Genomic DNA, 70,405 nt, shown 5'->3' on the forward strand with positions numbered 1-70,405 from the left:
CTCTCTAAAAGTAAATAAATAAAATCTTTTTAAAAATGTGGCAGTAAATGTCACCCTCCAAATTGCTTCCATGGATGTTGCCCACACTGAAGCATAATCTAGCCTCTAATTTCCCCTGGCAACTGAACAATAAAGAGGTTTCTACCCAGCTCAAGGTAATTCTTTTTATATTCTTAAATTATAGATGGGGGGACAGCATGTATTATTATTGTGTGTTTACTAATAAATGATATTAGTGAGTAATAAATGAGTTACAGATCCAAAACACAACCTTAACATACTTTTCATATCAAGAGCTTATCAAGACATTGCTTTAAATGCACAGCTATGACAAAATCAACTGCTGGACTTACAATACTCCCTGAATGATGAGAATACATGGTATTTCCTATAGGAAGATGTCACTATGAACATAAAGCATATTCTTTTAAGGTTTTGTTACTCTCTTTCTACCTCGTACTGACAAATTTGTACTAACTCCTTGAGTCCCCTGGTGAACATTGGCTTACAACTGCTAGATGGATTTAGAATTCTCAGCAGAGGCTACTGAAGAGCAAAGCTAAACTAGGTGGCTCACATGGGAAAGATTCTGATTTTTAGCATCATGTGCAGTATAAATGGCCTCACATGCTCCAGGTTAGCAAAGAAGCATTTGCTGTTGACTTGGAGTTTATCTAATTTTAGATCTCAAGTAAATAGAAAAAAATTTCTTAACCATAAAAGAGTGTGTATAAAAGAATACTGACATGCACAACTTGTATATGTATTAGGTCTTTAACTTGTTTGTAAGATCTATTACTTACTAATGTTATTTAGTAAGCATATGCAAATGTGGTGAGCACAGCATTCTTTAAAATACATTGCAGGGGCCCTGAGTGGTGTGGCTCAATTGGTTGGGCATCATCCCACAAAGCTAAAGGTTGCCAGTTCGATTCCTGGTCAGGGCATGTGCCTGGGTTGTAAGTTTGGCCTGTGAACAGGGTGCATACAAGAGGCAACTGACAGATGTTTCTCTCACATTAATGTTTCTATCCCTCTCTTCTTCCCCACCCTCACTCTAAAAATAAAATCTTTTTTAAAACAGAAAGAAATACATTGTAGGGTTGCAGGTAATGGGAGTCGAGATTTTGACTATGGATTTTAACTTAATTTTGGATTATGGAGCTTTCTTACCTTAAAACCCCTTCAGCAATTATGACCTAAACCAGAGTTTAGCCCTTGATTATTTCCTTTTAAGAGACTGGAAATTCTGCACAGCATGTAGCAGTAGTGCTAAACCTAAAGAAAACACTCATCCTGACCAGTGTGGCTCAGTTGGTTGGCCGTTATTTCACAAAAGTGAACAGTCACCAGTTCAATTCCTGGTGAGGGCACATGCCTGGGTTGCGGGTTCAGTCCCAGGTTAGGGTACATATGAGAGACCGCTGATCCCTCCCTTTCCCTCTCTCTAAAAATAAATTTTAAAATCCTTAAAAAATAAAGAAAACAGTCAACAGTTAGGTATTGATTGTTGATTGATTTCACCCTCAAGACTCAAGTGTGCCTAAATGGCCACTTGTCCGATTTAGTATTTTCTTTAGTTTCTTAGATTCCCAAGAGATTTTTAGTAGATTTAAGATGTGACAACATGGCCCTTGAACTTCCATTCTCAGAAAATGTCTGACATTACTGCAAATCTGGATTTGAACATTACAGGTGGATGGATAGGAACATCACTAGCTTAAGGGCCAAGTCCACTTTTTTATCTTGGTATAGTTTTTGTCAGTTACTGGTACAATAATAATTTTTGAGTAAAAAATAAATGAGTTAAAATATATGTGATATTTAGAACCAAATATCATATCAAATATGATATAGAAATAAAGGAGATTAAGAGTCAGTTTATCCAATTCTCAGACTTTAGGTTGGTCTTCTGAATTAGTAAGAAAATATTTTCCTGAGTACCCGTGGTATCTTGCAGCATGGGTAGGATTGCATTTTAAAGTTAAATGAGTAAATATCAATACATTTTTTTATTTGTTTTGTTTTTACCAATCAACCTGGGTTAAGGCTACAGTTGAAAACTTCTAAATCACACAATTTATTCAAACACTGAGTGTTGTGTTGCTCTCAATTTCAATAAATCAACATTCGTTACACATAAGCAGTTAAAACTTTTTTCCTTTTTCTTGTACTTTTAAAGATTTCCATTTTCTTTGTTTTTATTTTTAAAGATTTTTAAAATTTATTTTTAGAGAGATGGATAAGGAGGGAAAAAGAGAGGGAGCGAAACATCAATGTGTGGTTGCCTCTTGCACATACCCACCTGGAGACCTGGACTGCAATCCAGGCGTGTGCCCTCACTGGGAAGCGAACCTGCGACCCGTTAGTTCACAGGCCAGCATTCAATCCACTGAGCCACATCAGCCAGGGCTAAAATGATTTTTTTAAATTTATTTTTAGAGAGAGAGGAAGGGAAGGCAAAGTGGGAGAGAAACCTCCTTGTGCAAGAGCTACATGGATGAGTTGCCTCTCAAACGCCCCAAGGTCCCCACCTGGCTTGCAACCTGGGCTTGTGCCCTGACTGGGAATCGAAATGATGACATTTCAGTTTGCATGCCAGCACCCAATCCACACCAGCCAGGGCTCTTTCTCTTTTTAAACGACCAACATAGACCAGAATCAAAACCTGTCTAGTCCCAAAATAGCATGGAGCTGTATTTGTCAGAAGCATCCATTTAAATTCCTACATTACACGGAAAATTACTCCTCCTGAACTGTTATATGTTTGCGAAAGTTTGCAATGATTTTATCAGGCATTCCTAACACCTGTTAAAATTATTAGCACTTTTTAAAGAGAGCTAAAGACCAGAGGCAACATGGGAAGAATAGAATTGGCTACTCCAGAGCCATTTACAAGTGCCACTACACGTTTTTTCTTACTCTACTCAATGTAGGGTAAACTGGGTTTTCTGAACATGCTGAGTGGCCTGTAATTTTCCCTAACAAGAGTTTCACACTTTTAAGATCTGAAGGGTTGATAAACGCTCAAAGGCCAGGCGACCGTTAATCGTCAAATTCAATAGCCTTTTCCCACCGCTATTTAATCGAGGAACTAACCCGATCCCCTACCAGTACACAGTGTAGAGGTGGCCGGCTCTCCGACACCCAGAGCCCACAGCGAACGAGGAGCTCTGCCCACTTGCCCCAGGCACCCCCCGGACCACCCGCCTGCCTCGCTCCTCTGGCTTCCGGCTCCCGGTCCGGCCCGACTCCCCCGGCCGCCTCTGCTTCAGGGACGCGGAAACCCCGTAGGAGCGGGGTGGGAGGAGAACCTGGTTTGGCCACGGCTTGCTGCAATATTCTTCCGCCACCATGCAAAGAGTCCCAAACTCCCCCCAGCGTCCTGGGATTTCCAGCGACCCTGTAGTATGTGAAATAACCAGCTTGGATTTTTCCCACCGACTTGCTTAGGATATTTTCTGAGGTAAGGACCTCAGGATCACAATTTTGTGTCTAACCGAAAGAGCGACGAGAAAATTCCTCCGCAGAAAACGGGTTCCGGCCGCGAGCCTATAAAAAACGGGTGGCGCGGTCCTGCTGTCTTTTCAGTCGGGCGCTGAGTGGTTTTTCGGAACATGTCTGGTGGCTCTGCGGATTATAACAGGTATGGCGCTTTTTTTCCCCCTTAGTGCTCGTTTGTGGTGAAGGTCATGTGGAGCCATTGGAAGTTGCAGGAGTTGGCGTGGAGGCAGGGAACTCCGAGTTCATAGGCGTTTCCTCGGGGTACGGTACTCCAGTGTCCTTCGAGAAGCTTCCATGATGGGTAGGGCCCCGGACGGCGGGGAGACTAGATAAGGTGCGAAATTGGAGTGGTGTGTTTTCTCCTGAAGACGCTTTTTAATCTTTGCCGTGTCCCATTCCCAGCCATATGGAGCTGACGTTTCGTTAAAGCAGTGGCGCAGTCCGTATTCGGTACAGCGTAAGCAGGCCCGAAGCTGTATTTGCGGCCTGCGGCGCGAGCTGGAGTGTTAGTGTTTAGGTAGGCTGGGGGAGGGTGACAGGGCGCCCACTCGCCGCGCCTGTGAGGTGCCCTGGGACCTGCCCGGCCACGGGGCCTCAGCGAACCGTTGGCTTACCTCTCGCCAGGCCCCTGCCCACGTCAATCACTCAGCTTGCGCATTGTAAGGGGCGGAGCTCAGCGTGTGGAGCTCTCGCGAGAGGGCCAGCCAACAAGATGGGAGCGCCGGGATCCGGGGGAAGGGTCGGCGGCCGTGGCGCTTCTCCGTGCTCATCGAGTTTTTAACTGTTTGGTAGGCGCACAGTAGGTACATTGTGAGCCCTGCTGCTGCACCATCTTGCTTTCCTCTTTTAATAGGAAGCGACCACGTGTAGGGGAGGGTAGCCCGACGTGACGGGTGGTAAAGGGCCATCCTAACGGTCTGAAGCTTGGGGAAGGAATGGTCTGTAACTGCAGTCTTCTTGTTTGCAGAGAACATGGCGGCCCAGAGGGAATGGAGCCCGATGGTGTCATCGAGGTAAGAAATAGGTGTGGATTTTGAAACTCTAGAGAGGTGAGTTTGTACATCCTGTTTATTCTTTTTTTTTTTTAAACTTACAGAGCAACTGGAATGAGATTGTTGATAACTTTGACGATATGAATTTAAAGGAGTCTCTTCTTCGGGGCATCTATGCTTATGGTTTTGAGAAGCCTTCAGCTATTCAGCAGAGAGCTATTATTCCTTGTATTAAAGGTAAAAGAACTTGTTGACCCTTTTAAAGAAGTGAATTACTGTGTTTACATAGACCTGGACCATAAAAGGGAAAATGACTTTTGGGGGACTAGTACCTACTTGTATTCCTTAAAGTGAAATGATGGCAATCATCTTTCGGGACTGACCTGAATTGAAGAGAATACTCATTGCTGATCACTTATTATTTGGGCATAATTCATGTTCCAAATGGAATGCATAGTTTAAACTAGAAGTGACGGTTTGGTGTGGGATCAGTAAATATGTATCCTACTTTTTTTAGGGTATGATGTGATTGCTCAAGCTCAGTCAGGTACTGGCAAGACAGCCACATTTGCTATTTCCATCCTGCAACAGTTGGAGATTGAGTTCAAGGAGACCCAAGCACTAGTATTGGCCCCCACCAGAGAACTGGCACAACAGGTATTGATAGTGTAGTTCAAAAAAAAAAAAATGCTTGCGTGTTGCATAGGGTGCAGGTTTCACAACAGAAGAATTTAAAACAGTATAAATTAGTCCTGTTAGAGCCCTCCTTTTAACTGTCCATGCATGCAGGGAGTTTTTGTTTAAAGTTAAATAGGACCTGGGTGTGCAAGTTAGGTTTGCAGAGTTATATAAGAAAGGGAGAAACCAAAGCTTTCTGTTCAGGGTGGACTAGATTAGATCCAGCCTCATTTTTAAGTTTGAATGCAGTCGTGCAACATAAAAACTTCAGTGACTTGTCATTAGTTTGTGATGTATCTGTTGCATGATATTTTCAAAGCTCACTGCTAATACAGGCTTTGGTGTACACATTGCTGATAAAATTATAGGCTTTATTGAGGTCAAGATTATATATCATTGCCCTGTGGGAAAAATTAAAGTATCAACAATTTGTGTTAGCTGTAATTGCAGCACTTGATCCACTATATCTTCCTACACAATGAAGAATAAAGGATGTATTTTTAGTTCTTAAAATCTAGTTGGTACCTGGGACATTAGAATCCCAAGTTTGACAGGGCACAAGAAGACATTTAAAGGGAATTTTATCTTGAAATAGTTACAGTCTGCATTTTAAGCTTGGAAGTATTTAAGTGCTGTGCATGCATAAAAGCTGTTTGCAGACCAGATATTTGCCATTGTGCTTTGGAAGTTTAGTCACAACCTGTAATTCGGTTGAATAATGATTGAGACTATTGTCTTTTAGATCCAAAAGGTAATTCTGGCACTTGGAGACTACATGGGAGCAACTTGTCATGCCTGCATTGGTGGAACCAATGTTCGCAATGAAATGCAAAAGCTGCAGGCTGAAGCACCACATATTGTTGTTGGTACACCAGGGAGAGTGTTTGATATGTTAAACAGAAGGTATCTTTGTAAGTATTGATGTCAGTTGAGTACAATTGACTGTTATAAACTAAAAACATGGAATAGTATCTCTGAGAATCCAGGATGATAGTATGACTTATTTCTTAACAGCTCCAAAATGGATCAAAATGTTTGTTTTGGATGAAGCAGATGAAATGTTGAGCCGGGGATTTAAGGATCAAATCTATGAGATTTTCCAAAAATTAAATACAAGTATTCAGGTGAGGTTTGTTTTATCCCCTTATAGCAGGAGATTAGGTTTAATGCAGGTACTGTTACAATACAACTGAAGTGTTTTATTGTCGTTCCCCCTGCTTAAAACAACTGATGCATAACTATCTCTGTCTAGCACAATTCCATAGCAAGACAGAGACGCTTGGTGTCAAACATTTGGTTTTTTATTATTTATTTTTTTAGTGTTGTGAAAGTAGTGCTAATTATTTGTATGACAATGTCTTTTTTAAAGGTGGTGTTGCTTTCTGCCACGATGCCAACTGATGTGTTGGAAGTGACCAAAAAATTCATGAGAGATCCAATTCGAATTTTGGTGAAAAAGGAAGAATTGACCCTTGAAGGAATTAAACAGTTTTATATTAATGTTGAAAGAGAGGTAATTTATCTAATTACTAAACATTAAAAATGTAGCCAGGTTTTTAACCTTCTTGTATAAGCACTGTGCTAAAATTGCAGAAACTAGGATTACATCTTGGTTTTTGTAATAATGCTAGCAGAGTACACACAAGAAGAAAAATAACTGCACTAGATTGTAAAGACTGGGGTGGACCTCTTTCTTAATGTCCAGTGTCCTTTGTCTTAAGATTTGGTGCAACATGTCTTTATACTAGCCTAACTAATTTCTGATGGATAAGTTGAAACTAAATTGTTTTAATGATTTAGTTTTCTTTTTGAAATACTGTAGGAATGGAAGTTGGATACACTTTGTGACTTGTATGAGACACTGACAATTACACAGGCTGTCATTTTTCTCAACACAAGACGCAAGGTGGACTGGCTCACTGAGAAAATGCATGCCAGGGACTTCACAGTTTCTGCTCTGGTGAGAGGTGTTCTAATTTAATAGTGGTAATTTACAATGTTATTTCATTATAGCAGGATTCAAACTACAATATAGCTGTTAAGTGCTGTGTTGTCGTTCCCCCTGCTCAAAATAAAGTTGTTTCTTAACTATACCTGTCTGCTATACTCCTGTAGCAGCCAGGGACGCTTGGTCTCATACATATCATTAAACTTAAATCATGATTTGACTGATGATTCTTGAATTAAGGTCTGTTAATTTGCAGCATGGTGACATGGACCAGAAGGAAAGAGATGTCATCATGAGAGAATTCCGATCAGGGTCAAGCCGTGTTCTGATCACTACTGACTTGTTGGTGAGTAAGTCTTACTATTCTTCATAATCTCCCAAAAGTATTTTTTAGGGGAAGGTTTTTTTAATAACCTTTACCAACTTGGGCTATTTGGGAGAATAAATGAAGACCACACTCCACAGTGGGCTATATCATTGAACATATAGTTCACTACTATTTTGTGGCCTACATTGCATAGATGTCTAGTTTGTTAATTAGAATTTGATCATACCATTGTATTTCAGGCTCGTGGGATTGATGTGCAACAAGTGTCATTGGTTATAAACTATGATCTACCTACCAATCGTGAAAACTACATTCACAGGTAAGTAGGTGGCACCTTGATTATTAGTATATTGGTAAAATGAATTCATGTATTGCTTTTCTACTGACTGATTTGTTTGAAAGGTAATGTCAAATCAGGAAGTTGGTAGTTAATAGGCAGTAATTTGGTAAGATGTAATTAAAATTGTACTTGGGAAGATTGGTCATGCACAGTGGGAAAACAGTTTGTAAACACTGCCCAAATCGTGGGCTTTCATATATGTATGAGTTAGTGTTTTTGATCTCTTGGTGTTAGTTTATTAGTTTATTTTTGAGCTTTATTTTTAGTGATGCTCTTGTGTGTCCATGTGCTTTCTTGGTGATTACTGTGTAGTTGGGATTTTCTTGGTGTCATCTGGTAGCATTTTGAGCAGTCCCTGGTTTAGTTTTAGTGGCTTTATCCCTAAATAAATTGAATTGTACTTTGTTATATGATGTAAAAAAAGACTTTTTAAAAAATACAGGAGTCGATAGCAGCAGTTGATGACGAGATGGCACTCAGAAACGGCGTTGACGTAATTTAGGACGTGGAATCATAAGCGAAACAGCACACTGTTTGCATAAAGAGCGAGTCGGTATTTATATTTTTCTTTTGTCATGATTATTTATTTTAAGTTGTTCCAGCCAAGGCATTTTTGTATATTAGCTTATTAGGTGGTTTGTATTGTCTGGTTTCTATCAGGAAGGTAGAAAGTAGTTTTGGAGGTAAACACGTTTGAGTAATTTGAGTTATAACGTGTGAAACTGAGCAAAAAAGCAGTGATGAGTTTGGGTTACCATACCAAATACTTGTTTTCCCACTGGAAAAAGTTGTTTAGACAATAGTTAACCTTGCAGCATTTGTATTTACAGTTTACAGTTCCAGAAGTGCGTCGATATGGATTACATAACTGTTCTTTTTGTTTTATCCCTGGTGTGTTTACATCTGTCCCAGGCTGACTTCTGCTCTTGGCTGGCCCACTTTGGTATGGGCTTTTTAATTACACTACCCCAAACACAATACTGTCACCTGCTTTAAACATAATAATGCTCAAGACACCTGATAAAATCTCATTTTGCAGCCAGACAAGCCTTGAATCCTTTTGGCACTAACTGCAAAGGAAAATTTTTTTTCTCTAGATATTGATTTAGCAGATAGTGCTCCAATTAGAAGCACGAACTGTAACCTTGATTAAGTAAACAGCAGCTGATGGTTAACAAGTGGATCATCATGTTCAGTAGTTCAAGAATTCTCTTAGAAGTAACATTCTAATTGTTGATTTCTTTTCTTACACAGAATTGGCAGAGGGGGTCGATTTGGGAGGAAAGGTGTGGCTATAAACTTTGTTACTGAAGAAGACAAGAGGATTCTTCGTGACATTGAGACTTTCTACAATACTACAGTGGAGGAAATGCCAATGAATGTGGCTGACCTTATTTAATTCCTGAGATGAGATAGTTTTGAATGCAGTGCTCGCTGTTGCTGAATAGGCGATCACAACGTGCATTGTGCTTCTTTCTTTGGGAATATTTGAATCTTGTCTCAATGCTCATAACGGATCAGAAATACAGATTTTGATAGCAAAGCGACTTAAGTCGTGAGCTCTTGTGAGGAAAGTCATTGGCTTTATCCTCTTTAGAGTTAGACTGTTGGGGTTGGGTATAAAAGATGGGGTCTGTAAAATCTTTCTTTCTTAGAAATTTATTTCCTAGTTCTGTAGAAATGGTTGTATTAGATGTTCTCTATCATTTAATAATATACTTGTGGACTAAAAGATATAAGTGCTGTATAAAATCAGCCAATTATGTTAAACTAGCTTACCTGCCTTTATTGTATTTTGTCATTAGCCTGAATAGAAGGCCTTTAAAATTGATTTTTTTTTTTTTTAGAAAGCATTTGAATGCATTTTGTTGGTATTTATTCAATAAAGTATTTAATTAGTGCTAAGTGTGAACTGGACCCTGTTGCTAAGCCCCAGCAAGCAATCATATCCTAGATAGGGTTAAGCCCCCAGTAAAATTGCCATATTGCACATGTCTTAATGAAGTTTGAATGTTAAATAAATTGTATATTCACTTTAAAGGTGTTTTGGTCATTTTTGTTTTAATGGTTTTATTTAGAAAGGGAGAGAAACATCAGTTGTGTGGGTTGCCTCTCATGTGTCCCCAACTGGGGACCTGGCCTGCAACCCATGTGCCCTGACTGGGAATCAGATTAGTGGCCCTTGGGGTTGTAGGCTGGCACTCAATCCACTAAGCCACATCAGTCAGGGCCTTTTTTTTTTTATTTAAAACAAAACATTAACATGGTTTTAACAATTCTGAGTTAACTGCTGCATCACAGTAGCACAAAGGCTAATCAATTGCAGATGTTCATCAGCACCATCTGCTAAGCATTTATCTACTTCCTACAAGAAAAAGAAAAGGTTAGTAAATTTCCTTTTCTCAGGTATAAATATTTTGTTGAAATGTGCAAAAATGCCTACTTACAGCAAGTTTTTCTGTAATAATGGACTTTTGTTTATCAGAAAGGTCGTCGTTTTCTACAACTACATCATGAAATTGATTTACAAGCTGAGTTGCTGCATGACCTTCACTTATTAAGTCCTGTAACAAAAAAAAAAGGGTGTTTGTGATGTCATTATTTTTCTCTCCCCAAAGTTAGTAAAATAACTTTACCTTACCTTTACTACAGCTTCTAGTTTGTCAAAAGAGCCACTCTGACAAGCAGCAAATACTCCATCAATCGTCTCAGCTGGTATCATCTAAAAAGGTGTTTTAAAGGTGAAGACACTTTGGGCATTACTCTGCAAAGCTTATGCCCAGCCCACGCCTTTCTGTTCATGCTTGGTTAGTTCATTGGGTCCTATTATAGGGTGTAAAGCTGTTATCCTGATAGATACTGAATCTAGAGCATCAAGAAGGCAAGGATCTGGAAAAGGGGCCAGCTGTAAGCCTTGGGCTCAATTCTGAGTTTCAGAGAGGTGATCCAGAGTCCAGTCACTATGCAATAAGGGTGATGTATTTGTTACTTTTAAGTTTGGGGCCTCTGGCTTTAACCGTACACCTCAGAGCGGTGGTTAAAATCAAACAAGTAATTTGAAAAGGAATCTCAAGTGGGTGTGCCCCTCAAGAAAGGTGGCACTAATAATCAGTTTAAAATGTTTCTAATACCCAGATAAAGGGAACTAATGCTGTTTCATTATGGTATGAAAATGCTAAGGCCTAACAGGAGTATGTAAAGAAGAGATGTGACACTCCATTTTTCTCTTAATAGGGTTAAATCATTCACTGCCACATGCCCAAAGCACTCTGTACCCCCAGGTACTCACTTAGCTAGCACAGTACTTGGCACATGCTATAGACTAAATGTGACCCCCTCAATATGTTAGAAAATCCCTAAAGTGATGGTATTTGGAGGGGGCCTTTGGAGGTAACTCGGTCATGAGGGTGGAGCACTCATGGAATTAGTGTCCTTATAAAAGGAAGGGGCCAGAGAGCTCTCTTCTGCCACAGGAAGATTCAGGCTGTGAATCAGGGGTCCACTAACTATAAAGTAGGTCCTTCTAATAACAGTCTGGGTGCCTTGATCTTGGACTTCCCAGCCTCCAGAACTACTGAATGAATCTGTAAGCTGCACAGCCTGATGTTTTGTTCCAGCAGCCTGAAGGGACTAAACATGCATTCTGTATGTATATACTTAGATGAAAATTTTCTAAAAGCCACAAAGAGCCTCCTAAAAGAATTTAAGAATAACTAGTGCTCTTACCCCAGCAATGTCTGTGATCACCTTCTCTGTGACCTCCTTCCCACCTGTTAATCGAGTAGCACTTTGAAGAAATGTAATGGCCTTTCTCAAGTCTCCTTCTGATACTTTAACAAGACAAGACACTCCCTGAAGGGAAAAAGAAGTTTTGTGTTTGTTTTTTTTTTTTTAACCTTGGATGACCAACTAAGGCTTTTTGATTTTAATCAAATGAAAAGCACTATATTTTACCCTAGAGTAACTGGGGAAAAAATAGAATTCATGGAGATAGCCTCAGTTCAATGGAAGGATAGAGATCTCTTGCCTTTGAAAGAAATTTGCAGACAGATGTTCCATACTTCTCATCCTATTTTCTCAGTTACATAAAGCAAAGAAAGTTCAAATTATGGTTCAATTCTGTTCTAAGTAAAAAGCCTATACTTTCACTACTAGAATTTCATACCAAGGAGACTAAAATCTTGTCATGCAAAGATCTGTTGTTGCAGAATTTGAATTATATGTATGACATCTGCCCCAGTTTTGGGTCTCTAAAATGCTGCTAGATAATACACTTGTAATGGCAATAAAAAAGACAACCTGTAATTTCTAGATATTCCAACTTGTTCATTTAGTTTAACTTTGCCTGAAGAATTGGCATCAGAAATTGAAGTAACACACATGACTCCTTTTCAGGGCCTCTTCATATACATTCATCGAAGGAATTAGTAATTACCTCACTGCTAATTTTGACATGTTCTTTATCAGCAATGTCTAGTAATCGCTGCTGTTGAATTTTGTCTGACAGAGGTTTGAAGCGGAATTTAGAACATCTAGAGGTCAGAGGTTCAATTATTCTGTAAAATAATGGAAAAAGCAAATCAATGTCTAAAGAAGGATGCCACCTCAAAAACTCATTTTTGTCAAGATTTGATGGAGAACATAAACAGTAATGTAGCTGTGAAACATTTTTTTCTTTCCCTAACTGGGGGTTACCAAATTAACACTGCCTAGCATCTATCTTCAGGGCAATACACATACCGACTGACATAGTTACAGATGAGGCAGAATCGGGTGGTTTTAGACTCTTTCTCCATGGTACGTCTTAAAGCTGCCTGAGCAGCTGAGGTCATAGAATCTGCTTCATCCAGAATCACAATCTTAAAAGGAGGACATGGCTTCCCACTGATTCAGAGAAACATATAGAAGTTAAAATTCACATCATCACAATCTAATTTTAGAACGTCCTGATCATCCCAAAAAGAAATCCCATGCCCAATGCCATTCTTCTCCCAACTCTCCCATGTTTTGACCCTTATGAATAATGCCGTTATGAGCATTTGTATACATGTTTCGAACAGACATGTTTTCATTTCTTGTGGGTTTATGTTTAGGGGTAAAATTGCTGGGTCGTGGTACTCTGTGTTTAACTTTTTAGCCAAACTGGCTGCATCATTTTATGTTCCAACCAGCACTGTATAATGAATATATTTTCATATGTAAATTAGCCTTTTGGGTATCTTCTTTGGAGTAATGTCTAGTCACATACTTTGCCCATTTTAAAATTGGGTCGTCTTTTTATTATTGAATTGTAAAAGCTCTTTATATATTCTTGAGCTAAGTGCCTTATCAGATGTTTTATATGCACTCTAAATTCAAGTTGCGTATCAAAAATTAGTCATTCACTTTCTACAAATTCTTAATGCGTCCTCTGATATATCAGAATTTACCAAAAATTTAATATTGGAACTTTGCCACCTAAGGAATATAAGTAGTTGACTAGATGTCCCTGTTTAACTCAGGGCAGTCCTATTAATTATTAATAATACCTCCTCTTTCACTCTAAAAGCATCTAAGCTGAGACAAGAAATTATACCTTCACCCTAATTATGAAATATACCTTGAAGCTTAATATACCTGGCTATTTTTTTTAGTAACAATAGCAAAAGTCAGGATTTTTGTTATACATGCAAATTTGATTAATAAATACTCCTTAGGAAAAATATCAGCAAAACCCTAGACAGCTAAAGAAAATTAATTATAATAGGTCATTTCTGGCTTTAAATTAATTTAGATAAAAATATGATCTACCATGAAAAAGGACTTGCAAATTTGGCAGAAATATGCTTTTTAAACCAATACAAGGGGGACCCCAAAAAACTGGAATTAATCTTCCAGAAGGTGGGCTCCTTGTAGTACAGGCTTTCCCTGCTAGATATTTCTGTATCAGTGTCCTAGCTAGCATTGTTGTGAGAGGCTGTGTTCGGGTTCAATGAATTATTTTGAAGACTCAACACATTGGCCCACTTCATGATGGGTGACTTCTGAGCACATCTGCCCACAATGTGTGCTAAGTGTTCAGCAGTTTTTAAACAAAAATGACATGACCCCTGTACCCCATCCTCCCTATTCGCCCAATCTCGCCCCAAGTGACCTTTTTTTTTTGTTTCCCCAGATGAAGAAAGTCCTCAAAGGGAAATGTTTTGCTGATGTGGAAGAGGTGAAACAAAAAAACGGCAGAAACACTAAAAGGCATCAAAATCGATGAGTTCAAAAACTGAGCAGTGGAAAAAAATGTCTCAACAGGTGTGTTGTATCAGTGGAGAGTTCTTTGAAGGTGATGAAGTTTAAACGTTTAAGAATAAATACACTTTTTTAATAAATAAGTTTCATGGAGGGGGTATCCCCTTATACGACGACATGGGATGGAAAAGGGAAGGTGAGTGTAACTTACTCTGAACGACTTCCTGAAACAGTTAATTGAGCAAAATTCTTCACTTTCTCTCTAATTACTTGTATTCCACGTTCATCAGATGCATTTAACTCAAGAACTCTTAATCGAAAAAGTTCATGCCTATGTCAAAATGAAGGAAATACAAAACATCATAGAGCATATAACTGAGGTTTAACCACATTTTAACATTTGCATGTCCTGCAGTGGTTTAAAATCCACTTACTAAACAATATAAGGTATACAATCACTTTTATATTTTCTCTTTTGCAGAGACAGTTAACATTTTGCTTTTTTCCATGCTTTTGAAAAATAAGTACATGATATCACATGTTTAAAATATTAAATCAATTTTCCATTTGGTATTGCATCAAAACCATCTTGCCATGTCATCAGAACCTCCAGAAATACAATTTTAATAGCTATGTGACATTCCATCCTATGTATCATCACTTATTTAACATCTGTCTATTTTTTAGACAAATAGTATTAAGTATGTTACAATTTTAAATAACACTGCAATGTAGCATATTTTAAATTATTTCCATATGTAGCTTGCTATAAGGAAAATTGCTAGGTTAAAAACCTGAATAGTTTCTTAAAGTGAATTTTTAAGAAAATTATTAAAAGTAGCTCACTATAGGAAAATCTAAGAAATCAAAAAATAATTAAAACTGTTACACCCAAAGCACTATTTTGAAAACTCCCAGTCATTTTTCTAAATATTTATACATATTTTTAATAAACAAGATTTAGATTATTTTTCCTAAATAGCATGACATCCCAACTATTTTTTCTATGGGTATAGATGTTTAGGAAGCTCTTTGCATATATTTGCTATTTTATTTGGTGTTTCAAGAAGCTTTTATTTATTTTTAGACAGAAGAGAAGGAAGGGAGAGAGGAAGAGAAACACCAATTTTTTCCTCTTATGTACCCCCAAACTGGGGACCTTGCCTAACAACATGTGCCCTGACTGGGAATCAAACCAGTGATCCTTTGGTTCACAGGCTGGCACTCAATCCACTGAGCCATGCCAGCCAGGGCTCTTTGCATATATTTTCTATTTTAAAACCATGTATAGTATTAAATGTGAAATTTATACTTAAAATACATTCTTTTAGTTCTAAAAGGATACTTTAAAAATTACATAATTTTTATGTATTTAGACTTACTCTAGAATAACTAATAATAAACTACTTAATAATTTCATTATAACTACCTTGCTAAGACTGGTTCAGTGCGGGTCTAACTGAGGAGTTGTGGAATAATTAGAAAAACTTTTAGAATTTCCTTAGGAAACAAAAATCATCAAATAAATACAATACTAGGTTCACAGCAGCTTTGCCTTTTGTCTTCCCATTTGGTGGTGGCAGAGGCATCTAATTTTCATATATAGAATTTCAGATATACCCTTTGGTCATATAGCCCGATATAAAAAATTCTGGATAAATTCAAGATACTTTTGGTATATTGGAGCATGTTGCATGGGTATCAGACCTGGACTGATATCTTTCTAGGTAAAGGGCTCCTAGATGATTGTTGGCTAAGCCAAGACATAATCTAGGAAGAGGACTCTAGGAAGGTGGCCCAAAAGTGCTGTATCTGGAATCATACTGCATCAGCTACCACACACAATGCTTAAACTCAGGATATCTGAGGCCAAGGAGCAGGCCCAGCCACTCCAGAGACAGGGCCTAGAAAAGCCAGAGCAAGAAGGAACTCAAGAAGAGGTAGTTTAGGTCAGTAGCATAAGACACAACAGATCTGATCACATAACACAGATATGAACACAATCATTAAGAGTGATGAAACTCAATATGACTGGAGATAGGTTCGGTTCTCTAGGCCCAAGCTCATAATGAAAAAAAAAAGTGATAAATATCAGGAGGCTCCTTGTATGCAGTATATTCAAGCATTTGAGTAAGGTTCAGAATGAAGGTTACAAAAGATGTAGGCAAGCTAATTTATTGGAGAGGAGGAAGTGGAAATGAGTGCACTGGATTAATAAAAATTCAGAAACAAAAACAAACCCAACGATTTCACAGAGAAACAAACTGCAAATTTTTGGAGAATTTTTGCAGTGTCAAGCAGTGTCAAGTCTAAAATAAGAGTGAGATTTCAACTTACCCAAAGAGTTCCCTAGCTGCTGCCAAAATAGTGGATGTTTTTCCAGTTCCAGGTGGTCCGTAGAACAAGAGATTAGGAAGCTGTAGAAGTTAAATTTTATTGTTTTTAAATTGTACACTGGAACACATATTGAAAATGATGACTGAAAATGTCTGGAACAGTGCAATAAATACCACCATAGAGAAGGCACATATATCTTAATACACAGATATTTTCATATAACCGGTAACATAGTATTAACAGTTCTAAATCCAGCGTTTTCACATAGTACTGACTTTTGTCCCAACATGTCTTTCAAATATCTTAAGCTGAATCATATTTATGATTGCTGTATACCTAATATACATAGGTGGAATTTTCAATGCAGAAATTTTTTATTTCTGAATTCCCAAGCTTCTGTCAGTTTCCTACCATACCTCTTTGCTCAGGATTGGGCAAGATTTTACATTTTGTAAAGATGTCAGTTGTTTCAAGAAGAAATAGAACAAAGGATAATTGGATTTGGCCAATATTGAGGAAAAAGGAGTGAAAATACACAGTAGGGCTTTAGATGAGCTGAAGTTGCAAGAATAGAAACATTATAAGAACTAATAAGCATCTATTAAATGCCAGGTAGTACTTCATTATGATCATGTACCCTGTAGGATGCATATATTAGGGAGAATTTATTAGAGAAAGGAAAGATAAATGAAAAAACTGGTTATCTTCTTTTATACCCTCAGTCTAGCTAGCTTGGCTCCTTATCAAGCAGACAACTGAACTGTGTTATAGATTAATAAATGTACTAAATTCTAATGAGCTCCCTTACAAAACTGTACATTTTTCAGTATGTACTTTCATGTATACATGGAAAACTAGGCAGCAGTTTATTTGCTTCCACTCTTGCCTAATCCCCACCCTCGACCCCTGCTCATCCATTCATTCTTCACCCAAGTCAATGTCGCTCTGCTTGCTACTTAAAACTATTCACTGGCTTCATACTCCAAGTGGAAAAACAAAAACAGACAAACGAATCAACCTGCTTACCATAACCTACAAGGACATCCATGATTTGCTCACCACTTCTCTTACCTTCTAGGCTCCAATTTACAACGACCTCCAATAGCTAAGCACTTTATGGCCTGCACATATGCTATCCCCCACAAGTGAGAGTCTGACTCCTCTTTCTGCTGGCCAACTCCTTGTGCATTACAAATCAGAAGCCTTCCCTGACCCTCCAATCTAAAGTAGGTCTCCTCATTAGCAGTTATTTATTATTTACTTAACTTTTGGGTTTCATTGTAAAATACGTGTCTACATTATTAGATTATAAACTTAAGAAAGTCAAGACTGTATTTGTTCTTTCACATCTATATTCTCAGCATCTCGTGCAGTACTCAATATATGCCAAATAAATCATAAATGTATAAACATAAACAATATATATTTATAAATATATTAATTAGAAGATTGTTACTGCTACATTAGTAACAAATAGCTTAAGATACAAACTATGAGACTCACTAAAAACAAAATCCAAAAAAACGCCCTTAGGCTCCTTTGTTTTTAAGGTTATAACTATTATTTGGATGCATGCATACCTCAAATTTAAAATGCTTCATCCAGGTAAGTAGCATATATAATTCAAATTCTTTAAATCTGATACAATTTATATCAAATTATATATAAAATTAATATAAATCTTTAAAACATGGTAAAATTATTAAACTTTACATTAAATAAGTCTGATACATATGCTGCATTCAAGAACTGTATGTGGATCACTAGTTATTAGGAAATACAAAACCACAACGAAATGTCACCTTACACCCATTAGAATAGCTATTATCAAAAAGACAAGAAATAACAAGGGTTGGAGAGGATGTAGAGAAAAGGGACCCTTGTACACTGCTGGTGGGAATGTAAGTTGGTGCAGCCACTATGAAAAACAATGTAGAGGTTCCTTAAAAAAATCAAGAATAGAACTACTATATAATCCAGCAATTCCTCTTCTGGGTATTTAACTGAAAAGTATGAAAACACTAGTTTGTAAAGATGTGTGTACCCCTATGCTCACTGCAGCATTATTTACAACAGCCAAGACATGAAAACAAACTAAGTGTCCATCAACGTATGATTGAATAAAGATGTGGTATATATGTACAATGGAATACTTCAGCTATATATATATAAAAAAAGATGAAATACTGCTATTTGCGACAACCTGGATGGATCTTGGAAGTATTACACTAAGTGAAATAAGCCAGATGGAAAAGGAAAAAAATATATACTTTCACTCATGTGGAATATAAATAAAAAATAACAAACTCACAGGGACAGGCAACAGAATGTTGATTACCAGACGGGATGGGTTTTGGCAGGGAAAACAAATTGGGTAAAGGGTGTCAAACATATGGTAATGGAAGGAAAATGGACCAGGTAGTGGGTTCACAATAGAGTATATAAACATTGAATTATAATGTACACCTGAAATTTCTATGATGTTATTAATCAATGTTACCTTAAAAATTTAATTAAAATTTAATTAACATACACATAATGGAATTTTATTCAGCCATAAAGTACTAGGAAGTCCCGCCATTTGTAACAACCTGGATGAACCTTGAGGGCATTGTGCCATGTGAAATAAGTCAGCCAGAGAAAGACAAATACTGTACAATCTCACTTATGTGCATAATAAAAAAAAAAACTAATTAAAAAAGAGCCAGGGGCCGGGAGAGGGGAAACTGGAAGAAGGTGGTCAGAAAGTACAAATTTCCAGTTATAAAATAAATAAGCACTAAGGATGTAATGAACAACATGATAATTAGCACCACTGTATGATATATATAAAAGTTGTTAAGAGTGTTCTTGTAAGGGTGAACTCTTTTTCTTTTATTGTATCTGCATGAAATGGCGAATATTAACCAAACTTAAATCATTTCACAATATATACATGAAATCATTATGCTGTATACGTTAAACTTATAGAGATATATGTTAATAATATTTCAATAAACCTGGGGGGAAGAATTCTAAGCAAAGTATCAATTCTTAAAATTGATTTTTGAAAAAAGAATTATAAATTCTTCCTTAAAACTTTTTAAAATAGGCCCTGGCTGGCGTAGCTCAGTGGATTGAGTGCAGGCTGGGAACCAAAGTGTCCCAGGTTCGATTCCCAGCGAGGGTACATTCCTGGGTTGCAGGCCATAACCCCCAGCAACCGCACATTGATGTTTCTCTCTCTCTCTCTCCCTCTCTCTCCCTCTCTCTCTCTCTCTCTCTCTCTCTCTCTCTCTCTCTCTCCCCACCTCCCTCCCTTCCCTCTCTAAAAATAAATAAAATCTTAAAAAAAAAACTTTTTAAAGTGAAGGAATTATTTCCCTTTACTCTTTAGAATGAAAAAAAAATGACTTCATCTTTAAGTTTTACCAAATTTAATTTAAAAGGAAACACAAAATATTAAACAAGTGTTTAAAATTATTAATTTAGCCTTGTAAATTAGATGGTATAAAGTTAAGAGTTGAATCATAATCCCACTAGATTTGCTTAGAGTTGAGAATACTAGCAATTAAGATACACCTTGTCCTGAAATCTGGGTAAATATCACCAAGCAATTACAATTGTATACTATTAAATAATTAAAAGATAAATACCTTGATCAAATCAAATACTGGTAAAGAAAAAGATCTTAAATAGTTTTAGAAATATAACTTCTTTCAAAATATGTACTGTTGTGCTGTAACTCCAAGAAGAGAACAATGGCAGCAAAACCCAAAAGAACCTCTAATTCAAAGCAGCCAGGTTAAGAGGAAGGAAATCTTTGGAATAAAGCAAAAACCAAATACCACTTTTGGTTTTTTTGTTTGTTTAGATTTTTTTTCAGAGGGGGAGGGAGGAAGAAGAGGGAGAGAAACATTGATGTGTGTGAAGAACATCAATTGGTTACTTGTTGCATGCCCCTAGCTGGGGACCTGGCTCATAATCCAAGCATGTGCCCTGAATGGGAATCAAACTGCTGAACCTTTTGGTTCGCAGACTGGTCCTCGCCCGACCGAGCCACACTAGCCAGGGCCAAATACCACTTTCATTTTCAACTTTTTCTCTTTCTTCACTGAATATTTAAAGCATTTTATCATATAAAATTTAAACTGCCAATTCTTTATATGAGCTTATTTTGTCTCTGAATACTCTAAAATGCAAATCACTCAAGGAAATAATATCCCACTCATCAAAGCAGGAGACCCAATGTTATAACCAGAATGAAATGCTCAATTATTTTGTATTGTAGTTCAAACCAAATCCTAAAATTAGGTGAGAAATTGTATTTTTAAGTTTTTCAATTAGTTGACTTCAGTAATATTTTATATTAGTTACAGCATAGTGGTTAGACATTTATATAATTTACAAAGTGATCCTTCCCTTAGAAGCCAAGTACCCATCTGGCACCATACAATATTGACTATATTCCCTATGCTGTACTTTACAGCTGTGACAATTTTGTAACTACCAGAGAAATTACACTTTCAAAGAATCTCTGACTTTATAGCACTTATTATCTAGAATTCTCTTATTTATTTGGTATACATGTTTATACTATCATTCCCCACCAAAATAAAAGCTCATAAGCAAAGGGACCCAGTCTGCCTTGCTCAATGTTCTATGCCTGAGCACTATAAATAATGCCATAGGATAGAATAGGAGATTCTCAACAAATATTTGTTGAACTAATCATCCACTGTACAAATAGTCATCAAGGGCCTCCCGTATACATAGCATAGTACTTAAAGGAGGCAGAAGGTTATAAAGGAAGGAAAGGGGTGAATAAATTAAATCTTAAATCTCCCAATGACATTAAATATTATCCGCTACTCACATCAGCTCCTTCTAAAGACTTTTTCAGTACTGCAACCACTTCTTCCTGGAAAGCAACTTCATCCACACATTTTGGGCGACTAGAAAAAACAAACAAACAAACAAACAGTTTATTTAGTGTATTATAGTAGCCACAGAAAAGTCTCCAAGTATTCTTTTTACCAAATACTGATGATAATTTTCATATGTTGATAATAAAATAAGAAACTTTCATAATTGGGAAATAGGTGGAAACCCCATTTGTATTTACCTTAAGCAAATATATAATAAAGAAGTAATTTTTCACTTTCCCAGACACATAGTTTGCATCTGTTATGCTTACAAAAATTAAGCGAAAAAGGATTTTATTACACTACAAATGCTAATTGGTTAAAAATTTAAAGTGAACACTTGCCTAGAAAGTAGTATTATACTGTGACAAGATCATGCACCTACACTGAAAAGGGAGAAAGAACTACTTAGTAACCTGAGGACAGACAACTGTTTTGGTTAATACATCTACATAGTTATTACATTGTCAACTGGTTAATACCAATTACTTTCATTACTTAACTGCACAAAAATGCATATCTATTTACTTTGTTGAGGGCTAACAAAATAAATTTAATCCATATGAAATATAACATACAGTTTTCATCTTAAATCATTAACTAGTGATTTTAAGAGAAGCTAAAAGTTATACTCCCAACCCTAAAATTAAGCTTTGTGCTTAGTTAACTAATCAAAGATACTCTTCTGAGTCATTTTTTTCTAATTGACTGGGTCAGTGCCAGACAAGAATTTCATGTTATGTTTTCTAGGAAAATCAGTATATGTTATAAACCAGCTTCATATTCAAATACCTGCAGAGCCCAGGCAGATAACAAAAGTGAAGAAGGCAGAGTGTAAGGCAAGAGAAAATAGGGAATATGGAGAATTGATAAACTTGTGACCTTTCCAAAATGAGCAGTATTCAAGTCCAACTGTTAGCAGTTGAGAATTTGTATCTAATTTGTTGCCTAATCTCCTGAGAAGCTGAAAACATAGTTTTTGCCTCTTTGTATGTTTTTAATTTTAAAAAATCTAGATTTTTATGTGAAACTTGCCCTTATTAAAAGAATTGTTGGTGCCAAAACATGAGGGTCTTGTTGGCCTGTAAGTAATCTACAATCCCTTGGTGATTACTGAGGCTGCACTTGGGGTTACAACTTGTCATAACACCACTTAGCTGACTGAAATTTAAGTGCCACTTTAAGTGTTGGGTTGGGTAACTTTTAGACTTTATTTTTAGAGAGAGGGGAGAGAGAAAGAGAGGGAAAGATAGATCAATTGGTTGCTTCTTGTAAGCCCCCAACTGGGACCCTGGCCTACAACCCAGGCATATGCCCTGACTGGGAATCAAACAAGTGACCTTTTGGTTTGCAGGCCATGCTCAATCCACTGAGCCATACCAGACAGGGCTCAAGTGTTGGTTTTACCAAAAATGTATAAAAAACAAAAACTCAACAATTTCCACCTATCAGTAATGAAAAGGGAACAGATTATGTGGACTTAAATAGAACTCCTGACCAAGAGCCAGCTTATACAAATTTTGTTTTCTTTAATGCTGAATCCCAAGTGCTAAAACCATAGACCTGAGTTAAATACATTTTTAAAGATTTTATTTATTTATTTTTTAGGGAGAGGGAATAGGAGGGAGAAAGAGACGGTGAGAAACATTGATGTGTGAGAGAATCATCAACTAATTGGTTGCCTCTTGCACACGTCCCATCCAGGCATGGGGTTGGCAACCCAGGCATGTGCCCTGACCAGGAATTGAACTGGCAACCTTTCGCTTTGTGGGACAATGCCCAACCAACTGAGCCATGCTGCTCAGACTAGACCTGAGTTATAGATTCTAAGGTATCTTTTAGTTCCAAGGTTCTATAACATACATAATTGCGTGATTTTCGAGGACAAAGTCTAAACAGAGCAAATCACCCCTCAAGTTTAAAAAAAAAGTGATCAAAGCTGATTAGAGATGTAATTTATTAACAATTTCAACAAAAACACAAGAGTTCTTACTATTTTTCCACCCATGGAACAGGTTTGGCTTTCTTGTTCTCACCACTGCTCCCAGCAGTGGCAGCTGTCCCTCGATCCTTGGGCAATGGTGGTTTAGTACTGATAGATGTGCCTTTTAGAAATGCCTGCATGGTTACTTCACCCTGCTCAGGTGCAAGACAGAAAAAAAGCTCTTTTGAAACCGTTATGAAGAAGTACAGTCAGAAAGCACACTTACCCTTGTGCAAAGATATTCAATAATTACTTAATATAGGGCATCACCCCATCACCCATGACCGACCTAGCACCCTCTCAACGCATTGTACTGAAAGCTGCAGAGACCATAAAAAAGGGCTTAAGGGACTTAGAATCTATTCTCAATGAGGGAGTTACAGAATAAAGATACATCTTACATCAGAATATTTTTTTTAAGTTCCAAACTTTTTGATAAATATGTCATTGATGGCCAAACTCTGCATTGGCCTCTATACAGTCTCTTCCATTTTGGTCATGGGCTTAGCTCTAGCTCAGCCTCTGGAATGGACTCAGCCATTTGGAGTGCTGGGACCTCAAATGAGAACCTCCACTTTTGGGGAGTGAGAGAGGGGCTAGAGCTCCACTCAAGGGCCCGTTTTACTGGCAGAGCCCATTATTGCCTTCAGAAACTATTTTCTGGGGAGAGCCGGTATAGTTGGGGAAATCTGTTAAAATGTAAACAGTTGTTTTTGCTCATTTGAAGAAATCAACACTGCAGAAATGGTAGAGTTAAAAAAATTCACACAAACTCTCACCCAGAAGGTAACCACTATTAACATTCAAGTAAAGAGAAGGCTGTTTTCAGGGATAGAAAGGCGTCATTAGCTTGTCCGAAAATTCTCAGCTTTAGTAGCCATTCTGTTTTTGTCACTGCTAGGTCCCCACGGCCTACTGCACCATGAGAGCTGCTCCACAATATCTGACGACTGAATCGCCATTTATGAAACACAGGTTCCCCTTCTGTAAAAAGAGCTAAGGCCTATTCCATAAAGCAACTGAGTTAAATAAAAGATTGTGCAAACACAGTTCTGTACTTGGCTTATGGGTATATACTCAGCAAACAAAATACACTGTTAATATCTGTAAATAGCGACGGTTTTTTAACGTGCTGGATTACTCCATTCCTGCCACAGGCTGCTAAATAGAATAGAGCCCAGAACCGGGCTCTGAAAGATGCTGTACTGTGTCACTGTTTTCCCGAAGGGGTAGGGAGCTAGGCCAGAGCGCTGGTCCAGCCCTGTGCGCATTACAACGTAGGTGGAAGACAACACAGGGGCATCACCGGCGCAGCAGCTGAGGAAGGGGAAGGCGACCGTTGCAACTTCTACGGCTGGTCACCTGTGATCCCCGGCTCCCCGCGCGTGTTCCCGGGCTCTGCCTAGGCCTTTCAGTTCGTCTCCGGAGCGAGGACGCCGCCGGCTCGTTCCTGGGGCTTCTGGGACGGTGAAAGGGCGAGGCAGTATCGAAGTTTTAGCTCCGTTCCCCAATCTGAAAATATCAGGTTCAGAGAGCCCCGAGCGGCCTGACACGGTGACACAGATGCTGCAGTCTGCAGGGTAGCCTAAGTTCCCGCCACGAAGCGGCCGGCGAGGGGCACGGCGGGAACCCGCGGATGTAAGCGTCACTTCCGGCCCGCCGCGCGCCCCGGCCCGGGTTAAAGCAGCCTTCTAGGCCCGCAGGGTTTTGCTTAAAGACGCGAGAAGACACACAGGGTTTTAGGGTTGCATAGACTGGGACGAGGATGACTGAGGAGGGGTAAAGACAGCTTCACCCTGCCCTCCTGCATTCTTCCCACTGGAGACTGCAGTGCAAAGGTGTCTGACCGCGACCGACCCGCGGAGACGCGCGGGTTCGGCCTGCTCAGCGAACGTGGGCGGGGAGGGATCTGCGGCCGGTCACCCGCGGAAGCCGTTGGGTAGGGGTGTGCGAGCTTCCGGAACCCCGCGGTCCACCGAGGGACTCCAAAGGTTCATTCCCTTTTGGGGTTGGAATCTGTATAAACTGTCCCTCACTGTGAACTTAATACCAATGAGGCATCTCGCTGGCCTTTCCGAGGCAACGCAATTCGGCTTTCAACCTGCTTCGCGCCAAGGACGGTGATTGGGGAGGGTGGAGTCGCTCTTTCGCCAGCAGAGGGCACCCACCCGAAGGATCCATATTCTCTCTTTGCCTTCGTAGTCACGGAGTAAAGCGAGCGCGCTTTTAAAGGTAGAAACGTCTGAGGAAATGCCTTTCCTACCCTGTTTGGGTGCATATGGGTACGCAACAGGGTCTATTAGTGTCTACTCGTGGGTGAGAGGATGGACCTTGCCATGCAGCTAACAGTCATCAAATCCCAGAGCCCTGGCCAGAAACCTGGTGGTGAGGATGCTCAATAAAAAAAGGATTGATAATGTTTAATTCCACCAGAGTCCAAGTACTGTGGACTCTAGATTTCTGTTGCACTTGCATCACAGTACAACTTCTGCCCAATCATGCCTGCCTGACCCCTCTCAGGCGTTGGTTCCAAAAGTACCACGCAATAAAAACCCTGCATGAAAATCTCAGAATCTGTTTCCTAAGGAATTCAACCAATGACGGTTGGTACAAGAAGTGGTCCTAGAAAAAGACTAAGATGAAGTTTTGAAGTTGAGTCATTACCAGCCTTCTGGTAATGAAAACCCTGTCTCTGGTGGTAGTGGAACACTGAAAGCCCCTGGAACCCTAGGGCAACTGTTCAGACTTTCACCAGTGGCAAACGAGACTGGGATGCCTGTGGAAGGGAGTGTACGAACACATGCAATATCTCAGGGCTTTTAGGAAATAGTAATTATAAGAACTTTGAAATTGGATGGCCATTTGGCGGAGGGCTCATTAGTTCAGAATGAAAGAAAAACAGTTTTAAAGACAATGAAATTCTGAAGGTGATTAATTTCCAGTATCAGACCAAGTGTGGAAGCCAGAGGGTCTCTTTGGCAACATATAAAATGATTTACACATCTCATAGCCACAGGACAAAAAATAAAATAAAAATAAAAAATAAATCTTTGGGATAGACCCCAAAAATTAGTTATAGGAGTAGCAGAGTTCCAGAGAAGGTCAAATTCTCAACCCTACCAAGTCTGCTACACCAAGGTCAAGGCCCTAACTGAGAAAAAAAAAGTAAAAGGGGTGCTGAGACTTGAAATGGGATCATCTGGGTCAATAAATTTGAAAATCTTAAATTTCTATGTTTCCCTGAACCCTGATGATCTACAGACGTAACCTTTTCTGTTAACAGCTGATGATCATCTGTCTCTTGAGGATGTATGTATAAGCTGGGTGATATAGAGGTTTTTGTCTTCCAAGACAATACATATCTCCCATTATCCCCCACTTTCCACTTCTGACCACCAAAGCAATAACCAAAATTAAGTCACAATGTGGCCCAGCTGGAGAAATGCTGGGCCAGCTAAAGGTGGAAAATAATTATATGTGCAAGACTGGGCAACGAACTAGCAAAGCAGGAGAGCATGTGAAGGATTGTTCTGGATGAAGGGGGACAGAATATAAAATTGGAAAAGGAGAATAGACCTATGACACCAGGTTTAATATCTTGTCAAAGACCCCAGGTGATAGTATTTGGTTGGCCCTTGGAAGCTTGGAAAAAGCAATGGCCCACATTAAGCAAAGTTGAAACACCAGAACTATGGTGGCAAACACTGGAGGACAAAATCAAAAGACTCAGAGAAGTGGGATATACTATGTAAGGCTCAAAAACCATTAGCCCACTCTGTCCTTAAGATACAGTATTCTTGTCCAAAATGAGAGACAGTGAGCTGATGAAGTGTCTCCAGCACTGTTAAGAACTCAGTGTGGAGTTATCCTCTGTAGGCCAAGGCTGCTGGTGGGAGATGCTGGGACAACAGTGCAGACTTTTCTGATAGTAATGGGGACATCAGAATTCCAAAATAACAGAGGCCAGATGGCAATGCTAAACTCTCAGAAGCAAGGTAGGTACAATTGTCATCATGTCTGGCAAGGTCACAGGTAATCAGGGAAGTCTGACAGAGAACTAGGAACGTGTACAACACAGCATTTTGAGGGATGTGATAGACACTGAACAAGTGTATTGCTCCATCTATGCAACCAAAATAAATCAAAGATGGATGATCAGGAGGCTTACTGCAGCCGCAATAATAAAAAGTCATGAGTACTTTCTATATTTCCAGACCTCAGCCACTTCTCCTACACACATCTCATAGGGTGATGAAGAAGCTTAGGTCCTCAGGAAAAAAGACCCTGCAAACGCAATGGCAAAAGTATAAGGTAATGATTTCCTCAGTCTTTACCAAAAGCCATTTATTCATCTAGGGAAAGAGAAATACAAAATCTTTTAAGGTCTATTAAATACAAGGTCTGAGTTGGGATATCCAGGGACCCAAAGCACACCTCCTGTTGGAGTGGGTGGTTAGGTGTCAGGTAATAAATGGAGTTCTGGTCCAGGTCTGGCTCATGGTAGATCCACTGGTTCCACAGCTGACCTGCTGGTTATTTCCCTGGCTTCCAAAAGAATAGTTGGAATAGGCTGTACTTAGGTATCGAACCTATGTTGGTTCTTTGGCATGCAGGGCAAGGGCTATCATAATGGAGAAAGCCAAATAGAAGGCTGCAAAACCACCCTACCATTCACAGCCAAGACAGTAAATAAAAAATAATACCATTTGAAGGGGTATGGCAAATATTAGTGTCATCCTTATATACCTCAAGTAGGCAGGAATGGTGGTCCCCATCATATATGCCTATTTCATTCATCAGTATGGCCTGGACAAAAACTAGATGTACCCTGGAGGATAACTGGGTTATCATAAACTCAACTAAGTGGTAGCTGCCCCATTGCAGCTGTGGACCAGATATGATATCTTTGCTAGATCAGATTAAAATGGCCTTGGATACATAGTATCTGGCAATCAATCTGCTAAATGTATTCTTTTCCATCTTCCTTAGGAAGGAGGGCCAAAGTAGTTTACATTCTCATAGGACAGGACCAGCATACATCCATTGGTATCCCTGAATGAGTGTTAAATCTGCTGTCTGCTCTAATAGAGTCTTAAAAACCTGAGTCATCTAGACATTCTGCAGAAGACCACATGGTCTACTTATTAATGATCAGATGAGAAAGAAGTGGCAAATACATTGGAAGAACTAGGTAAAGACACATGCATTCCAGAGGGCAGGAAAAAATGGCTAAATGAAGATTCATGGGATTACCACATGAATGAAGTTTTTAGGGATCCAGTGGTTTGGGGAAAGCTGGGATATAGCCTCCCATTCCCACTAAATTAAGACAAATTACTGTTTCACATCTCACCCTGGCAGGCTTTTTGGATTGTGGGGGAAGCATATTCCATATTTAGCCATACTGTTCTCACTTGTTTATCTAGTGATAAGAAAAACTGCCAGCAGAAAAGGTTCTGTAGCTGACCCAGGCTGAGGTGCCAGCATCCCTGATGCTTGGGCAATAAAACCAGTGAGCTCTACAAATAGGTGGACTCTATGGTACTAGAGTTGTCCGTGGTGAGAAAAGATGTCATGTAGAGAAAACAGAATCACAACGCAAACCCCTATGGTGATGACACAAGTCTATGCCACCTGCAACGGAGAATTGTTCAGAAAAGCTATCCTCATGTGCTACCGGGCTCTCTGCTAGAGCTTGAGCACCTGGCCATGAGACATTAACTGACCAAGTGTCCAGATTTTCCCAGCAGGACCTGGGGCCTGTCAAATTCACCAAGCCTTCTTCAGGTTTTTACAAAGCTGTAATCAAGGCCTCAGTGGGAGCTGTGATATTATATCTGCGGATCAACTGGGCACAGAGTCACTGTGGTTAGAGCCAGAATCCAGTTCCTTACAGATTCCTTTCCTGAGATCTAGATTGTTGGTGGGGCAGATTAGGCAGAAATTAGCCCTGTGGTTTCACACCCACCAGGGAGCAGTTGATTAGGTGGCCATGGCACAGTGGCTAAGCAAGTGCTTGAGGTTCTCGAGATCCAGGCCCAAGCCCAGCTCTGTCTGTTTGGACAAATTACCTACCCTCAGTATGCCTTAAATTCTTAATCTGGTATTTTACAAAATGGTGGTAACTAACACCTGTTAAATTAAGTCTCTCTGTGAAGATTCAGTGAGTTGGAGCTCCTAGCACAGTGCCTGGCTCACGTACTTTCACTCATGTCAGCGCAATGGTACTGTCCAATGTTGCTCCAGAGGAAGAGGAGAAAGCCTCACCTGGTTCAGGCCCTCAGGCAGTGAACCAGAGGCTTCTTTAAGGGGCTCTGGCTCCCTTAAGTCAAAATGACCTTATTGATATACTAGAAACTGCCCTAAAATTTGCTTATATAATGCTTACCTCCTTTTTCCTTTAGATGAGAAAATAATCTGGAGGGAACCAAAACAAAAATATAGTTCAATCATTTAAAATCTGTGTAGGAAAAGCTGCCTGAGCTAGCAGGATCTAGAATGGCTCCATTCCACCATCTAGTGGACAATAAGGGAAAAGAGAAATTTACAGAAAAATAATCGATTTCAGGGTTTTGTTGTCAAACAAGTGTTTTCTAACTAGTGTAATTTAAACTCCCGACTAAATTCACTTATTAATAGATTCATTTAACTCTTGTAAAGCCAAACAACCACCCAATCTAGGCACTGAGCACTAAAACTAAGGTCCCCAGAACGTTTATATTTACAAACTACGAATTTCGAAGATGGTCTGTGGAAGGAAGAAAGAATGATCTTGAGTTCTTATCACCGTGAGTTTTTTCTGGCCCAACTTACCCATTTATTTTATCAATCTCTATGTATCAGTTTTGCATTCATTTTGGTACATAGACTAGGAGTAGCCTTGAGACTCTGAGGGTTGTGTCCTTCCTAAAATACTGAGCGAAATGAGTGCGGAAATAGAATCATCCCATTCATTTTCCAAAAATGTATACCAACTTAAAATGTTGGTATAGCCAAGATGAGTATTTGATAAGGCCTGTGTGAGAATTAGTTTTTTGTTGTTGTTGTCGTCATTGTTTGTTTGTTTTCTGGTGTATGTATGCACATCTCCTGTTTTTATTTCTAAGGTTATTTTGTTACATGTCTATAAGGTTATTTTGATCTGTCTAAGGGCTGGCTGACTCTTTTGAGTCAGTTTTCTCCCCTGGAAAGTGAAACTCTTTGACTAAGGGATGATCTTTAAGGTGTTGCCTAATTCTAAGAATTCCTCTGCTATGAGCAGTGGGGTTTATAGAGTACCCCAGGGTCCAATGGAAAAGACAGGGCTGCGGGCACACAGAGTGGGATGTAGCTATTACAGAGCAAGTGCTCTTGAAGAGACATCACTGCAGGCCTTGGTGTGACCTCCCACCAAACACCTCTCTCCATTTGTCCTTACCTTCTTTCTCTGTTCTACTTTTCCTGTATTCTCCCAATTCCCCTTCTGATTCTCTGTTTTCTCTTTCTCCCTCTGCCTGGCCTTGAAGGGTGCTTGTCCAATTGTGAGTTCCACTAGTAGGCCAGAAACTCAAACCAGTAGATCTGGGGCAGCATTTAAAAATGAAATAACATGTGGGCTGGAATGGGAGTAGGGGGGAGAAAACTGTACTTGAACAATGATTAAAATAAAATTTAAAAAAAGAATAGCCTAATACTAAATTTTCATTCAACATTATTAACAAGAAAACTATATAGGTTTGAATTCATGTGGACTGACTATATGGCAAAGTTATTGATGATTTACCACTATGTGTCAATATTATCTAGAGTGTATAATCAACAGATTTTAGTAGATATTAGGGTTATTTTTCCCCTAATATTTCCCAACATTAAAAATAAAACAAATATTGTAAAATACACCTCACTAGCAATGAAAAATATCTATGCTATAGCTTCTTATAGAACATGAACTATGATAATAAAATTTATTTCTCCTAAAAAAATGAAATAACACAATGCAAACTACTAAAGGGAATCACTCATAGTGAGAGTAACATTGTGCAGAACTTGTTTTAATGTGTGTCTGTATGTGTGTGTACACCGGGCCAAGATGTATTTTAAGACATTAGGAAAACACTGCTCCTCCACCCTCCCCTGCAGCACCAAGAGCTGAGGAGACCAGGTACACTGACAGTCACCAGCAGGAAGGTGGCCGCTGAGTCTTGGCAGTGCTGGGAGAATCCTTCCTCTTTCCAGGCTCAGGCAAATCTTTACCTAGAGGTGGTGAATGGCTCAGATGACCCTGAGAAAATGCAATCAGCCAAGAGTATGAGAGACTCTCTGATTTGCCATTTCTGGAGTTCTTCAGCTCATTCCTGGCTTTCTCATTGGTCCAGCCATTCCTTCCCACTTCCCACTCTACTGTTTGCTTCCTGTTTCTTAAACATCATAGGGAGTTAAGAGGGTTGAGACCAGCCAGCTGTGCCATGCCGGTGACATCAGCTGCAGAGGAGGCATCAGAGAGTTGCTGCACGTCTCAGGGAAGTTCTGCAGAGCAGCTTTGTTGGGATCCTGGCATAACCAATCGTGACCGCCTCCATTCAGCAACTGTTGAAAGGTTGTGAGGATGTCTTTCCCAAAGTGGGGAACCTGCTTTACATACAACCACAGCTTGCGAATCAACAGACTGGAATTTTTAAAAAACACACAGAGCCCTTTGCTTCTTGTACAGCACTGGCCTTGTCTACCAAGTCAAAGAGAGTATAATCTATGGTGGCATATTTTCACACTTTTTATAATATACACTTATACAGTCTGTCTTGATATAGGTTTCTTAGCAGTCTTCTCTGCTTTGGTCTCTCCAATGATCAATTACAATATATGCATTTCTCAGTGAGGATATATAAGAACTGGAGCTGGATAGAAGAACCTTCAGGATTCTGACTCTTAGCATAGCCAGGATGCACATCACTGGGATCCTCTGAAACACATTTTCCATTGATTAGCCAGCCGCTTCTAAGGAAACACAGCTCAGCACTTTCTCGTTTCCTGAATTATTGAAAATGGCCACATGTGATGGTGCTGGCAGAGTGCAAAGTATGCAAACCTCCTGGCCTCACAGGAAGACCCTTTCCACAAATATCACATCACAGGTAGGCGACCAGAGGAGCCAGTTCAATACCAGCCACCATGGCTGATGTTCTCAGGTGCTGCTCCCAGGTGCTCCAGGATGGTTCCCACTGACCTTCTACCTGGCTCAGTGGGCCTTGTATCTTCTCCAGGGCCTCACACACAGTTGCCACTCAGGAAATAGTTGCCAAATAAACTGTGGTTGCAGTACATTTATAAAGCCCTTTGAACATAAAATAAAATAAATAAATATGTAAATAAATAATAACTCTTGTGGGGGTAAAACTTTTGTCATCTTTCCATTTGTTTGATGAGAAAGAAGACAGAAAAATGAGATCAGAATCTAAAACTTTGGGAAGAATTATTAACATTCTCGATGGTTTGAAGGTATTGTCCCTTGTCCCCTAGAAATAACACACTCTGGGAGAAGTGGTTGGATTAATGCCAGCCTTGATTCTCTAAAACTTGGTGGTGTTCTGAATGCATTCAAAACACTAGCTATGAATTATGCAATATTTAGAGAAAATAGAAATCATCTAAATCAGCATGTTCCAGATGTGTCTTTCAGAACCAGCAAGAAATGAGCAATTTTATCCCCTGAGTTGCAGTTTGGGAGAAAAGAAAACATCCTGGCTCAAAGAAGTTTTATAGGAAGAAAACCTGCATACTTTTATTAACTACTTTATTTCTCAAACTCTTTAACTGCAGAACACTTTTGTTTGCAGAGTGTCATATGCCATGTGTATTAGTTAGAGGCTGCAACAAAGAGACCCAACAATAGAATGACCCTAAGTTCATTTCTCATATAATAGTTCAGGCAAATTGGAAGATCGCTCTATCCAAGTTAGTCAAGATTCCCAGTTCAATAAGGTTTTCCACCACCCCTAGCACATCATCTCTGTCTATATGGTCAAAGCTGAGTCACAAGCCTATTGGTAATCATAGGTATTGTATACTTGAGAGTTGCTCAAAGTAGATTGTGTTCTCACCATACACACACATACACAACACAGAGTTAATTAAGTCAGGAGATGGAGATAGTATTTATCTTTTTTTAAAAAAAGTTTTTATTTATTTATTGTTCAAGAGGAGAAGGGAAGGAGAAAAAGAGGGAGAAAAACATTGATCAATTGCCTCTCGCACACTTCCAACTGGGGACCTGGCCTGCAACCGGGGCATGTGCCCTGACAAGGAAGCAAACCGATGACCTTTCATTTGTTAGGCCAGTGCTCAACCCACTGAGCCACACCAGCCAGGACAGAGGTGTTATTTACCTTAAATTCGCTAATCAGTTCATAACATGTATGTATATCAAATCATTGCATTTTACACTTTAAATAGACACAATTATATTTGGCAATCATTCCTCAATAAACTTGGAAAAGTATGTAGTTCTACCAAAGAAATCCCCCCAAAACCCCCCAGAAAACCTTTCCCCCTCAAAAGGGCATCACTGACATATCTGCATTCCAGTTCATAGGTAGAGAAGAAATTGAAGGATCACATGTGCAATATTTTAAGATTAGATCTGAAAATAGCACACATCACCTTCTGCCAAGCTCTGTTGGTGAAAACTTTGTAATAGTGTAACTCCTAGCTTCAAGAAGACATAGAAATTATAGACCCTACTAATGGAGACCATTTGAAATCCACCAGTCCATTATATGTATCACAGTCACCCAATCAGCTTGCAGTAAAGCAGGGACTAGAATCCAGGTCTTCCAGCTGCTGTTCCAGAGTTCCCGTTGCCACACTAGCACTTCTGTACTCAGTCATCCTGTATGCTTAGTTCCATGTCAGAGTATGAGGATGGGAGAAAGTTTTATAAAACACAGTCTCTTAACTACATATTTACTCTAGTATGAGGCTTTATACGTGAATAAACTTTCAGATATGACTTTAATAGTCTAACTTTGCATCATGCTGCTTTCATTGGTCAAGAAGATGGACACTCCTGATGAGGAGTAAACACATACCATGGGCAGAGTAGAGAATCCTGAAATAAACCCCAGTGCATTTGAAAAGTGTATGAAAAAGACATTTAACATTGAAACCAAAAGATAAATATATGTGAAAATGGGTCTTAGGTTCACTAAATATATAGGAAAAAAGTAAAACTGGGTTTCATTTCATTTTTTAAAATGTGAGAAATTGCTTATGCAAGAATGCAAAGCTGAGGACCAGATTTTCCATTTCCTCTCTCTCTCCTCTCCTTTCCCCGTCTCTTCCCTCTCTTTCTTTCTTTGAGAAACCCAGGGCAATTTCTAATTAGTTTTGTAAATTCTTATACTGCGGTAAGCTGAAATGTACTTAAAGGGAAGTCATAACACCTTTTAACTACAGTTTAATGTATTTAGAAGTCCCGAGTACCTGGTAAAGGTAGTAACCCCCAAATACCCTGCCGTACTGCTCTTACACAGCATACTCAGCACAAACCTCTTCTCAGAGAAGGGCTTAGTTCTTGATCAGGGTGGTCAATGACATTGAAGCCACACTCTTGTATCACCTGCTAGAGCATGATGTACTTGGAAACCTTCCTGATCCTTGGAACCACACATTTCTCTGTGAATCCATTCCTGTCCAGTTTCTCCTTGCCTTCTGTGGTCAGAATGCTGCTAATGAATGGGAGGGTGTACTGTAGTAGTTGTGGCAGCCTTCTTCATACCTGTGAGGCAGCCAGCCCCTTATGTCAGAGAAGTCTTCTAGGTTCTTGTCCCACCACTGCTCCCTCAGTCTAGACATGCCAGGCTGCAATAATGAGATACTTACTCTCCTCTCCCAGACTGCTTTACTTTGCTGGATGCTGTGCATGGTGTAATTATACACGACTTTGTTTGTGTTGGTTATTCCAACACGGAAATCAGACCTCCCATCATACTACTGAAGAAACGTCCCTTGGATTGGCCTGAGGAGGCATAACATTTTTCTTGATGCCCATTGGTAAATGGATTGCAGATGCCAATAGGTGCTTCCTCCAGCTTCCTTGAGCCTATGCTCAAGGAGCCTATGCTGCCCAGAAGGGTCAGCATTGCAACACACTGAAGCTGCAGATGTATTTCCTAGAGTGGTTGAATTTAATTCCAGATTTTCTTTCAGTTGAAGCAGAAAAACCTGTAAGACCTTACCCAGCCAGGAAATCTGTCACTTAGGTACTAGCAGGTAGTGGACCTACCAAGGACTGCCAAATGTACTTGAAAGTCAATCCGAAAGCTTCTCTTCCAAAAATTCCACCACACTAGAATTAGAAAATTCCACCCTAAAAGAATACTCACCAAAGGCTGTTGAAGGACTTCCTCTTTTCAGCCTATAAAACTCACTCTCCTTTTAACCCCCTCCCAGCCTCTATTGGAATAAAAGTGATGGCTTTGAATAAATAGCCTTTTATTAACTATTAGGTGGTTTTTGTCCTTTTGATAAAATAATTACAGGTTAGTCAAATAGTGAATTGAAAGATGAGGGAATAATGAACATTCCAGAAGAAAACATAGTTTAAAGGATAACTTTGGAATGGAAGGAATTCTATAGGTAAAACACAAAATCCAGAAGACAAAAGGAAAATAGGAAAAAAATTAGGCTAAACAGGAAGCAAAACATTTTTGTATTAAACATTTTTAGAGGTAACAGATAAATTTTCCAAACATATAACAAAGGATTGATTTCCTTGATATATAAATAAAGCTTTTAAAATTAATGAAAATAACTCATGAAAAATGGGCAATGGAAATAAACCCCATTCACAGGAAAATAAATACAAATAATTAATAAATATATGAAAAGAAGCTAATTTCCACACACAATCAGAGAGTTACAAATTAAAATGAGATATTTACAAATCTATTAGAATGTCAAATAGTTAAATGTTTGACAGTATGCAATATTGACAAGGGCATAAGGGAAGGGAAGTGGTATTCTCATACTGATGCGGACACCGGCCTGCAGTGTCCATGGTGTTATGGATGAGATACAAGACAAATTCACGTGGACTACCGAGTTCTGTGAAGGAAAAGGGATGGCACGGCTACTCTCTCAAGGGGAGAGCGCCCTGACCCTTGCTTTGACAGGTTTTTATTGGCTTTCAGTTTGCACAGGAATACAGGTAAAGCTCATTAATCATTGTCAGGCAGTAAGGATCAAACAATAGATAACATACAAAGAACTGTGAGGGCCTATTCTGAGTCAGGGTCTGTTAGCTAAAGGGCTATAAAACTTTGGGAAACAAACTCATTTCCTCCTCGGACCTTTATCATTTAATTGAGAGCATTTTTAGCCAAGCAGGTTTCACAGGATTTTATGTATTCTTTCTTAGGCCTGATCACCTGGGGAACCCACCCTTTCCAGCACAGGGCTGCACTGCCCTCTGTCATTGCTTCAGGCTTAAGGCAGCCAAGAGATTAGGAGACTTCTCACAGAGAGAATGAGGACTTGGGCTACAAAGCTGAGGGGTGAGGGTCCATCACCCCCTTTGCTATAGCCTCCCAGGTCCTTCCCTGGGGCCTCCACGTGATTGTCTCTGTCTAGGTCATTCCCCCCTTGGGAAATCTTACCCGTCATTGGCTAACTGATCAAGCATTGGGGGACAGTTATGGATGAAGTAAAAGGAGCAGAAGCAGTGCCCCTGCCAGGGAGATAAGCTTTGTCTCCTTAGTGGCTTATGGTCCTAAGGTCACTCACTCAGCCTTAGCCATGGAGGTTACAGCTTCTGAAACCAATCAGGGCAGTTCCCAACATCATACCATGTTGGGAGCAGGATAAATCACTACTGAATCTTTGAAAATTAATTCACCACAATTATCAAAATTTAAGATGTGCACACGCCTTGATCTTGCAATTCTATTTCTAGGCATTTATTTTATGAGCAGAGATATATATGAACAGGGGTATTCAGGTTTTTCTGTGTGGGTATTTTTGGGGGCACAGTTTTCATTTTGGGGGAATTAACGCTCAGGAGTGTGACTGCTGTTTGCTTTTTAAAGAAACTGCTGAACTGCTTCCCAGAGTGGCTGTACCATTTTTCATTCCCATTGGCAAATTTAAAAAGTTCTCATTGTGTCATTTACCAAATTTTGTATTCTCAATGCTATTCTGATCCTAAAAACGTTGTGCTATTTTCCCTATCTTAAAAAAATTCAAAGTCTATAGTTTATGTTAGGGTTGGTCCTGAGTGTTGCACATTCTATGGGTTTTGACAAATGTATAATTACGTGTGTTCACCACTATATTGTTCCCTACTATTGTCATTTTAGCCATTCTAATAGGTGTGCAGTGATGTCTCATTTGTGGTTTTAATTTGCATTTCCCTAATGGCTAATGATGTTTAGCATCTTTTCATGTGCTTATTTCATGAAACATCTTTTATGCCTGTTGCCCATTTTACAACTGGATTTTTCTTTTTTACTGTTTAGTTTTGAGAGTTACAATTAGTCTAAAGCATGAGTGACAAAACAGATACTTACATTAGTAGCAGAGGTTTCTTTGAATGAAGTGCAAATGTAGCCAGGTCTTTGGAGGAGAGAAAGGAATATTTTCCTTTCTTGACATTCCTAGAGATTTGGGGGTGGAGGGGAAGGCTGCAGGGTATGCCTACTCTGCCGTCTTGCTCCAATCTTCTGTATTAGTTTTCAAAAACAGTGACTATGCTTATTATTCAGTTAGGAGTAAGTTTTAAAAATCACAATAAGGAAAACATATAGCAATATTTAATGGAAATACTTACCATATTTAATACCATACTTAATGGAAACTTAGCATGTGACCTGCTCCTTTGATTCTCCATCCACCTGCTCACGGGGATTAAAAGCGTGGTCACGATACCCTGGAAGAAATGATCACAGTTTTTTATTATTTCATTTTAGTAACAGTCTGTACTGGGAAAAAGACTAGCCTCAGGGCATTTCTGGCTGAATGTTTATCAGTTACAGTCTTGAAACCAGGGTGCAGCAGAATTGCTCCTTCCTGTGTGATGGCCTTTGTGGTAGATGGCAGACTTCCCTGAGGCCTCAGAATGGCAGGCTTCCACCGTGTCACTGGCTGACAGCCAGACCCAGTCAGTCTTGGTGTGATTTTAGGGCTAAAGTCATTCTACCTTGTGCAAGAGTTAAAGCCTGCAATAATGAGCTGCTGTTCCTAACGTTGGCCAAAGATACTTTTTATACCAACCTCAAAGCTACCCTAAAATACATGCATGAATCTTAGCCTCCCAGAGTCCAGCTGAAGAGGCGAAGAACATGAGGTATTACAAAACATTCAGATTTTGTAGTTGGAAAGATCTGGGTTCAAATCTTGGATCTGTGCCTTGGACGAGTCACTTAACATCATTGTACTCCAGATACTTTATTTGTAAAATGGGAAACAATCATAGCTATCTCCAAAAGAAGATTATAACCATTCACTTTTTCATTGATTTAACATTTATAATTGCTTACTTTGTACCAGATCTTATTCTGGGTGCTAGGAGACACAATATTGAACAGGCAATATGCCAGCTCTTTGAAGTTTACATTCTAGTAAGGGGAGAAAGATAGTAACACAGACCAAAAAATAAATAAGAAAACATCACAATAAAAATGAAACAGTGTCGAAACAGAGAGTTACTGCATTTTCTATGTGTTCTCTCCTTGGTTCAGCCTATTTGGTAAACTGTATAGAACTTCATTTTTTTCACAGGCCCCTTGTCTAAGCCAGTGAGCCCTTGGAAAGGGTCACATGACTAACTTTATTGGCCCAATGGTGATGGAAGGACACTTGACTTTGGGTGGTGAGCATATAATACATTATACAGATAACGTATTATAGAAATGTACACATGAAACCTATATTATTTTATTAACCAATATTACCCTAGTAAATTCAATAAAAAATTTCAATGGCCTAATGTGACCCCTCTGGAAATATTTGCGTATAGCACATCATGAAATAACATCACTTCATTCAACGTTTTGTTATAATGTTGATGAGATGCTGTAGGAACTTAACTCTTGTTTATATCACTTAGACAATGGTAAAATTGGTTTTGTTTTATGTCACTTCACTTAAAGTTGCAGAAACTTAACGTTTTAAGTGAGGACTTACTGTATTAGCAGAAGGCCGAGGCTTTAGGTCCTTCCTTTACTTTGCTGGTGGACTCAGGCTCTGTGTGGCCAGGGGAGGTGGTATTCGGGGGCAAGCAGACACTTACCTGCCCAGCCTATGCCTGAGAATATTCTATTTCTGAATGTCTTTTAAAAGCTATTGCTGGTATCATGATTTAATGAAGCAGAATTTGTGGCTTGCAAGAACCAGCTTTGGTCCTGCCCTTCAGTAATGTACATGGGTTTGCCAAGAAAGAGTCCAAGGTGATGAATGTTGCTATTTCAAGCCTAAGCCTTCTAGGAACACCAGTGTGGGTGTCAGCCTGTGGTCCTCTGGGCCTTTTCAGCCCAGAGCCGGGTTCCCTGATAGGTGATTAGGCACAAGCTTAAGGTACTGGTAAAAAAAACTCACATACTTATGAAAACAGCTATCAAAGCCTTATTTAGAATTTTGGAACCAGAAAAATCTTGGAAGATGGTGTTCTAATATTACATTTTACATCAGTTTTCTGTTTTATTGGATGTGAGTTATAGAGGAGTGGGGGCTCCATAATCTTATGGGATTCAGGGTCTCTAAAGTTCATAATCCGTCCCTGTCTCATACCACCCAGAGACTTCCCCTCACTTCAGTTCTCAGACTTAACACACGAAGTCTCTCACAAATCTGGGGTCCAGACCAGAGGGTGGGAGATGTGATCCATTTCTTACTCTGTGAAATGGCCCTCTGACTGTGCCCCTCTTCTGTGGTGTCAATGGCTGAACCATGCAGTTTCACACCTAATCATGCACAATGACCAGGAGTGCTATGGTGACAATGGGTGCCTCTGGCTTTTAGGGCAAATTTGTGGGGACAGGGAGTTCCTCTGGATCACTGGGTAATTTATTTTACATGAGGAAGTTTTTCCTGCAATGCAGAAGTATACTGTTTGTCTGCTTCTCGTCTCGATTCTTACCCCATCTTTTATTGCTCTTATAGGAAGCAAAGACAAGGGCCAAGGCCTGGGAACATGAGTGTTTGACTGAAGTTCCACTTGGCCTTCCCAACCCAAGCTGGGTTGCCCCAGTTCCCTGGAGAAGAGACCTGGGAGAGCTTCCAGGAACATGGTGCCTGCCCATTGGTCTCTGGCTCTCACCGAGTTGGCCAATGGGAAGGGACAACTCTGAGGTGGGGACTGCCTGCCTCCATGAGTACCAGGCTGCAGAGGCTGGACCATCTCCTCCTTACTTCCATCCTGACTGCAGTCTGTGGGTCTGATCCCACGCCTGAAGGTAAGAGCAATTCGATTACAGTTTGAGGCCGGAGGTGGGGGCAGCTGCCATGCAGTGGGTCCTCTGGCTGGGGTGTGCCACACTCTCCTATTATAGCAGGATGGTGATGGATGTAGCAAAACTAGCCAGGGCAGCTTCCTCAATTCTCTCACAGCTCCAAGAGAAAAGGGGCTGTTCCTCTGGTCAAAATACTTGGGACCATCTTGAATTTTGCTCAGTTCACTAGGTGGCAAGATGCCTACTTAAAGAAAAAGTTAGGGTCAGTGAGGTGGGGGGTTGGTTGAATGATAGGGTGCAATTAAGTAAGAGGAGAAGGGGGTCCACCTTTTTCACAGAAAGACTCACAGGAAGAGGCAGCATGGGAAAAGCCTGAGCTCCCACCTCAGACTCAGTTTGAAATCCAGCTCTACCACATGATTCCACTCAGCAAATTCTATTCTATGGGCCAGACACTGGCTGGGGCTCATGAGATACAAAGATGAATGAAACATGGTGGTTGCCTATAGATTCTGAGCAATCTGTAGATATGAGAATATCTATGGAGAGGTAGGGATATCTCACAGGGTAATCGAGAGGTTCAAATGAGACAAAGTGAGCAAAGGGCCTGGCATACACTGGGAGCTTGTGAAAAATTTTATTTTTAGAAGACATCTTTCTGACAGAAACAACTGGATCTGCCTGGCTTTTGCCAAGCTCATTTCTGCTTGCCCCAGTGAGCACAGTGTTTGAAGCATCGTGGATGTTTTCAGCTGTAGACGTAGAGGTCACAGTGGGAGGCGTTTTAGAGTTCAGGCCAGTCCTCATGTGTAGGAGGATGTGGGTCCCTGGTCTGGGAGGGTTCTGGCTTTCAGATCCAGCCTTGCAAGGGGTGCAGCCACCTCGCCCCTGGTAACTCCTTTAATAGGAGTAAGGCTGGCTCCTCCTGACAAGGTTGGGGAGCAGGGGAGCCCTTCATACTGGCCGCATATGCCCGAAGGAGCACAAGGGTATCCACTTTGCTGCTGAAGCAGAAGAGCGGAAAGGGAGCTCTGCAGCTTAATTGGCAGGCCTTGTGGCTGCCGTCCCTTAATTCTAGAGGAGTCATAAAGAAAGACAGGGGACTTGCATCTTGTCCTTTCTGAGGTCGCTGCGGGGAAGACCTTCCCATCTACTACTGTCAAGCCAGAAGACTAGCAGCCCAGACACTTGGATGAGGCCAGGAAGTAGAGACTCTGCAGACAAGAAGCTTCCAATCAGGAATTCCTTCATGTGCAGAGAGACAGATCCTAAAAATGTGGTGGAGGATACTCTGCTTCACCTCTCCGTTGAGAATATGAGTGTGTGTGTGTGTGTGTGTGTGTGTGTGTGTGTGCGTGTGTTATGTGTGTGTGTGTGTGTGTGTGAGAGAGAGAGAGAGAGAGAGAGAGAGAGAGAGAGAGAGAGAGAGAGAGAGATCTTTGGGCACTGGGATGCTGACAGCTCTCCCAGGATTGAGTTAAAGCTTTCAGGCAATCCTCCTGGGAGCTGAGTTGATTCCTGTTTCTGCCATTGAAATTGCCAGTGTTCTACCATTTTTGACCTTTAAGAGTGGCAAGTTGTTATAATTCCAACTGAGAGTTATATGATTTCAACCCAGCATCCTGGTCTCTTCAAGTCTCAGATTCTTCTGTACAGTGGAGACAAATGCGGGGCTATGGGGAGGATGAAATGAAATAAGAATTGAAAATGCCTCACGCAATTTATACTCCAAAGTACTCTTTCCAATTTCAATGTGTTCTCATGGTCCTCATCTTACACGACCTCATTTAGCCGATTAAGAAGCTGAGTCCAGGAAGCCTTTTTAGAGGCAGTGTACTGTGATGGAAAGCTCATTGGTTCAAAAGCCTGACGGGAATCTCACAGGGATCATCTTCTTAATCTTTCAGTTTCCTCATTTCTACAGGTGGGGTTATTTTCATGACTTCATGGAATTCTTGTAAAGATTAAAATAAACAATAAATAATACAACAATGTGTAAAATCTCCTCATGTGGGAGCAAATTTCTGGGCGGATCTAAGAAATGCACCCCTTTTCCTTCCTTTTCTCCTCCCATTTGTAAAAACGGGGCAGAGGCGAAATGGTTTCTAGGGTCCCTTCTGTCTCCCAGGGACTTTGTGAACTGTGCTTTAATGCCCTTTCCTGCTGGAAGAGTTGGCACTGGGTGACTTCTTTTCCCCATACTGCTCTGTCCCCTGCCAGTCCCAAAGGAGACCTCATCCTTGTATTTCACAAGATGCTGCTGTTGTTACTGAAATTCCAGCAGGTCAAAGTGGAATTTCTCATACATTTTAACACAGGAAAATGAGAACTCATAATATGGCCCCCGAGGAGCCAAAAAACATCATGATCAGCCCCTGGTGTAACTTTAAAAGCAAGCAGATCCTGTGCATGGCTGTGCCCTGAAAGCCAGTGCAGTAGAAAGAACTCAGTCTTTGAATTTCAAATGGCACCTCTGCGCACTCTCACTTGTTGTCCTTGGGCAGAAGTCACCAAACTTCTCTGGCTCTCAGATTCCTCTTGTGGGAATTGAATCCTGCCTTCTGGAGTTGTGGAGATGAGATGAGATGAAAGAGGTGGTCCACACAGGTGGTCCGTAAATGTGTGTATGTGTTTGCTTCACTGCTCTTCACTTATATATGTGGAACACTTTATAAATTTAGAAAACAATTTTTATATTTTAGTCAATTGGTTCATACAGTAATAATGTGAAATAAACTACATAAAGATCAGTATCATCAATAATCACTTTTTCAGGCAAAGAGCAGTGATGTCCTAGAGGTGGGGTGGAGGCAGGTAAGTCACCCAATGAGTGAGTGGTAGAGACTAGACTCGGAGCCAGGTCACTTGCACCATGATCTGGAGATTTGTTCATGCTATTGTCTATGTCCTTTCCTATGGAGTAGATGACTAAAAAGAGGATGTATGACCCTGATGCTGTTTTCCTCCTCTGGACTATGCCTAAGAGTCCATTATTGGCTTTGGAAGACCAGAATTTGATTTCCAGCTCCTCTATGTGTAGTTCTGGGATCTTGGACAGTCACTTAGCCTCCTTGAAGCTCACTTTCCTCATCTCTAAAATGGATATAACCAGAGCCAACAGTTATTGAACACTGACATGCATGAGACACTGTTCTAAGTACATTAGATGGGTTATGGCACATAATCCTCCAACTATAAGGGCCAAAACATGTTACAAGTAAGAACAAGTTATTTTCACCCAAGCCCTGGGACCATGGAGCATATGCTCCCTATGTCTGTCTCATGCTGTTTCTCAGAATGAGTGTGAGATTAAGTGAGCTATTCAATGAGGTAAAGGCTTTCTATGTAACAAAAAATTGTAAGTGAAACTTGGCATTAAGCTTCATTATCCATGTAAAATGTTTCTCTTTTTTTGACAGCTGATTGTACTTTAATGTATAACACACAGGTATAAGACAACTGCATCTTACAGCATTATACATAAAAGAGAGATCAGCCATCAAGGGCTCCTGAGTGAACAGCACCTTCATAACCTCCATGTGTATCATATTTGCTTTCTCTATGTAATTTAATAAAATCATCAATTCGAAAAATGGTAATTGAAGCCTCTGTTACAAATTTCAAGCCCTTAACTTTAACTATGGTTGGCTCAAACAACTCTACTTATTTTGTTGTCTTGAGATTTACTATTGACCAGATCAAGACCAACCCATTTTAGACTTTTATGTTCTGGGTTAACTTAAGCCTCATTATGAAAAGCTTTGCAGTCAGATCAGTGGAGCTTTGGGCAGCACTAACTGCCAGTGTACTAGAAATAACAAGGAAAGATTATGCAAACTCTGTAATATCAAGCTGTTCCCAAGACCCCATGCTGGTTGTGTAGTTTTTGAGGTATATGGAATGGGCTGCTTCTACAGCACCCCAACCTGGAACCACAGATATTGACTTCAAAACTCTCTTCCCCACACAAAAAAGCATCATGTAAAGAGCATTCCATCTTATCACATATGAAGTCATTTGCCCCACACAAGGTAACTGGTGCAGATGTAATGAGCCTTAGTGCTACTAAATAAATAGGTGTCATTCTTAAATCAGTATTTTATGAAATAAGTCTATGTAGAAATTCACTGTAAGCACTCTGATTAAATTCTGCTTACATAAGTACATCAGGGCATGGAAGCAGTGTCTGGACTATGCATGCAGAAGAGGTGAAATGAGTATTCCATCTCAATTTATAATGGCCTAATGTTACTTTACCCATCTGTACAACTGCTCATACCATTGAAAAGACGATAGCAGCAAATAAATGGAAAGTGAAAGGTTTCTTTATGCCTTGACTGGTGTGTCTCAGTTGGTTGTGTGTCATTCCACAAACCAAAAGGTAGCCAGCTTGATTCCCAGTCAGGGCGCATGCCTGGGTTGCAGGCCTGGTCCCCAGTTCAGGGTGCATGCAAGAAGCAACGATTGGTGTTTTTCTTTCACATTCATGTTTCTCTCCTTCTCTTTCTCCCTCCCATCCTTTCTCTCTAGAATCAATAAAAGAAAAAAAAGTTTCTTAAAGGTTTCTTTATATGCACAATTTAGTCTTATATCACACAATTTCATTTAATAATCTTTCCCCTATTGAAATAGAAGTTTTTCAGAATCTAAGTGTAACAAGCATTATATCCAAATAAAGAGCATAGATCATTTTAGAGTAGTTTTTTTGAAACATAGGGACCTCTGCACTGTCAATTGTTATCAATTACTGATTTTTCCACCCAGAACTAGGTGAGAAGACAATCTTGTTCTCCAACCCGTTCTTAGCTTCAGAGACTTCCTAGTATCATGTACCCATCTTCCCTCCACCCTTCTTCTAGTACCTCCACCCCATGCCACTGTCAGGGAACTCTGTTGTCCCCATTAGTGGAAAAACCTGTCCATCACACTGAAGTGTTGAGACAGAATGCTGTCTCTTGAGCTGCGAGGATGCATTCCCTTCAACAGTTTTGGGGTAAGCCCTCCATTGCCTATGCTTTTTGGGGTCCGCTGTAGCTGCCTCCAACAGTTCTCATATTCTGGATTCACTCCTCATGTTTGTCTGAAGGGGGGAAACACAGCTTCATAGATTCTGCTTTCCTCATTTCTGGAGAAAACAAGCACAGAGCCTCTCAGAGGTCTTGTCGGGAGTTTTAGTGCTAACCCCATAAGCAGAAAGAATGGAAGTGACAAATAGTGGGAAAGTTTAAAGACACATGAAGTCTTTAAAGTCTTAGAACAAGTATTCTTCAAAAATACAAAAGGGCTCTGGCTGGTGTGGCTCAGTGAACTGAGTGCTGGACTGCAAACCAAAGGGTCCCTGGTTCAGTTCCCAGTCAGGGCACATGCCTGGCTTGCGGCCCAGTCCCTGGTGGGGGTTGTGTGAGAGGCAACCACACATTGATGTTTCTCTCCTCCTCTTTCTCCCTCCTTTCCCCTCTTTAAAAATAAGTAAAAGTAAAACCTTTTTTTAATTAAAAGAAAAAACAGGGTTTGGTTGGTCTCTCCTCCTTGGTTTCTCACCTCTTTCAACTCACCTCTTTCTTATCTTGGGACAATCCAAGCCTAAGCCCCTCCCATTTTCTGCCCACCTACTGAAGACACCCTCCTGAGCCCTTCACATCCAGTAGAGGGCGACAAAGGTACATGTAGAAGCCAAGAGCGAGTCTTGCCTAGAGGCTCATCACCACCAAGGGGCAGCATCTGTGCCTGTCAGCACCTGTTGCTGTGTTGCCTCTGTCTACATCCTCCTCTCCATCTTCTCAATTCTCACTCTACTTACAAGATTATATTTGAACTTAATGTTTGATAAGTGATGCATCAGATTACTGGAGAGGATTAACTTAAAGATGCCTTTAGCCCTGGCTGCATGGTTCAGTGGGTTGGAGTCACCAAAAAGGTTGTGGGTTCGATTCCTGGTCAGGATATGCATGGGAGGTGGCCAATTGATGTTTCCTTCTCACATCAACACTTCTCTCTTCCTCTCTCTCTCAAATCAATAAACATCCTTGGCAATGATCATACCATATGTAGCAAAGGTCTGGTATAAAGAACTCACACAAATTAATTCAAAAAGCACATTGTGTCCCTAATTACATAAGTGACAAAAAACACTAACAGAGGTAACATGAATAAGGAAATTAAATTAGAAAACACATGTTTAATAAAATGTATAGCTTACTAATGACCAAAGTAGTGAGGACCATGTTTTTTGTTCACTCAACTAACAACAACAAAGAGTGTTTTTAATGATAACATCCAAAGCTGGTGACAGTTGTTAAAATAGGCTCTTTTATACATATACTGACATGCTACCGGTAACAATGTAACAAGCTGGAGTTTGGGAAAATGCATGAAGAGCCTTGAAAATGTTCATACCTTTTGGTCCAGTAATTTTACTTCTGGAAATATGTCATAACAGAATAAGAATTTGGGGATAAACTATATGCCTGAGGATTTTTGTTACAGATTTTAAATGGAAATGAGCCAAAAGTTCAACAAAATGGAAATCGTTACATATATTTTGGCTGTATTGATTTGATGGACTAGCACATACACATTTAAAGTGATGATTGTGAAAACTAGAAAAAGACAAGGTGAAACAGGGAAATAAAATATCCCTGTAAAGTATGCTTGACTATGTCTAAAAATAAACAGAAAAATCCCAATTCTTGGGATTGAGGATTGTTTTGTTTTCTGTAGCTTCCACATATGTTTATATCACTAGTTTTAATGATACACACATGTGTGTGTGTATATGTGTATGTGTATATATGTGTGTATACACACACATGAAAGATGAGTATACCTGTGAAACATGAGGTGGTTTTGTCACATACAGCCCCAGGCAATGGGGTTTAGGAGTGGATTCCAGACACCATGCACATCTTTGGAGGTAAGATTGCCATCAGGGTTTTTCCTGCATCCCTCAGAGAGGCTGTTGACTGAAGCCAAACCCAGTTCCTAGGGAATTCGTGTCATCTATGAGAGATAAGCAAACTGATGGAAAACAGTGAGTGTGTACAGTAAATAAAATACATATGGACTGTGTTTTGTTTAGAATCAGGTTCTTGGGATTAACCACCTTTCAAACTCGATGAATGCTCTTATTGATGCCTGTCATCCAGAGTCCTAGGAGTGTTTCCCTCTCTTTGGAGCTGTCAGTGACCTGGCGGACTTTAGGGATGGAGAGTCTAAGACTCTGGCAATCAGATGTGGGGGATGAGATCACCCTAATACCAGGGGCAGAAGCTAGGAGGGTACTGGAGTCCCTGGGCGTGCAAAGGACCATCTTCTGGCGGGGGCGGGGGGCTGGGGGAGAGGGGACAGGATGGTGGTGGGGGCAGGGCTGTGGAGGGACCATTCTGAAACAGGAGGCCCTTGGCCACCTGTGCCGCTTGAGCTTTTTGCTTGGGCTCCCATCATACATATTTCAAATATACTCCACCTTCTGTCCCTCTTCTTTTCTCCTTCCTTTTCTTCCTCCTTCCCTTCCCCCACACTTGTGGTTTAATGGGGGAAATGGGTGAACTACTCAGGAATTACAGTACAGTGCAAGAAGTGCAGTGCTGGAAGTAAGTGAGGGCACTGGGGAGCGCAGAGGAGAAACAGCAAACTCAGCTGGGGTACAGAGAATCGGGAGGTGTTCCTGAGAGGTGACATCTTGACTGTGTCCTGAAGGCTGCATAGGGATCAGGCATATGAAGAGGTACAGCTAAGGGAGGCCCAGGCAAATGGTCAGTGAATATTTTCCCAAGACAATCTGTCTCTGGTTGTCTGACTATACCAACGCAAGGCTGTGTGTGCACGCACTGTACACGCATGTGTACATATGTGTGTGTACACGTGAGTGCATGCATGTATGGGTGCATGTGTGTAATATATCAAATGGCCTAACACCACTCAGGAGAAAGGGTGGAGGAAAAAAGGTATGAGAGGAAAAGGAAGAAGAACAGGCATAAAAAATAAAGAAAAGAGAAGTGAAGAAGAAAATGAAAGGAGCCGAGAGAGAAGAGTTGGTTTGAACTGAATGGAATGATCCGAGCCAACATTCTTAGAAAACTCAAGGGAAAGATTCTTGACAAGGTTATTCTTGGAGCTTTCCCTGTGCCTGGGCCTGTGCTCAGACATGAGGAAATCGGTAGAGTGGTGTTGTGCCATCAGTGAACTCGCAAGCCTGCTGAGGAAAGGAGATTACACACAAGGAATATGCTACACATTGCAAATGGCAGGGCAGAAAGAGATTGAGGTGAGTTGAAATAGGAAAATCTTCCTGGAAGAGGTGAGGAATTGGAAGAGCAGGTCTCAGAAGTGAACCTTAGTGAGAGGGTGAGAGTCTGGCTTAAATCTTAATGCATGTGCTATGTGGGGTCTGTTCTTCCATGTCTGACCTGATTCCAGGCCTCAGGATGCTGTTGCTACAAGCTGTCCTACTGCTGTTAGTCCTGCCTAGTCACGGTCAGGATACCACCACCAAAGAGCCTGGAGTCGTGCCTGCCCTGCCCAGTGGGGTCTGCAGTGGTTGGATGGCGGGCATCCCAGGGCATCCCGGACACAATGGGATCCCAGGCCGTGATGGCAGAGATGGCACCCCTGGCGAGAAGGGTGAGAAAGGAGACGAAGGTAAGAACAAGCTTTGGGTCTTCTCCATCAGACTTTTCCCGGGTAGAGGAGGGTTTCTAGTACTATACAGGAGTGTTAATTATTGGCGAAAGCCTAGGCACAGGGATGAAGTAGTTTCCTTTATGTGACTCATAAGCAATGTAAAGTTAATTTTGGTTGGCTTTCCAGTGGTGAGAATAGGAGGTACCTGTAAAATCAAGTATCCTTGATGCTGCTCTATCCACACCTCCTTCCCTGTCCCCTTTTCCATCCCCACCTTCATCCATCTATCTCTATTCCCAACGAGTTCATATTCCCATTTCTATTCATTTCTCCTTAATTCCCACTTCGTCCAGCGGCATTCAACCACACTTCGTGTACACCTCCTGCAGGTCACAGTCCTGCTCCTGGAAAACTCTTGGTCTTGCTAAGAAGATAAGTCTAGTGCACAAGACTCTGTGAGAGATTACTATAAGGAAGTCTGCTCAAAATATGCCAAATGGAATGTGGACAAATGCCAAAGTATGGAACACAGAAATGAATGCCCTCAGTGCACACTTGGATTAACAATGAAGGCTTAAGGAAAGAGGAAAGGTTTAAGCTAGGTCTTGAAAGATGAGTGGACAGAATAAAGGAGGGAGGGCATCCTACACAAATGGGATAGAAGAGCAAAGATATGGTTGGTTGAGCCAGCACATAAGGAGTTGACAGGTGGAGGATCAATGATGCAGACTTATAGGACATAAGTTTGGAAAGAATTTATGGGAGCCTGCTGGGGTGATGTGGAGATAGGAGGTATAACTAACTGCCCTTTGGGAACTCCCAGTGGTTCTTTGCTCTGTAAGTGAAGCAGGTTGTGTGTGTGTATGGACTGACGGGACAGTGTTCTAGTTGGAATCAACTTAGGTAGGAATTCTGTTTCTTATGGTCACTGAGGTCTTCTCATTCTTTAGGTCTTGCTGGTCCTAAGGGTGACCCTGGTAAAAGCGGAGTGCCTGGGTTGGAAGGTCCCCGAGGCTTTCCTGGAGACCAAGGCAGGAAAGGAGATCCTGGAGAAAGTGCCTATGTATACCGCTCAGCGTTCAGTGTAGGACTGGAGACTCGAGTCACTGTCTCCAATGTTCCCATTCGCTTTACCAAAATCTTCTACAATCAACAAAACCACTATGATGGCAGCACTGGCAAATTCCACTGCAACATTCCTGGGCTCTACTACTTCTCCTACCACATTACGGTCTACCTGAAGGATGTGAAGGTCAGCCTCTACAAGAATGACAAAGCTGTGCTCTTCACCTTTGACCAATATCAGGACAAGGACTTGGACCAAGCCTCCAGCTCTGTGCTCCTGCATCTGGAGATGGGTGACCAGGTCTGGCTGCAGGTGTATGGGACTGGGGAGCATAATGGGATCTATGCAGATAATGTCAATGACTCCACCTTCACAGGCTTCCTTCTCTACCATGATACCAACTGATGACCACTCACCCAGAGACTCCCCTGGGCCAAACAACCCAGAAGTCAAAGAACAGTCCACAGGTTTTCAGTTTGGTTAGGAGGCTGATGTTATTATTTAGTCAGAGAGCTCTGAACGTTATTCATGTATTTACTCATTCATTCATCAAGTACTTTTAAAAAATCATATACTATAGTCTCAGTCCTAAAGAAGATGTGTTCCCTTTCCTCAAGGATCTGGTATATGGTGGGAATAAAAGGATAAAAGCATTTACCAGAGAGCTTCACAAACATGACAAGATAACTGACCGTAACAAAGTATTTGACAGTGTTACTCTGTGTCCACTGTTCCTCCTCATGTTCATGCCAATCCTGCAAGGTACACAGAAAAGATCTTACTCTCCTCTTTTTACACTTGGGGTCCTGGGGCTTAGAGAGTTAAGTGAATGCCCATGGTCACTATTAAGTGGTGGAGCTAGAAGCCACACTCAGGGCCATGGAACTTTTCTATTATACTGTGTCCTTTTTTAGAAGTACTTGGTCTCTTTGGGATGTTATTTGGGGGTGGCGTCTCTCATCCATCTCACCCGAGGGCCTCTGAATTGTACGTCATCATGAGTTAAATCTTTTCCCAGTAGAGGCCCATCAGAGCAGGTAGTCCTATGACCAGGTCCCATTTCAGTAGGACCACTCAATGGCCCCTGCACTTCTCTATCCTCATGCTCTTCTCTCTAACCCAGAAAGCTACCACCAATTTCCACATGTTGAAATCCTCCCTGTTCCTCAAAGCCACCTGGTCAGGAAGCTTCTCTGGAAGTTCTGCAAACTTTCCTTGCATATTGCACCCCATGTTTCTTCAGGTGTTATTCTGAATGAGAGCCCTGGGCATGGGAGTCATCTTCCTCAAGGCCAAAGACAACTTCCAGCAGGACCATGTTTCCTCCATATTTGAGTCCCCCTGCAGGTCCTTAATCAATGCCTCATGAAGACCAGTTTCTGGAATCTCACATCTACCCAGAATTAACTCCATTTCAGTCTCTTCATGTTGTATAACTAATCTTTATCTACAAAAACATTGTTATTTTAGAAACTTTGTGAGTTAAGCACTTAACCCTTGTTCTACTGTACAGTTTGAATAATTTTCATTGAGGTTCAGGATGATTGTGCTTTTTAGAACACTTGAAGAACTTTTCCTCAAGGAGGTAGCTTGAGTCTACAGTGCAAAGTCCACAAAGGAATTTGAAAACCATTCTTACTTTTAGTACCAGCAGAGTCTGGGAAGACCTGGGCTTTCTGAATCTACTCTTATTATTTAAGAATTATAAAAAAAAGGGAGGGGGAGGTAACTGCTTGATGTGAATGATAATTAGTTGATTGTGCTAAATATTCCTTAAAAAGGAAAAAAGAATTACAAAAAGTTGATAGTGGTAAACATCCTCTCAGGAGACCATAACTTGACTAATGCTCTTCAAATGGTTTAGCAAAAGCAGAGTTACTTGCATTATGTACAAATATAGAAACGGAAAACCCATTTTTTTCTTATAGTTTTAAATTCTGAATGATTTCCTTTTATATATACATTACTATTCATTAAGTGATTATTATTTCTACTATAAAACTTTGTCTTGTAAGTGATTTTGTATTATTATTTTCTACAAGTAAAGCTACTGTCCAGCATTAAAAGCAGAAGCACTTGCATCACATGGGTTTTGTTTACATTTTTTGTGAAAGACATGGGTTTAGAGAGGGATGAAGAGTAAACCTTGCGTTGGTCAGGACTCTGTGTTGTGAATGACAGGACACACAACTCAAACAAACAAACGAGAAACAATTTTCCTTGCATAATAGAAAATACCAGAGCTGATCTGTCAACCAGAGGCTCAGATGATATCATTAAAAACACTTTTCCATCTGTCTTTCCACTATATCATCAGCAGTGTAGGCTTCACACTCAGGCTCTACACAGTATAGTTCTAGGCTGTTGTTCATGATGTCAAAAAGATGGTAACCTGCCAGCTGTCATACCTTCTCACCACATCATGTAGCCAAAGGGACATTCTCTTTTCTGGTAGTTCCCAAGAGGAGAGAAGAGGTTTTCTCTACTGGAAGCCCCAGCAAGTATGTCCTTGCATCCCATGGGCTCTGGCTGAGTTGAATGCCCACCTCTGACCAATCACTGCAGTCAGGAGGATAAACTGTACATATTGATTTAAGTTGATCAGGGCTCAATCTGGGGAAGGTGTATTTCCCTTAAAGCAAAATGTGGATACAGTTACCAGAAGTGGGAGAAAAGAGGATGAATATAAAAACATTTGTTCATGACAAACTGTCAATGTAATGTTTGAGTTTTCTCAGGTTTCTCAGAGAGATTGCTATTGATTTTCTCTAAAATTTCATCAAATAGCTAACGTCTGACCATGCTCACAGTTCTGCAGCTGGCTAGGGTGGGATCCTCACAGCATTGAACATGATGTCACACTCACTCTGAACTCTCTGAGGGAGGATCATTTCTTTGTGGGAACAGAGAGGGTCAATCTTCATAACACCTCCTGGGAAACTGTGGCCCAGAGTTTTGGATTAATGGTCCCATGATGTTCAGGTGTAATTGTGGACTTTTCTATTTCTCTTCAGCTCTGTCAGCTTTTATCTCATGTGTTTGTTTGGAACTATCTTGTTAGGGACATACACATTTAGCATTGCATCTTCTTGGTGAATTTACCCTTTGCCATTATAAAATGTCTGTCTTTATCTCTGGTAGTTTTCCCTGTTCTGAAGTCTACTTTGTCTGAAATTAATATAGGTGGTCTAGCTTTCTTGATTATTGTTTGCATGGCATGTGTTTTTTCCATCATGTTACTTTTTCAAAAAAAGTTCATCTTTATTGTATTTTTTTTCCATTACCAGTCAGTTCCCGCCCTCGAACCAAAGGGTCACCGGCTTGATTCCCAGTCAGGGAACTTGCCTGAGTTGCAGGCCAGGTGCCCAGTAGGGGGCATGTGAGAGGCAGCCACACATTGATGTTTCCCTCCCTCTCTTTCTCCCTTCCTTCCCCTTTCTAAAAATAAATAAGTAAAATCTTTAAAAAACCCCACATTTTCTTACAGACTGCATGTGATTGGGTCTTGTTTTTTATCCAATCTGAAAGTCTTTTTCTTTTCATTCCTGGTTAGACAGTTTATATTTAATATAATTATTGCTCTGGTTGGATTCAAACCTATTGTTTTATTTGTTTTCTATATACCCTCAGGTGTTTCATTCTTTTTACTGGCTTCTTTTAGATTATTTGAATATTTGAATATTTCACAGTATTTCATCCTGATTTATTCATTAACTTTTTGACTGCATATCTTCTATGTATTTTTTAGTAGTTGCTCTAAGGATAAGGTATATACCTAACTTTTCACAGTACCCATAAAACTAATATTTTACAGCTTTAAGTGAAATATAGATGCCTATAACCACATAGGTTCTTCATCCTCCCCCTTTTATGTTGTGGTTGTCATTTATATTACATCTAGGTACACTGAAACATTACAAACAATGTTATAATTTTGCTTTCAACAGTTATACATATTTTAAATAATTTAAGGAGAAAAAATACTCTTTATGTAAATATTCATCATTTTGCCTGTTCTTTCTTCATTTTTAAGTTCTGTATTTTCCTCTGGTATAATTTCTCCTCATCAAAGAAAAACTTTCTTTAGCATTTCTTTTTTTAAAACAATTTTGCTGGTGATACATTCTCTTAGTTTCCTTTCATCTGAGAATGTTTTTATTTTGTCTATATTTCTGAAAGATATTTTTGCTGGATATAGAATTCTGGCAGTTCTTTCCTTTCCATTATTTATTTATTTATTTATTTATTTATTTATTTTCCTGCATTTTGAAGATATTATCTCACTGTCTTCTGGACACCATGGTTTCTGATAAGAAATCTGCAGGCATAGTTTCCTTAATGTGTAATTTTTTTCCTGCTGCTTTAAGATATTTTCTTTACCTTTGATTTTCAACAGTTTGATTATGATCCATCTGGGTATAATTTTTTTAGCTTAACCTGATTGGGATTTATTGAGTTTCTTGAATCTAAAAACATATGTCTTCCACCAAATTTGGAAAGTTTTCTGACATTCTTCAAATATATTTCTGAATCAATTTCTTTCTTTTCTTCTCTGGAGATTCCAAAGATATGAATGTATCATTCCAATGATATGAATGTTAAATTGACAAGCCCCTAAGGTTTTGTTAATTTTTCTCAATCTCTTTCTTTCTTTTCTTTTTCTTATGTAATTTCTATTGATCTATCTTGAAGTTATCTTTCCTCTGTCATCTCTATTCTGCTATGGAGCTCATCTGGTAAATCGTTAACTTCAGATATTTTATCTTATGGTTTAAAAATTGCCATTTAACTCTATTTTAAAAATTATTTTTCTCTGCTGAGAACTTTATCCTTCCATTTATTTCGAGAATATTCATCATTACCTCCTGGTTATAATAGATGTTTTATTATAGCTGTGTCTGGCAATCCCTATTGGAGTGATATTGAGGTTGGCATCTGTTAATTTTCTCTTCTCCTGTGCATTGGTCAGGCTTTTCCCATTCTTTGTGCATTAAGTAATTTTGGAGTGTATCCAGAATACTTTGAACATTATGTTATGAGATTCCAGTTTCTGTTAAAATCCTCTGGAGAATGTTGAATTTCTTGTTTGCTTGTGTTAGCAGGTATTAATTGGCTTAGGCTTAGAGTACAAGTTGTATCTCACCTTCTGTGATTCTAATGCTGATTTGGTTTTTAAGCATTTGTTATGGCTTTTGGGTCTGTCACATGTGCTACTCAGAGTTCAGTCTGGGGCTTCAGCTGTTTAGTGCTTGAAACCTTTGCTATGCATGTGTACCACTGGGCATACCCTCTGAGATTTTATGTAGGGTCCCAATCAGAGTTAAAAGATGTCCTTTCCTCCCTGACATTTCCCTATAGTGTCCATCCCCTAGGGGTCCTCCCTTCCCTGGTTTTTATGGCTAAAAAGCTAGAGTTCTCTCTGAATTTTAGTTTCCTGCACTATTCTTGTGTTCTGTGTGAAAAGGGTTGCCTTTGGGAATAGAGCAGCTAAAAAAAAAAAAGAAAGAAAGAAAAAAGAAAATAGAGCAGCCAAAAAGAAAGAAAGAAAGAAAGAAAGAAAGAAAGAAAGAAAGAAAGAAAGAAAGAAAGAAAGAAAGAAAAAAGTGACAGAGAGTAGCTCCCATTCTTTAATCAGCACAGCCTGCTTTCCATAGAGAGATGGATTTTCTTTGGGAATTTTAGATCCCATGTTGCCTCTGCTGCTATGACAATGCAGCCTAGTGGCTGGGCTGGTCTCAAGGCAGGGCTAGGAGAGAAAAGAGAAAACAATGCATGTAAAATAGTATCTGTGGTTTCTCTTATGCTCTCTGTTATGCAGGGATTGCTTTTCCTGATATTCTGGTCACCAGGAGGTGATTTCTTTTCGTATTTTTTTGACAGTGCCATATAGACCATTCCAGGTCAGATCCATGAGATAAAAAAGAAAAAAAAAGTCTATAAAATATCTCGCTCAGGCTATGTGTTGTTATTCAAGTTTTGACTTTAGGCCTCAATCCACCTGATATTGTTTACTTTTCAGATGTTTACTTTTCAGATGTTTGGCATGGGTTGTTTTGCATTTTATCCTGGTCTTGGTTATAATCACTGGAAAAGGTAGACCAGAGTTGACTTACTTCGTGTTGGCTGGAACCCAACATCCAACATCCCATAAGACTCCCAGAGGGGAAAAGAGAGGAAGGATTAAGGAACAGCAGCATAAAATGTACCTTGAAATAGATGGAAATCAAAGAAAGTAAGTCCAAAAATGGGACCCCATTGTTGAAGAGAGAATCTGGAGGGTACCCACAACTCCTTGACCAAGGGAGCCTGGGGTCAGGTAAGGTCTTACTTGTTACTTCAGCCTTTGCTTTTTCCTGTGCCTGGAAGAAATGATAAAAATATATCCCATGCTGCGCAAAGACTAAAGCAGTAGGCGCGGCCACACACAGAGGGATTAAAGTGGAAATATTTGCCTCCAAATTTAGAGAGAAGAGGGGTGAGGGAGAAAGGGGAGAGACAGACACACAGACACACAGACACAGAAAGACACATGAACTTTGGTTTCCAGAAGCTTTCCGCTTTTTTGTTCCAGCCCTTAACACTCAGCTGTATTCCTGCCCATGGGTCTCATAAGACATTAGTTCCTAGATTTTTGTACCATTTCCACTTTTTTTTTCTTTTTGCAATTGGCACTCAGCCTTCATGTCTGAAGAAAGTGGAGGTGAGCAAAGGATATGGACAATGGGGAGCCTGCCTGGCCCCAAACGAGCAGCCACTATTCAGTCCAGCTCAGCGATAGCTGCTATTATGGAGTGCTATCAGAATTCAAGACAAATCAGAAATGTGGATTTTTATGTGAAATCTGGTGATTACATGTTAATAATGCATATAGGAATTTTCAAATGTTATAAGGACTAAATGTTTTGTGCCCTCTGAGAGCAGTGGTCAAGGATGAGAGCCTCAATATAGGCCATGCCCAGCCACCCCCCTCCACCCCCAGCTTCCTTTCCCACTACAGGTCCCAGCACTTAGCACTTCCCATTGGCATGTTCCTTTCCCACACCCCAGTAGGTAGCTATTCCATCAACTTCGACAGACAAAAACATTGAAAACGAAGACACTTTTCATTCTGAAACCGGAGTTCATGTATAAGAACAAATCTCATTTACTGTTGGGAAGTCCTTTCCATTTTTTTTTTTTTTACTAAAAATTGAACTACTTTTCTTTAACCTTTAGTAGAAATTTATAAAACTCTATAACATCAGAATTAACAAAGAAAGCCAGATTTTTCTGGTCATTAGAATGAGCAAATATTGACTCACTTAGTGGTGAGCTGACTGCTTCATTTGTTTTCATTTGGAAAGTGCTGTTTGCTTTGGTTCAAGAAAATGCTGAACTTTCCTTTCTCAAATTTTCCAAAGTAAAACTTTAGTAAATAAAGTTCTGCCTCATCATCAGGCATTTTGATTTTTCTCTTCTCGCCTACTGTTTCCTGTCTTTCAATTTCACCCTGGCCTTGGGCCTTTTGGTAAGAGTAACTTGACAAAGAATACCCTCCTCACTTCACACAATAATAGCATTTCCACTTTTAGCTTAAGCTACCTTGAGTTGATTTCTATCACTCACATCTAAAGAATACAAGGGGTAAGGAATTAGTCTGTGGCTGTGCCCAGCAGCCAGGCTGAGGTTTGGCTACAGAGAATACTTGGTAGTGGGGTAATGAAATCAGGTCATTAGGACCCATAAAATCAAACCTAGAATTCTAGTTTCATTTCTGTTTATTTGATTAGCAACTAACTTCCTAGCTTGGAAATTTCTTGGGGGCAGAACTTTTTCATTTTTGAATTCTTTATAGAGATCATTCATTCAGTAAATATTTATTATCTATTATGTGCCAGGCATATAATAATTAAAAATAATAATAATTGTGCACTGGCCAGGTGACTCAGTTAGTTGGAGTATCATACCATATACCAAAAGTTTGAGGGTTAGAGTCCCAATCAGGGCACATGTCTAGGTTGCCAGTTCAATCCTCGCTCGGGGTGCATACCGGAAGCAACTGATAGATTTTTTTTTAGTATTTTATTTATTTATTTATTTATTTTAGAGAGGGAAAGGAGGGAGAAAGAGAGAGAGAGAAACATCAATGTGTGGTTGCTGGGGGTCATGGCCTACAACCCAGGCATGTACCCTGACTGGGAATCAAACCTGCAACACTTTGGTTCGCAGCTCGCACTCAATCCACTGAGCTACGCCAGCCAGGCAACTGATAGATGTTTGTCTCTCACATTGGTATTTCTCTGTCTTCTCTTTCTCTCTCTCCCCCTTCTTCTCTCTCTAAAATCAGTGAACATATCCTTAGGTGAGAATTAAAAAAATAATAGCACTAATAATATAAACCATAATTTTGAAGTACTTGCTTAGAATATATTCTTTTATTTAATCCATACAACACCCTATAAATTAAATATTACAGACCCTATTGTCAGGTAAGAAACTGGTGCCTAGAGAAGCTAAGTTGTGGCCCAAAGCCACAACTAATAAATTGTAGCGCAAGGATTCATATTCAGATGTGCCTGACTCCAAAGCTCATGCTTGTAGAAAGAATGAACCACAATTTCACTGGCCTTTTCTTCTTCCTAGTTTTAAGACATTTGGGGGATAAGGTATTTATACAACCTGTAGCCCTAATGCAATCCTATAAACACTAGTAGTGGGAAAACTTGCCTTTGTAAAATGAGTCATTAAATTTGCCACATGAGGGAAAGTCTGGTTGTTAAAAGGAAATATGACGAAATGTCTCACTCATCATTCATATGGATATGCTCTGGGACAGGCACTGAGGTTCTTAGTGTAATGTAAGAAATAAAAGGAACTTGCAAAATAACTTATTTTGTGCTAGTTGAAGTATGTTGAGTCAATGTGTATCCACTTCTTATTAAATTATTTTAGGAATTAGAAATAGAAAGGTAGTTATAAAATAGTCACAGGGATATAAAGCACAGCATACAGTAACTATGTATGGTGCCAGGCGACACAGGAAATATTGGGAGGAACACTTTGTAAAATGTATGATTACCTAATCACTATGCACACCTGAAACTAATACAAATAGTACTGAATGTAAACTGTAGTTGAAAAATAAAATAAAACAAACCAGAATAACAAAAAAACAAACAGAATGCTATTTCCTTAACATGGTAAAGATTGACAAATTCTAAAAATGTTGAGGGTAGTAATGTACAGTGAAACACAAAACATGTCCTTGTTAAAAGTGAATACAAAACAACTACAATTGTTTTCACCATTCTTACTTAATGTTTTGTGAGTTCTGTTGTTTTATCTTCGAATCTCTGAGCTCACTCTATTTATTCATGTTCTTATACTCTTCCAGAGAGCAGGCACTCATAGAAAGGATTTTTTAAAAATTTTTGCCTGGTTTGTATTTTTTCTCTTGGATTGAGTTTCCTGGCTCCTCCTTGACATGTTGTAACTGTTTCTCTCTGTTTTTTTTTTTTTTTTTTTTTTGTAGCACACCGGACTGATTCTAGCTTGCTTGTGCTGAGTGTGAGCAGCTCTTCTTAGACCTTCAGTTCTCTGAGACAGTAAGGATCAATTCTCTACGACTCCCACTTCTGGTACTTGCATGTCTCACTTCCAGGTGATGAGGTAGAGCTAAAATGCTGCTTCTATCAGTTTTTCTGATACTGAGGGCAGAAAAAGTAGGAACAGACTTTGTTGAGTCATTTCAGTTTTACTCTTTCTTCTGAGAAAATAGTAAATATCCAGTACCAGAAATTAATTCATCATGTTGGCCATGCATCCTGCTCTCATGATGGAATGCCCCCAGATTCCTAATAGTTCCCTGGGGCTTTTCCTGTGTCTACTCATCTTGAAATTGAGGCGTGATGAGTACTTCTTTAGGCTGCTTACTAACCTCTTGAGTCTGTCTTTCCAAGGTTGGAAAGTATTTGTGAGAATGATACACCATCTATCCAGACCACTGAGAGCAGGCTGAGGGTGGGAAACAGGAGGGGCCACTTGGGGAGACCATGAACGGCCCAGAGCCTTGTCTAGGCAGCTCCACTTCCTGCCAGCTGGGGCCATGTTGCTTGGGGTAAGTGAGTATGTGCCGGAGAAAGCCCTCCTGTCCCCTTCTGGTACCAGATTGGGATGGGACTAGGGGAAGGCAGGCACATGTGCAACAGAAGTTAAAATGGCAGTGGGGGAAGGTTAGGTCAGTCTAGCCAGGGGAAGGAAGGGATTGGGTGGGAGGTGGACCCACCCAAAGCACATGAGGGTTTGGGAAATTGGTTGGTCATTCTGGGAAAAGCACCTGGTCTATCCCACCGCCAAAACTAATATAAACCCAGGGGCACAAAGAAACTCTCTCTTGTTCATGGCTCTCTGCTCAGGATCAGCACTCAGATGGTGCTCTAGCCTGTCTTCTCCATGGGCCATGTGACCTTAGCAGTCACATGGCCCATGGCCTCCAGGAGGGAGTCTTTCTCTTGTTGACCTGATGAAGTATTCGCCAGTGCCTTTGTGTGCTCTCTAGCCTGAGAGCATAGGACCTCACAGCCCTAGAAGCCACATGGCCAAGGGTGGTGCCAGTTCTACACGCAGCCTCCAGAGGGGAGCCTGAAGCTAGACAACAGCTGGGCACAAGATATGCTACCTGGATGACCACTCACTAGCTGACTCGGGCTCCAAAGGACAGTACTTTAAAATGGAGCAGAAAATTTTCTTTTGGCCTTGCTGAGGACATTTGGGTTTTGTCTGGGTTTTTCAGAGGAGATAAGCTTTGAGACGGGAGTCCCCCATTCTGCCAGATGTTCAGCATTCAAATAAAACCCTTTTTCTTTTCTCACCAGCCTCTGCCTCTGGTTTGCCTTTTGGTGTCAGTGGGCAGCCAAACTTCACTTTGGTTTGGTGAGAAGAATTCTAAGGAATTTGTCCAACGCCCTTCTTTCCTTAGTGCAGTCATGAGAAGTCTCAGAAATTTGTCCAACCCCCACCGGTACTGAGCTAGGAGGCTATAGTGGGATTGGAAACAATAATTTGCTCTGCCGGAATCTCATGTTTTTTTTTTTTTCCTGAATAGCCACATTTTGAAGTTTGCGACTTGTAGTTATACCCTTTTCTTATTTTGTTCCTACTGGTGAATTTTTAGAGGTGTTAGGTTTTTTTGTTTTTTTTTTCTGTTGCTATGTGTTACACAATCTATGGATTTGGACAAATGTTAAAGGTGTGCATCCTTTATTAATGTATCATGTAGAGTATTTTTACTTCCCTAGAAATGCTCTGCACTCCACTTATGCTCCCCTCACCCCAACCCCTGGAGACCACTCATCTTTTTACTGTCTTTATAGTTTTGCCTTTTCCAGAATGTCATGAGGTTGGAATCACACAGTATACAGCCGTGTTTTGTTGGTTTCTTTTATTTAGTAATATGCATTTATGATTCCCCCATGTCCTTTCATGACCTGCTGGCTGATTTCTTCTCAGTGCTGCATGGTAGTCCACCGCCTGGATGCAACACAGCTTATTTATTCATCTGATGACTGGAGGACATCTTGACTGCTTCTGAGTTCTGGAAATTTTAAATAGAGCTGCTATGAACATCTTTGTGTTTCCCTCACTTTCTAAAAATTCAGCTGCTTGTCTTATTGTTGAGTTGTAAGAGTTCTTTATATATTACAAATACAAGTCATTTATTAGATACATGTATCATAAGTATCTCCTCCCAATCTCTACTTTCCCATTTTGTTTTTTTAGTGTTGTCTTTCAAAGAGAAAAACTTTTAAATTTTGAGGGAATTCAGTTTATTATTTTTTTCTTTTAGAGATTATAGTTTCAGAGTTTAGAGTATATAGTTTATTTATATATTTTGTATCATTTTAAGAAATCTTTACTCATACCCATGTTGAAAAGCTCTCCTGTTTTCTATTTTTAATAGCCTTATTGAGATATGATTTACATACTATACAATTCACTGATTGATAGTGTACAATTCAATAATATTCTGGTATTCACAGGGTTCTGCAACCATCACTGAAATCTAATGATTTCACAGTGAGTCGCATGGAAGCAGCATAGAGATGGGTCATGACTTTTAATCCATTCAGCCACCCCCTGTCTTTTCATTGGAGTATTTAATCCAACTGCATTAGTTATTGATAAGTATGTGCTTATTGTCATTTTGTTCATTGTTGTTAGGTTGTTTTATAGTTGTCCTCTTATTCCTTTTTTCTTCTTTTGATTACTTCCCTTATGGTTTGCTGTTTCTTGAATGTGTTTGTTTAGTGTAGTGTTTTCTTTTTGTTCTCTGTGCATCTTTTTTAGGTTTTTGATTGTGGTTACAATTAGGTTTGTGTGTATCATTATTTATTTATAGCAGTCTGTTCTAAGCTGATAGATGTTTAAGTTCAGATATATTCTATAAGGTCTACATTTTTACTACCCTTTCCATGATTTATGTTACGATGCTATATTTCACATATTTTGGGTTGTGTCTCACAACTACTTATTGTAGTGTTGAGTTGAGTTAGATACCTTTTCTCTTTTAACCTTCATAGCAGCTTTTTAAATACCTGTTTTGCTGTATTTATGAAATATTTGGCTTTACCTATGAGGTTTCTCGTATTTTCTTATGGCTGGTTATGGCCTTTCCTTCTCTATTTAAAGAAGACCCTTTAATATTTCTTGTAAAACTGGTTGAATGGTGATGAAGTCTTTTAGTTTTTGTTTGTCCGGGAAACTCATTATCTCTCCTTCAATTTTGAATGGTAACTGCTGAGTAAATTATTCTAGGTTGTAGGTGTCTTTCTTTTAGCATTTTTGAAGATGTTCTGCCATTCTTTTCTGGCTTATAAAGTTGCTGGTGAGAAATCACCCGATAACCTTTGCATGTAAGTCATTTTTCACTTGCTTCCTTCAAGATTGTCTGTTTATCTTTAACTTTTGACATTTTAACTATGACGTGTCTCGGTGTGGGTCTCCTTGGCCTCATCTTGTTTGGAATACTCTGTGCCTCTAGGACCTGGAGGTCTGCTTCCTTCCCCAAGTTAGGAGAGCTTTCAGCCATTAAATAAAGTTTCTGTTTCTATCTTTCTTCTCCTTCTGGGATCACTATAATGTGAATGTTTGAGCCTTGATGTTGTCCTGGAGGTCCCTTAAACTATCTTTGTTTTTAAAGATTCTTTTTTATTTCTGCTGTTCTGATTGGTTAATTTCCACTAGTCTGTTTTGTAGGTCACTGATTCATTTTTCTGTGTTAGCTAATCTGCTGTTGATTCCTTCTAATGTGTTTTTCATTTCAGTTATGGTATTCTTCAGGTCTTCTTGGTTCTTTCTTAAAAACTTTCTAGCTCTTTGTTGAAGTTTTGCTCCAGTTTCTCTATTCCACTCTCAGGTTTGGTGAGCATCCTTAGGACTGTTTCTTTGAATTCCTTATCAAGCAAATTACTTATTTTCATTTCTTTAGTTTTTTTTCTGGGAGTTTTTCTTGTTTCTTCATTGTAGAATTATTCTGTCATTTTATTTCATTTGACTTTCTGTGTTTGTTTATAAGAGTTAGACAAAATAGCTGTCTCTTTCAGTCTTAGAAAAGTGGTCTTATTTAGAAGCGTGTTCTGTGTAGACTGTCTGTGCCTGGTGGTTTGGGGAGGCCAATAAAAGCTGAGCAGAAACCTAAGGTGCCCAAGGTTTCTGGCTTATAAAGCCAGAGCAGTGCTAGATGGGAATGCCAGGTATGCAGTAGTGTCCTATTGATTCTTCTTTCTCCTTGTGTTTGGGCCACAGTGGGCTCAGGTGGTATGTCGGGAACACACTGCAGTAACCTTTCAGGCAGGCCAGAGCACCTGGATAGAGCCCCTGCCCATTCTCTAAAGGTGGAGAGAGACATCAACAATGGCACCCATTGGCCCCTCTAATCCCAGAGAGTTCCTGCAGTCCCCAGACAGCTCATGCAGTTCTCCAGTCTTGTAGTCTCGTGTAGAAGAGACCTGTGTGTAGGCTTTATTTCATGGGTAGTTTTTGGTAGCTGCTTGCAGCCAGCAGGCACTTATGGCACCTGGGGCACTAGCCTGACAAGCCAGTACAGTTCTGGGCAGGGAGGTCAGGTGGGTGTGATGATACCTTGTTGTTCTTGCTTATTCCACTTTTTCAGAGGCAAAAGGCTCCAGGTAATAGTTGTGAACACTTTGCACTGAGGTAATCTTGCAGGTAGGCCAAAGCACCAAAATAAGTCTCCTGTCTGTTTAGACAATGGCACTCACTGACTCCTCTGGCCAGGAGAGTTTCTGTAGCCCCCAAAGGGCTCCTTGGCTTTCCAGCCTTCTCTATCGTCTCCTTTTGTTTGCTGTCAGAAGCTGTTTATTCAGCAATCAGTTGTTCACGGGAGTAATTGCTACCTATATACATGTATTTCTTTTTTTTATTGTACTCACGGGAAGAGGTGAGTTCAACATCCTCCTATGCTACTGTCATCTTGAGCCTTTGGAAGTCACTTTTCGATGGATGCTCTGCCACCTTACAGAGTATGGATTGGTATTTATATACCAATAATAGTCAAATATTAAAAAGAATCCTTATTCAGATTTTTGGAATTCTTTCTATCATTCTCCTTTCTCAGAATTATTTGAGAATTATTCTCAAATTTAGCCCCGCCAGCCTTCTTGAACTATAATCTCTATCTCCTCTACTCAGCTGGGGTCCCCCCTCCCTGTGCCACAATCTGTATTCTGCCTTGAGGCAGAAGGCCTGGGCAGTTTCGGGGGTCACCTCATCTATTTCCCGTTTGTCAGGGATCACAGGCCTGGCCTACATGTTGTCTGATATCTGAAAATGATCTTTCCTATATTTCCTCCAATTTTCTAGGTGCTTACAGTGAAAGGATAATTCCAGACTCCATTACTCTGTCATAACTGGAAATACAGCCCCAGAGTTTCAATAATGTTGGAGAATTATCAGTTATACTTATAGCTTACAAATTTCTTTTTTTCCTTCAGTTTTATGAATAAGTAGCTTTTAAAAGGTTAATAGTGCTATTATTGTATATTTGGTATTTGGTATTTGGTTAATGAAGTCTCAAGGCACTTGCTTTTGTGGCCATTTATCAGTGGCAGAAACATTTAACAATATTTGTACATTTTTTTCTGATTACAAAGATCATGCGTTTTCATTGCAGAAAAATGGAGACTACAAGACTGTTTTTAAAAATTCAGTCATGATTCCAGTTCTGAGGGATTATTACAGAAAACATTTTGGTTTATTTCCATTAGTTCTTTCATGTGTAGATATAATTTGATAGTGATTTCTTAAACTATAATAGTGGGGGACAAAGTACAGCATCACAGATAATCATCAAACTGTAATTTAAACAAAAATTGTCAGAATGCTTTAGAACACAGTTGTAGATAAAATAATTTAATTCAGTGATTTTGACAACATACACTATATATATATGTATATATAAAATTATGTTGTATACCTGAAACTAATATAATATCATGTCAATTATAACTCAATTTTAAAAAGTATTAGAGAAATGAATGTAGTTTTTGCTATAGTACAAAGGTTGATATGTCTGTTCTCAGTACAAGTTGAGTCTTCATTGGTTTACTTGTTCAAAAACTGAAAGGACTGTCAGCTTTCTTTGTTCTTAACAAGAGTAACCAAGTGTGATGAAAAGATAGGTGATTCTTTTTATTCTAGTCCCATCCCTATAAATAGAAGGTCATCATCTCTCATAATAAAAGAAATGTGCATTAAAATAAAAAATAAAACAACATAGGTTTGGGTTCTCGATATTTGAGGTTTATGACATTCTGGTGAGTTCTGGAAATTTTGACAGCGCTCTTGAAGGATGTACTAAACAAGTCAGGGCCTCCCTGTATGAAAGCATCCTTAACTAATACACCAGTTATTTGATTACCTTTCACACTGCTTTACAGTTTCAGAAATCTGAGTTCCATGACTGCTCTCATATGGTTTCCAGTAAGTGGATTTGAGAGTGAAATGTTTGGGGGCAGCATTTTACAAAATATGTAAATTTTACAGCAGGGAAAGAAAGAGGTGTTCGAATGAAGAAAGAAACTTACACCCCGTGGGTCAGATAAAGAATAAACTTATTTTGCCCTGGTTGGTAGCTCAATTGGTTAGAACATCCTCCCAATACGAAAGGTTGTGAGTTTGATCTCTGGTCAGGGCACATATAAGAAGCAACCAACGAACCTATAAGTAAGCGGAACAACAAATTGATCTCTCTCTCTCTCAAATCAATTAAAAAATGAAAAAGAATGATATTATTCCTACAAGAGGATTCCTATGATGGGGTTAACTTTTGGGGATCTCTCTTCTGGACTTTTGCAAAAGTCATATTTGGATCATCTCTTTAGCTTTGCTCTTCCCACATCATTTCCTTCCATTTCTTCAGCCACTTAGTACAGTTTTTAGTGGTGGTATCGTGGACAAGAAAGGGATAGTATAATCAACTAAGGTAAGGCCGTCTTGTATTAATCTCTAGTTAGGTCTGTGGAGAGCAAACAGTGACTTGCGGGTTCGGGGTTCAGAAGGGTTTGACAGGCAAGGTGTGGTTGGTGACAAAGCTGGGAAAAGCCGCAGAGCCACTCCGCTCACAGGAGGGCCAGCTGGAGTGACCTAAGACACAGTGCTTGCTTTTCCAGTATCCTTTTCTGGAGCAAACAGACCATTTAAAAGGGATATGAGGAATAGGAAACTTTGGTTACACGATATATTTGTTTAAAAACTGGCATCACTTCTTTTCCCAGGAAACACCAAATGGTGAGTGACACTGGTGCTGCGGGAAGGCCCAGAGGCCCTGGAATGGGAGGCCGCAGCGGCTTCCATGGAGGATTCCATGGCGGCATCCAAGCCCAGGTCTTGGCCAGAGTCAGGGTCGGGGTAGAGGCTTCGGACCTTGCGGAGGCAAGGTGGAGGATAAGGAGTGGATCCCCATCACCACGTTGGGTCGCCTGGTCAAGGACATGAAAATCTTTTCTCTGCCCATCAAGAAATCTGATATCATTGACTTTGTCTTGGGGGCATCCCTCAAGGAGAAGGTTTTGAAGATTATGCCCCTGCAAAATCAGACACGTGCAGGCTAGATGACCCTGTTCAAGGCATCTGTCACTACTGGGGACTATGATGGACACACTGGACTGGGTGTTAAGTGCTCAAAGGAAGTAGCCACTGCCATCCTGTGGGGCCATCATCCTGGCCAAGCTCTCTGTTGTCCTTGGGCAGCTAGGCTACTGGGGGAATAAGATCGGTAAACCCCATGCCATCCTTTTTAAGGTGACCGGGCACTGTGGCTCTGTGCTGGTGTGCCTAATCCCTGCACCCAGGGGCACTGGCATCATCTGGGCCCCTGTGCCCCCAACGCTGCTGATGGTGGCTGGTATCCATGACTGCTACATCTCAGCCAGGAGCTGCACTGCTGCCCTGGGCAACTTCGCCAAGGCCACCTTTGATGCCATCTCTAAGACCTATAGCTGACATCCCCAACCTCTAGAAAGAGACTGTGTTCGCCAAGTCTCCCTGTCAGGAATTCACTGACCATCTTGTAAAGACCCACACCAGGGCTTCTGTGCAGAGTACCCAGGCTCCAGCTGTGGCCACCACATAATTTTTGTACAAGGAAAATAAAATGAATTAAGCCTGTTTAAAAAAATTGGAGTCATACAGAACATCCAGTGTTTGCCCTGCCTTTTCAAATAACTTGAACATTTTCCATGTCATATAATATAGTTTATGTGATTTTTGTATGATACATAATGTTCCACACACAGATGTTTCTCAGTCAGTCTGGGTTGCTGTAACAGAATACTGTAGACTAGGTGACGAAAGCAAAAGAAATTGGTTTCTCATGGTTCTGGGGGCCGGGAAATCTGAGATCAGAATGCCATCAGGGTAAGGTCTGAGGAAGGCCATTTTCCTCATTTGCAGATGGCTGTCTTCTTGCTGGGTCCTCACATGGTGGGGGCAGGGTGAGGGAAAGGGAGAGTGGGGGGTGGGGGGGGAGCAAGAGAGAGAGAGAAGTGATTTCTCTTGTGCCTCTTCTTACAAAAGCACTAATCCCTTCTAAAGGCTCCACCTCCAAACACATCACATTGGGCTTCAGTGTATGAATTTTGGGGGGACACAAACATTCAGTCTATAGCAGGATGTCACAGAGACTTACCTGGATAATGTTTATACCTAGAAATGACACATGTTGGCAGATGTGTAGATAAATGGGGCAAACTGCCTGATTATTTTGAGGAATGATGTTAGAACTAACAAAACTTGGAAAGCTCCACTCTGAGCTATTTGGCTCAGCATGAATTACAGCCAAAAAATGGAGACGAGGAAAATGTCTCACAGACACATGGACGTGTTTTCAACGATGTCATTAACAAAGTGAAATTTATAAAATCCAGGTTTATGAAAGCTTAACTGTTTTCTATAATCTGAGCTTGTAGAAAACTTCCTTAATATTCCACGGGTGCACAGAGACAGCTGTTGGCTGGCTGAGGTCTGGCAGAGGGTGAGCCAGTGTTCAGTTAAGAGTAGAAATAGCAGTTCTTTCTCAAATGCACACTATCTTTTTGATTTATTGGAAGCAAGATATTATATGGTTCATAGTTGTACTTACTCATCAGACACATTTATTTTCATAAATATAAATACTTTAAATTTGAGTCCTGAAGAGAAAGGCCTTACTATCTTTCTTACTCATGACAAAATTATAGCCACAGAAAAGGAAGCATGAATTTTGGTATTCAAATGAAGAAGAAGTTCTATTGAGTTGCTTTCCCACCCTGGAAAAGTTTCTGTCAGAGAGTGATTTCATGACGATGATTCTGTGAGGAATGATACAATGCTGTCAGTGTCTGCAAGCCAAACTCCTTTCACAAGTGAGTGTTTTCTCTGAAAACTGGAAACAGTGAAGCATGCTCCCCGTCTCCAGGAATAAATGGAAGGAGCTCTGAGTGCAACGCAGGTGTAAGAGAGATTGAAGATATTTCCAACCTGTAACCTGATCAAATACGAGATAAAATATGCCATGATTTCCTACATATAACAAAAAGAGCTACCTTCACACTCCATTTTTTCCTCTTATAGTGCAGTCTCATAAAAAATAATTTTTTTTTGAGAGAGGGTTGTCTTTGAAATGTGGAGGGCATAACAGCTCTCACAGTGAATGTGAGAACTGGGATGTGAATCTATTGTTTCCTTTACTGTTCTTTAGTTCTATTTCTTGGACATAAGCTTCTCACCTGGCTCAGTATTATTCATCATATGAAGATGAATATTTTTCATCTAATATAGCCTCCAGTGTCAGCCAACTGGTTTATGTAAACTCAAAATTCTTAAGGGTACTTTGTCAAAGGTAATTTTAATGTTTTTGGCTAGTGCCTTAAGCTTTGGAACTCACTGATATTTGCACGTTTCTCTACATTTTCTTGCCCTGTAGTTAGGTCTGGTCAATGGAATGTGAGTAGTAATGGGTGTCTTTTCCAAGCTAAAGTACTTCAGTGTCTGATGTGCCTTCCCACGCTGTATTCTCCTCCCGGAGTGACAGTAGAGGTTAATCATGGAAGATGGTACAGTCATTGAGCAAAAGGAGCCTGTATCCTGAGCCAGCCTTTGGAGGAGAGGCTCCCTAGACAGCTTCCCAAATTACATCAGTCTATGACATGGGGAAGAAATAAGCCTTTATTTTGCTATTATTTATTGTGTTATAGAAATTTTGGGGTCATTTATTACTGCTGCTAGCATTTCTTATTCCTTTAGAAACCAAGTTCCCACCTCTACTGTGAACTCTCAAGTAAACTCAACATTCCATCTGTGATTCTTCAAGACAACCCAAAGCATCTCCCTGGGTACAGCCTTGGAAAGAAGTACTTAATTGTCAAAGAATATACGTGGTATCAAGCTTTTTGTTCAAACTATTAGCTTCAACTTTCTCATAAATTTGGTGAGAGGATTTAGCCTGCTAAAAAAAGTGATCTTTAAAATACCTCATGTATTATTTTGGGAATATAATATAATAATAACTTTCATTTTTATTTATA

At 40.0% G+C, this 70,405-nt stretch overlaps 3 protein-coding genes, 6 non-coding genes and 2 pseudogenes across 13 annotated transcripts; 8 read left to right on the forward strand and 3 right to left on the reverse strand.

Annotated features, from left to right (window-relative positions):
• Positions 1-3,345: 3,345 nt before the first annotated feature.
• EIF4A2 (eukaryotic translation initiation factor 4A2) lies at positions 3,346-9,830 on the forward strand. Of its 3 annotated transcripts, none has more exons than XR_004901309.1 (12): positions 3,500-3,646; positions 4,472-4,517; positions 4,601-4,733; positions 5,014-5,153; positions 5,917-6,085; positions 6,189-6,298; positions 6,544-6,687; positions 6,997-7,134; positions 7,379-7,468; positions 7,690-7,769; positions 8,233-8,343; positions 9,045-9,171. XR_004901309.1 is itself a non-coding variant. In XM_028504812.2 (11 exons), exons 1-11 carry the CDS (start codon positions 3,618-3,620, stop codon positions 9,187-9,189), a joined length of 1,224 nt encoding a protein of 407 aa, XP_028360613.1. In that variant the 5' UTR covers positions 3,346-3,617; the 3' UTR covers positions 9,190-9,830. The 3 variants fall into 3 exon arrangements, 1 of the variants encoding a protein (XP_028360613.1); XR_004901310.1 differs by having other exon boundaries at positions 8,233-8,339; XM_028504812.2 differs by lacking the exon at positions 8,233-8,343 and having other exon boundaries at positions 3,346-3,646; positions 9,045-9,830.
• Positions 4,845-4,913, forward strand: LOC114491264. The gene has a single exon (XR_003684060.1). It is a non-coding gene; the product is annotated as a small nucleolar RNA SNORD2 (small nucleolar RNA).
• On the forward strand, positions 6,341-6,467 carry LOC114491216. The gene has a single exon (XR_003684021.1). It is a non-coding gene; the product is annotated as a small nucleolar RNA SNORA63 (small nucleolar RNA).
• On the forward strand, positions 6,734-6,911 carry LOC114491259. Its single transcript, XR_003684055.1, has one exon. It is a non-coding gene; the product is annotated as a small nucleolar RNA SNORA81 (small nucleolar RNA).
• Positions 7,185-7,316, forward strand: LOC114491215. Its single transcript, XR_003684020.1, has one exon. It is a non-coding gene; the product is annotated as a small nucleolar RNA SNORA63 (small nucleolar RNA).
• On the forward strand, positions 7,497-7,637 carry LOC114491234. Its single transcript, XR_003684039.1, has one exon. It is a non-coding gene; the product is annotated as a small nucleolar RNA SNORA4 (small nucleolar RNA).
• A 184-nt stretch (positions 9,831-10,014) lies between the features above and the next one.
• On the reverse strand, positions 10,015-24,856 carry RFC4 (replication factor C subunit 4). Its single transcript, XM_028504489.2, has 11 exons — positions 24,600-24,856; positions 23,247-23,389; positions 21,205-21,283; positions 16,350-16,429; positions 14,224-14,343; positions 12,531-12,674; positions 12,226-12,346; positions 11,517-11,642; positions 10,432-10,512; positions 10,238-10,354; positions 10,015-10,155 (listed from the first exon to the last, which is right to left on the reverse strand). Exons 2-11 carry the CDS (start codon positions 23,375-23,377, stop codon positions 10,060-10,062), a joined length of 1,095 nt encoding a protein of 364 aa, XP_028360290.1. The 5' UTR covers positions 23,378-23,389; positions 24,600-24,856; the 3' UTR covers positions 10,015-10,059.
• Positions 24,857-34,749: 9,893 nt separating this feature from the next.
• Positions 34,750-36,270, reverse strand: LOC114515233 (annotated as a pseudogene).
• Positions 36,271-40,563: 4,293 nt separating this feature from the next.
• ADIPOQ (adiponectin, C1Q and collagen domain containing) lies at positions 40,564-52,422 on the forward strand. 3 transcript variants are annotated; one of them, XM_036017820.1, is made up of 4 exons: positions 40,570-40,660; positions 46,264-46,317; positions 49,076-49,297; positions 50,230-52,422. In XM_036017820.1, the coding sequence occupies exons 1-4, from the start codon at positions 40,576-40,578 to the stop codon at positions 50,748-50,750; spliced, it is 882 nt and encodes a 293-aa protein (XP_035873713.1). In that variant the 5' UTR covers positions 40,570-40,575; the 3' UTR covers positions 50,751-52,422. The 3 variants fall into 3 exon arrangements, with proteins under 3 accessions (XP_028360622.2, XP_035873713.1, XP_035873714.1); XM_036017821.1 differs by having other exon boundaries at positions 40,574-40,660; positions 46,267-46,317; XM_028504821.2 differs by lacking the exon at positions 46,264-46,317 and having other exon boundaries at positions 40,564-40,660.
• Positions 44,838-44,971, reverse strand: LOC114491235. Its single transcript, XR_003684040.1, has one exon. It is a non-coding gene; the product is annotated as a small nucleolar RNA SNORA20 (small nucleolar RNA).
• Positions 52,423-66,629: 14,207 nt separating the features above from the next.
• Positions 66,630-68,011, forward strand: LOC114515238 (annotated as a pseudogene).
• Positions 68,012-70,405: the final 2,394 nt, after the last annotated feature.

Source organism: Phyllostomus discolor, chromosome 2 (genome assembly GCF_004126475.2).
Source record: "Phyllostomus discolor isolate MPI-MPIP mPhyDis1 chromosome 2, mPhyDis1.pri.v3, whole genome shotgun sequence".
NCBI classification, from domain to species: domain Eukaryota; kingdom Metazoa; phylum Chordata; class Mammalia; order Chiroptera; family Phyllostomidae; genus Phyllostomus; species Phyllostomus discolor.

Excerpts from the sequence above, each read along its gene's own strand:
- ADIPOQ (XM_036017820.1), top strand. The coding sequence starts at position 40,576 with ATGAGTACCAGGCTGCAGAGGCTGGACCATCTCCTCCTTACTTCCATC. Across the intron at positions 40,661-46,263 it reads GTCTGATCCCACGCCTGAAG|CACCTACTGAAGACACCCTC; the intron begins GTAAGAGCAATT and ends CCATTTTCTGCC. Across the intron at positions 49,298-50,229 it reads GGGTGAGAAAGGAGACGAAG|GTCTTGCTGGTCCTAAGGGT; the intron begins GTAAGAACAAGC and ends CTCATTCTTTAG.
- EIF4A2 (XM_028504812.2), top strand. The coding sequence starts at position 3,618 with ATGTCTGGTGGCTCTGCGGATTATAACAG. Across the intron at positions 4,518-4,600 it reads AGCCCGATGGTGTCATCGAG|AGCAACTGGAATGAGATTGT; the intron begins GTAAGAAATAGG and ends TTAAACTTACAG. Across the intron at positions 6,688-6,996 it reads ATATTAATGTTGAAAGAGAG|GAATGGAAGTTGGATACACT; the intron begins GTAATTTATCTA and ends GAAATACTGTAG.
- RFC4 (XM_028504489.2), bottom strand. The coding sequence starts at position 23,377 with ATGCAGGCATTTCTAAAAGGCACATCTATCAGTACTAAACCACCATTG. Across the intron at positions 12,675-14,223 it reads GTTTCAGGAAGTCGTTCAGA|TGGGAAGCCATGTCCTCCTT; the intron begins GTAAGTTACACT and ends TCTCTGAATCAG. Across the intron at positions 11,643-12,225 it reads ATGTCAAAATTAGCAGTGAG|GGAGTGTCTTGTCTTGTTAA; the intron begins GTAATTACTAAT and ends TTTTCCCTTCAG.